Source organism: Triturus cristatus, chromosome 7, assembly GCF_964204655.1.
Source record: "Triturus cristatus chromosome 7, aTriCri1.1, whole genome shotgun sequence".
Classification (NCBI taxonomy): Eukaryota; Metazoa; Chordata; class Amphibia; order Caudata; family Salamandridae; genus Triturus; species Triturus cristatus.
In genome coordinates, this window is record NC_140590.1 from 896,355,860 (window position 1) to 896,427,948 (window position 72,089).

At 41.5% G+C, this 72,089-nt stretch overlaps 1 pseudogene; it reads right to left on the bottom strand.

Moving 5' to 3' along the window:
* Positions 1 to 48,265: 48,265 nt before the first annotated feature.
* Positions 48,266 to 48,928, bottom strand: LOC146810817 (CBY1-interacting BAR domain-containing protein 1-B-like; annotated as a pseudogene).
* Positions 48,929 to 72,089: the final 23,161 nt, after the last annotated feature.

The window sequence follows — 72,089 nt, forward strand, 5'->3', positions numbered from 1 at the left end:
CTTTAGGTCAAAAGGTATTCCTTTCATGTCAGCGTTTGGAAAACGTATCTCTCCCATAAGTGGAGATCAGTAATGTGAAAGTGTTGGTGTTATGGGCCCCACCAATGAATGTATTGAGTGAATGTGCAGTGCGATATTTGGTCTGTGACGAAGGGAGGACTTAAAAATTCCACGCTGCATCACAGGCACAAACATCAACTGAACGCAAAGCACCACATGGCGCCAAATCAGTAGGAAAGTTCACCAGAATAACCGCTCATCCCAGTCCATTACCCATATCAGGCGAATTTGAAAGAGTTCTGGCCTCGAGCCGGACTCTCCATTCAGCAACATTCTACCTCCTCCTTTCCCTCAAAGTGTTTTAAACATCCAAGGCTTGCTCATCTGGTCATGTCCCTCCGAAACAAATGAAAGTAGTGTGTAGCCCGCTAGAAGTCCCTGGCCACAGCCAGGGACAGCAGACCCAAATATACTGGATAGGACGTAGTTGGAGGGAAAGGGGGGGCTAGGAAGGAGAAAGTCCACAAAGTTCCATCACAGCTCCATGCGAGGTACCTAGAAATATGCTCACCGCTGCATTCTGCATAGGGATCAGCTGACACACACAAGGCCTTACACAAACAATCTAGAGGAGTAAATAGCCCTATCTTGGACACCTCTAAATCAGAAACACATGGGGGGAAAATGGGCCAAGTCTCCGACCCCTCCCCTCTGGTACACAACAATAGAAACAAGCAAATCACATGGAGACCTATAGAAACGCCCAAAGACCCACAAAAGAAGCCCAAAGCTAGCCCAAAAAGAACCCTGTAGATAAAGGGCATAGTCAAGACTCCTGGTGCCATTAGGGAGGGGCCCACTGCACGCTACATGCCAGTACTGGAGGGGTATACATGTGACCACAGAGCAAGTTGCAATCGCCAACAACTCCTAACTGCAGTATGTCCCTTCTTTACACATCTGCCCGTGTAGGTCTAAAAGCAAAACCCCATCCACACACTATGGAAGATAGGATATTGGAAGTCTAGAGACACCCATAAAATATTAGTTAAACTGCCAAGATCATCCACACACTCGTGAAGACCACCCCTTGATGAACATCCTTTTCTGGCATGGTCAACTGATGACCCACAATACTAGACTTAAGGTGACCCGTGAATAAAAACCCAATGTTTTAAAAAGTAGAAAAAGTAGGCACCCCGATTGGGGCTACCTTCTGGTGCCCCACTGAAATAACATGTATCGATATAAAAGCAAAGCACACTCCTAAAGAGGAGTTTCTACTTGGGGAGTTGTTTCTAAAAAACATGAAAAGTTTACTGATTGGCCCTTAAAACCAACCATGGCCATCCACAAACATTTTGTACACTGAAAGGGACTTCTGGGCTAGCGGGCTTCACTAAATTTGACAGACAGTGTACCAACAGGACAGCGGAGGTACTGTCCTTCGCTCCCGGACTGATGGAGCACCGTCCATCATACATTAAATCAGACCCAGTTTCCCACTCAAAAATGTGCATGTTCACTCCTGTATTCCAGTGTTGATAAAGTAAGAGAATAATCCCAGGTTCCATGGAGAGTTGGAGGAGGAAATTCTCTCAGTGGCAACTGGGACATTTAGGTCTCGATGTGGTGGAAATATACACTAGTACATTGCACAACACCTACAGCTTGTATAGATTTCAAAGAGTTTCAAGTTTCTTTCTCAAACTCCAGGTGTTCCAAATCCACTCAAAAAATAGGAATACTTTCATGGGATCAGATGTTCAATTTTTTTAAGTCTGAATGTTACCCTCTCCAAGTGCATATGTGGATATCAAGTAGAGGTGATAAGGGCGACGGGATATTACCCCCCGCACAGCCTTTACTGCCCCTGGCCTCGAAGGGTCATGAAGGCAGGAGAATGAAAGGAATATTTACTGTGCTCTTGCCGTTCTCTTTGCATTTTTTAATTTCCTCTATTTGCCCATCCTATATCACTTCAGCAGCAAATACGGGTCTGTTAAAGGTCTAGGGTCAGGACAAGGGGTCAATCAGATGATGTTTGTGGTTTAGGGAATTTGTGATGCAACTCTGCTAACTATGGCATCTTATTGAATCGTTTTCCATTAATATTATCTGGTATCCTCCATTTTAAAATACTCTCTAACAGTACAATAATGCCCGTATGAAGGCTAGCTCCCTGGTGAAGTGACAGACCTTTAGCAAACATTGAGTTGTTTCCTTTACCTTTGTTGCCTGAGACTATGAGGTCTGACATATGTTAGTACGACCTCTCACCTTGCAGCTTTCATGAAAGAGGTCATTAGATTGTGTTTATTAGCACCTTCGTGATTTGCCAGGGGACTCCTTTTCATGTGAAAGACACCTACCGCTCAAACATGCATGATAATAGAGACCTTAATCATTGAAACTCGTGATGCATATTTATTTATTTTTGTTTCAAACCATTTCAAAAGACAGAGGTCTCTTAATCTCTTGTTTGTACCACATGATGTTCGGAACAGCTGCTTGTTGAAAGGGCATTGTATAGCTCCCCCCTGTGCGTTATTTCCAAGGTGAGCAGAGAACCTCTGTCGCCTAATATGACTTTAGCACAGTCACAGACCTAATGTGTTTTGTCAAGAGATACTTCCAATCAATTAGATTGCCTCAATGCCTAAATATCGTCTGGCAACAAATAATCTGTGATCAATTCTCTTAGAGAAATGCATGAAAACTCTGCCCTTTCCGATCAGCAGCAATGCCCTCTCCCTTATTAGATACTACTGTGATGGGACACAAGTAGCCACAGGTGTCCACTCCAGATGCGCAATAGTAAGTATATTTATGTCGATGCAGTTATCTAATAGGTTCACAATAACTACTAAACTAACAGTCTTGCCTTTTCACATGAAAGAGATAGTATGATTGCAGACATGAAGAGTAAAAGTGAAATACATAGTGTGAAATTAAACACATGAAAAGAAACTTGAAATTGTAAAAATTTAGTGGAATCAGGTTAATGTAACTCAGACTTATGCTGGTAAAAGTTGTCACTAACAGCAAAGTTTTTTTCTTCTAGTGTTGATCCACCTAACATAGTATTACCGTTTGTTTTCAATGCTATGTCTTAAAGTGAAACTGATTTTCAAAATAAAGTTAACTGCATTACAGTTCTGTGTGAGGACAATACCGTGATGCCTATTATAGAATTTTTAATGGCCAGGGGCTAACAGTAGTCTAAATTAACACTTTTCTTTGCATCTTCATAAATGTTTATTGAGAGGACTGTTCTCTGGTATAAAACACAGCAGTTAAGACTCTCTGACCCATTATTATTCTTTTGGAAAATGTACACTTAAATACATAGGTGCTAAATCAGAAAAGCTTTACAAGTATGGGAAGTAGAAATACAGGAGTTCTGGTTTACCTACTTGCCTTTGTGAATCAAGCCAAAAATGTAAAAACTACCTATTTGATAAAGTGCAAAGAGGAAACTGCCCGTTCTACTTGTACTAAGGGCCAGATTTACTAACATTTTGTGTAATGGTTGCACCACTTTTGTGGCACATCCACGATGCAAAATGCTAGTGATATTTACAAATCCACGCAAGGGGCAATTTGCACTGCCTTGCATGGCTATGTAAAAATATGTTAACCCATTGCAGAAGCTTGCGCCGCATTGATTTACATTTAATTGTGGGAGACGTTCCTTGGGTGGATCATGGGCTTTTCTCCATTTTAGATGCTTTAGAGCCAATTTATAAAGGTTTTTAAGAGCACATAAAAGAGTCCCACTACTTTACATCACCCATAATGCCTTCATGAATAGCCCCAATGGCTCATACTCTTTTAGTAGAATCTGACATTTTAGCACCTAATATATTATCTTCAACTATCTTAAGACATTCCAACATACATCTCAGTTTCATTCGAGACACAGGTTTTCCCTCCAGCTCTATGCTTACTGAACATCAGTGTGTTGCGCTATGGTAAATATATTTATTGCACAATAGAACTACTGAGGAGCTCAACGCATGCTGAATGTACTGGCTACAATTACACAAAGCACTGTGGTGAGTGTGAACAAAAAACAAATAAAAAAATATAGCATGTTCTGCTTTTTAAGACATTAGTACCTAGAGGGATGTCCCATAGCGAAGGTGACTATGTAGAAAATATCCAGACATCCTCTTTGATACCTCTCTGAGCTGGAAGGGTTTATGTTAGTCTAAATTAAATGCAGCTTTAAGTGACTACCCTGTTTTAAACATGCTCACTGTGGTCCAGATGTCACTGCAAAATTACCCCACTATAAACCTATGTGGCTCCCATAAGGTTCCTCTCAATGGTGCACCTAATTAACATACTGGAAGGTACATTTCTACAAATCTTTGGAGCCTTGTAGAAACACATTGTCAGGAACTATATGTTTAGAATTCAGCATGAGATTACGCTGGATAGAAGCATGATTGCTATCCTTGATTTGGAAGTTTAAATAGGTCTAACAATATTGGCATTGCATCTACAAAAATGAATGATGACCAAGAGCAGTAACTCATCTGAGTGTCACTCATTTTGTTCACATTTGCTACACCTCCTTTTTGGATGCTGCTGTCAAGAAACCGTATATTTATTATAATTACCAACACAGGTTGATCGTAGCACCTTTGCTCCCAGCATAGCTGGGCTCTATGTACATCATTTGGAAACAACGAAGATTCTACATCCCAACAATCCTTTCCATAATCACATTAACATCTGGAAAAGATACATAGATGATATACTGATCATCTGGGACGGCGATGAAGATACCGCTAATCGATTCATTTCTTGGCTCAACTACCAAGACGAATTTCTGAATTTCACCAGCACTATTTCCAACAAGGAGTTGATCTTTCTCGACTTGAATATATCACCCAAAGGTGGGAGACTGTTGACCACGACACACTTCAAAACCACAGCAAAAAATTGCCTTTTACTATACCATAGTTTTCACCCTAAACACCTGCAAGACAATCTCCCTTATGGACAATTTTTGCGTTTGAGACGAAACTGCACAGAAGTCAATGATTTTAAAATCCAATCGGAAGATCTCAAAGCCAAACTTGTGAAAAGACAATACCCGAAACGGATCATAGACAAAGCATACAAAAGGGCGCGCAACAACTGCAGAGAGAGTCTTCTTGAACCTGCTACCCCTAAACTCAATGAAAACCGACCATTCTGTATTACCACATACAACACCAATTCCAATAAAGTTACAAAGATCGTGAACAAATATTGGCGTATCCTGAATAGTGGAGGTTTTGGGACTGAACCTCCCAAAACCAATCTTTTCACACAGAAGAGGGAAAAGTATTCGCGATATGCTTGTCCACACTAGACCAAGCAAAAATTAACCTACAGGCCAATCAACAGCCATGGCCAAAATTCAAGGACACCATCCGTGTGGAAAATGCAAGGTATGTCCACTCATCAGTAAGAGTACAATTATCACCTTTCTTGATGGTACTAAATGGGAGCAGAGACAATTCACCACCTCCAACAGCAACAATGTTGTATATTTGATCACATGTCCCTGTTAACTAGAATACATAGGGATGACAACACGACCCGTAAAAACAAGAATTGGAAAACACAAAAGTAACATCAGGTGTAAAAGAGGCGCAACAAAAATGGCAGCACATTTCATTGATCTTGCCCATACACCAGAAGACATATCATGGACAGTTATTGAACAAGTTCCAAATGAAAGGTATCTCTTTGAAAAAGAACAAAGATGGGTGTACCGCCTGAAGACCAATATCACAGGCCTGAACGACGACATTCCATGGGACCAGTTGTGATTACACTGAGAACCATTTTTCAAGCTACGAAATAAATGTCATCCTTTTTATAATTCTTCATTTTTTTCATTTTTTTATTATTTTTTTCTTTTTTGTCATTTATTTTTTCATTTTTATTATAACTTCTGACCAAAGGGGTATAATAATAAAAATCAATATGATACTATAATAGTATTATAATTTAACTTTGAGATAACCATCTCCCTTTTTTTTTAAACGAACAATCTGCCTTTTAATCCAAAGAAATCGAATGTTGAATAACCCATTCTTCCTCCTCTTTATCAACTATCATCATATATATAATTTTTGTCAAGTAAAAGAGACATACCACCTACAACTCCATCCCTTGACAACCATTTCTCCTTTTGAAACGATCTGTCTAAAGCGTTTATTTCCACTATTTGTGACAAACCAGGAAGTAAAGCATTTAGTACTTCACAGGCCCATTCCGGGCGGCCATTTTGCAAGTTTTTCACGCTCTAGCTCTGCAAACTGAAGCCTCTTCTCGTCTGATTCCGCTCCTTTTTCAATCTTCATCTATATATTTTTTGACAAGTAAAAGAGACATACCACCCATAACTCAATTTTTCGGATAACCATTTCTCCTTTTGAAACGATCTGTCTAAACGTTTATTTCCATTTTTATCGGCAAACCAGGAAGTAAATCATTTAGTACTTCACAAGCCCATTCCGGGCGGCCATTTTGCAAGTTTTTCACGCTCTAGCTCTGAAATTGAAGCCTTTTCCCGCCTGATTCCGTTTGATTGAACCCGTTTAAAAGCCTCGACACACACTTCAGTGTTCCCATCCACGCAGCAACACGGAGGTACATGGAAGTGAGGAATGATCCTGTAAATTGTAAGTTTAGACTTTGCCAAGTCTTTAAACCAGGCAAGCGCGACCACTATATCGCCGGCCCACGGCGGAACCATCCTAAAGCTAATGCGATGTTTATTCCCCCACAGTGCTTAATCCAGGCACCCTCCCCTCCAGTGCGCGCTCATGAAGCCTGAACATTTCGCCTAATTAATGTATGTACACAGTGAATTTACGCAACAACGATATTGGGCACTTGAATAACGGGCTAAAATTAAAAATCTTTACAATTTAGTTAAAGGTAACGGATGGATGATTGTTTTACTATATTAATAACACCAGTGTTTTGTGTCGTTTTTTGATATCTATTTTTGTTGTAAATGTGTGTACAGTTTGTCTTTGGTCCAACTACAATACTCCTTCTATTTCTACAAATAAAAGTGGGTAGTGGGTTATAGCAATCACACCCACGCTGATATAGAAAGAAAAATATATCACGAAAAACACAATGAATTCTATTTAGATGTTCCAAAATATGGTGATGTGTCAAACTAACAGTGACAAACTTGTCTGTATTGTTTTTTCTCCTTTTCTTTTTTTTCTCCTTATCCTTACAGATACCAATTTGGTTTTGAACCACTGGGGTCAATGTACCCTTGTATTATTTGTTTCCAGATCTACAATTTTTAAATGTCTGGTAAATTAGAATAATAGGCATACAAACAAATTAATAATTCTTTATTGAGTGTAATAGAGATTACTAATTTTCGGTCCTGATGAGTAAAGCAGTGGGGACTGCTTACGAAACATGTTGACCCAGTAGGCAGTCACAAATTTGTGACACCTCCTATACTTTTCCCCATTTTTAATGCTCTCAGCTAGAGAACTGAATAAAATTGTTTTTTCTACTGGCCAGGGTTCTTTTAAGTAATTTTTGTATCTTACACTTAACACTAGCACTCACACTCCCTCACTACACATAGCCTATTCATTCATAACAACAGTGCTCCCACGTATTCGTAGGTAGTAGCACGCCCCGCCCCGTAGAGGGATGGGAAGACCCCCATGATGAAGCATGACACTATGGGACTCATAGTGTGTGAGGGGTATTTTAAAAACACATAGTGACTTCCGTGACACCTCATGGATCACTCCAATTCACCTTACTTATCATCACTTTAAAAACAAATAAAAATTATATTTTTATATATAGATAGGGTAGAATCACTTTGTTTACTTCATCAGACAAACAAGTTTAAGTATAATAATACATTTTTTTAAATTGTATTGAGATCTTAAACTCAGATAGTATGTGTTGCTTTGTTTGCTTAAATTTTTTATACTGTCATTTTTTTAGAGAACAAGTACTTCTTATAGTACAAGTTGGCATGTTTGTTATACATTTTAAATACATCTACAACAAACAAAATATGTAATACAACTTCATTAAATGGTATTTCAAGAACTCAATGATTATAAACTTAGGTTGTCGTGGTCAGAGGTCTTAGGATCCCTTGGCAACATTTTATGGCCTTACTACAGCAAATGTGACAACATATTCTTTAGAATGAAGGTAATTCTACATAACCTCTACATTATAACACTATACAAGGCAAACATGAAGCTTCACGAGAGACTCCATCAGTCCTTTTGTGAAAATAGGCATCTTAATTTATTTTTATAAAATAGAGTTTGGTGGACGGGGGACTGCAACACAAGCATGTCAGAGAACACTGTCCACCAAATTGACACTTCATGGGCTTTTTTTTAAGTTGGGTGAACTGTTATGTTTCTGCTGGTTGTGCCCCCACTGGCTCTGCAGGCAGAAGCCTTACATCAACATATAACAAAAAAGGTTTGCTGAGTGGAGCCATGTTAATCAAATTCCTCGACACAGTCAAATGGTCATCCTGCCAGAGGAACAGAAAATCTCCCTGCATACAAGGGTTTTGGCACTGATATTTGTAGCAAGTTCATGCCTTATCAAGGGGGTTTTGAAGCTCTTGCAAATGGGCTTGTGGAGGCTTTAGTCATGGAAAATGTAATTTTCTAAAATTATCTTTTTCAAAATGTTTATTACAAATCCAACTTCACCAGAGAATTGGACTTGTAATAAATATTTCAAAAAGTCCAAACATTACTTTTGTAGTGTTTCCGAGCCACAGATGTAATTTATTGACATGGCAGCTGATCATCAAACTTTCAGTGCCTTCAAAGGAGCCGCTGCCATGTTTCCCCTTGACTGGCCCATTATTTTTTGTTTTACAAAAGCAAACTCCCAAAGCAAGAGTTTGTTTTTGTAAAACAGAAACTAATGACCCTGGAAGTTTTTTGTCTCAGGGAATCGGGCACGGTATTTTGTTTTTCTATTCACAGAGGCCAGGCATTCACTGGCAGTCATGAACAAAAAATAAATAGTTTGAAACCTCTAACCTAAACAGGGTGGACAGACTAAGTCATTTACAGTGATGAACACAAGTCTATCACACAATCGATGTAAGGCTTCTATCAGAGCCAGCCGGGTCACCATCAGCACCAAAACATGATAGTCTACCCTATTCTAAATAGTTTGGGCCATAGTGGAGTACCTTGTACGACAAACTCCAAATGAAAGCCTAACTCTACTGGTGACTGCATAGGTTGGTTATATCTGCGGCGAAAAAAACACTACTATAGATTATTCTGAATTTCTTTCTCCAAACTGTCCCATATTGCTATTAATGGATAACTAATGACCCATATTTATATGAACTGCTATTGCAATTTTAAGATATCCCTAATATCTACAATATTTTGAATTTTTTATTCAGTCTGTGTGAAAGACCATGAGGGCCTCAGATAGCACCATGTTGCTCTGCATTTCATTTTTTTCTTTGACATATTTTGTTTCCGAATGCAGATTCTGTTTCATTGCTATTAGTTCCCAAGAGTCTCCTACTACACTTACATATGTATGAAACCTTTTATTATGACAAGAAAATCATACTGAGATTTATAATCTGTTTTACCAGTGAAAGAGTGTTGTCAACTGCATGTACTGACAGAAGAAAATTACAGCAATCATATAAATATACGCATTGTCTATTCAAATGTGCATTTCTACACACAAGTTACGCAGCCACATTGGATGTTAAGGATTTTTGTAATAGACCACTTTTGGATATTTTGATGCAATTTGCATTTGGAAGTTATATTGGCACTTCTAATTAGTTGGATGCATATTTGATTGGAGAAAGTGCTGCAGTGTAGCAGTTGCCTCTATGCCACTCTGTTCATAGGAAAAACACTATCCCAATGTGATTCAGTTGCTCAAATGTAAAATGGGAGAGCTCAGAAAAACCTAACAGTGCTATATAGATCAGAAAAAAGTACAACCAAATCCACCCATTTATATACCTGGATATCCAAACATATTCTATTGAGTAGCTCTGTAGTTTTCTAGAGGCATGTTTCATCCATCAAAAATTCTCTTAACATTTCACAGCAGGGATATGGTTCACTTGAGGTCCTGGCTAACCATGGCCTGCAGTTTAAATGTCAGATCCTAAGAAATCAGACAGTTTTTCTTCAATTTGTGTGCATATCATGTGTTGCTTGCAGTGACTTCAAATCAATATTGGGATTATCTCAGCCTTCTGCATTCTGTACTAAATCTAATTGAGGCACACTCCACATGGCACTTCCTCTTCAATTTTAATACGCTACATATCTCTGCAGTTTTTACATATGTGAAGTCACCATACTGATCTCTTCCTCATTCCAAAATTTTGTCAGCAATACCAAGTTACTCCATCTCCAAAATCTCTCTTCTAGTGCCTAGATCACAGCTAGGATCAGCCTCATAAGAAGGGTCTCGGCCACCACTGCTGCACCCCTGAGTTCCTGTCAGTCTCTCCTGACTCACCTGGGCCTCTGACTTGACCTGAATACTCTGAGATCGCCATCCAGACCTCCACACTGTATCAGAGTGAAGGTTGCCTAAAACCACCCTACTTTCTCCAGCCCCTCTAGTCCTCTGTATGGGCAGAATACATCCAGTGGCTCCTGTGACTCTGACACCAGCAGCTTTAGTTCTCTTCATTGTGAGGAGTTTCTCTGGAGTTATTGAGTTTGATATATATGGGAATGCTGAATTGAGCTTAGAGCACTGCATCCATCTTAATCAACTACAACTACCAGACCATTTTTACTAGGTTGAAGTGGCATTACACGATTGCAGGAAACTACTCAAATACTTCCTGTCAAAGAACCAGTTTTATCATATTTGAATTAAAGAGGCATTATAAGGATTTAGAAAGTTTAACCCCCAAGTAGTTAGCCTCCATTTTCACCTTTTAGACTTGAAATAAACACTTTCAAATATGAAGTGTTTTTCCCTTTGTGAATTGTGATGTTCTAAATAATTAAATTGGTTTTGAATTACTACTGAGTACCTGACCCCTTTTTAAGGCACTTTAGTAACCTATAAAGTTCAGATACCACATCAGCAAGTATATTGAGCGTTGTTGTGTGGGGCTACAACAACCTGGACTGTCACCCACAGGCGTTATTACTTTGAACCAAGTTCAGGCATCCATGGGTGGGAACATCAAACCTTGTAGAACTAAGCCAAAGCCTTACATTATTCGGTATAATGGCACCCAATACCTGCATTTGTTATTTGGGGCCTTTTAGTGGTCTTTAAATATGCACTCACAAGAAAACCATTAGTACAGATACACAGAGATGTTCGTATTAATTATGGTTGCCTCCCACAATCTATAAGGGAGAATCACTTACTGTGGATTTGTCATGCTTGAGTCTTAAAAGGCTATTCCCCATGTGTAGTTATTCTGTGTCTTTTGACTCTAATGTATTTTACATTAATTCAAATAAGATAGTTGCTCCTATTGCGCTAAGAGAAAATTACAGAATGGCAGTCTTACAGCATCTCTTAGAATAGAGATGTTTCCAATACAGTGCAGAAGACAGTTACATTAATAATAGCTGCACATATAGCGTGTGCCTTTGAGGTATCAAAAGGATTGGAGATTGAGGGCTGTATTCCAGTATTAGAAACAATGGTCCGAATACTAAGCAATAAAAAAGAAGCTAAATTATTTCCTTTTCCACAAACTCTTTATAGTATTCAAGATGTAAATCATTAAAATTCAATTAATGAATCCAATATATGATATTCAGCAATGTGAGAAGATGTTCGGTGTCCAATCAGTAATACAGTGGTGCTTAGTGTATAATACATGCATCATCGCTTATGGACACTGCCCGTTTTCACAAATGTAATATAATCCACATGGGTCTAGTGCCAGGCATCAATTGTATTTTGATCCCATCATAATTAAGGGATCATCATCAGGACTGAAAATAATGGTAGCCCATGACAGAGCTAAATAAAATTCAACAAACAAACACACAACACATGGATATAAAATCAAAAATACAAAATCCAAAGGATCTTACCAATTCTCTCTCCAAAGAAAAGAAAAAAGTATGGAGAGTCGTGCAGCCGGTAAAATGGCGTGTGCCAAATTGGACTGTTAGAAATGTTAACAGGAGGCCCAGGTATGCTAGATAAAGAGGAAGCGCTGAAATTAAATTGGACAACGCTTTAATGTCACTTTGTTTGAAGAGTGTGAGTATATTGACTTAAAATTATTATCAAGGGGGTGTTAAACTGGCTTACCAGAACAGCCTTCATCATAATTAGTGGGGAGCTGAGCAGTTAAGCTTGTGGAGTGTTCCAAACCAATTTGGACCATCATAGCAGGTGGCTCAGGACTGTAAATAAATAAAAGGAAGGTGTCAGCCAATCAGGGAGGCCTGGGACAAAAGAGATGACTCAAAAATTGGGTCAAAGTCAGCAGACTAACCATCAAATATCTATACGTTGGATTTCCTCAAAGGGGCGGTAAAAAGGGACTGCTGGTCAGAGAAATGCACTCGGGAAGATTGCATCCAACAAGCCATGCTGCACAGGCCTCTTGAAGGGAAATAGAATGTGGAGTAGGCAGCCAAGAGTGTTCGGTGTTCTCCCTTGGCAGATGATGGTAGCCATGTTGAAAGGACTAGCTACTTAGGCAACAGCTCCAAAAAGGGTAAGTAAAGTTTTTTTGGGGGGGAATGTAAAAATGTATTGCTTAAGTAGATCAATCAGACATGAAATAGCATTCAATATTTCTAGCTGGGAAGAAAATAGGCTTTTTTAAAACTATATTGTGTTTTATAGACAGCATAAATACATATGTAACATATCAAATAGAGAGAAACAAATACATATCATGCTACAGAATCAAAAGTCCTTCAAGAGATTCATCTCAAGTTATTACAGCAGTGACGTCCAGTCTTCCATTCAGTTCAAGCTAAAAGTAATTGAATCCAGACATAGTATCCATTGAAGTTCCTCCTTATTTAGTAAGAATGTGATATCACCAGCCCTGTCTGGTACCAAAATAACAGTGATGACCTGCCACTGGGTTTCATCTTTGGTATGGGTATGCTCCATGCAGTGTTCAATATCTGGTGCAGTGGTGACCTTACACTTGAATCTGCTATGGTGTTTAGTAAATTCTTAATGTTAACATTCTGTGAGGTTTGACCAATGTATAGTAAGCCACAAGGGCACATGGTAACATAAATTACATTTTGTGTTTTACAGTTAGAGAATTGCCATACAGTGATTGTTAAGCCTGGCATCCTTGGCATGGTTTACCCCAACACCTTTGTGTTCACTCCTCCTGTGTTTCTGAATTCATTTTTATGTTGGTGTTAGGACTATGTGCACCACTGCTAACCAGTGCTGAAGCATTTAATTTACTAATAGGTCCATAGTTAAGTAGTACTACCTATACCCAGGACTGGTAAATTAAATGCTACTAGTGGGCCTGGAACACTTATTGTGCCACACACTTAAGTGTCCTTTAAAACATGTCCTGGATTGCCACTGCAGCCTGTGTGCAGTTTTGTTTATTTTTTATTTTTGTCCATCTCCCCCACGTCTTGCTTCCAGCATCCCAGCAGTCATGTAAGGGGGTCCTGGGTGTATCTCACAACTGTGTAATATGGGGTGAGACTCTTTTTTCCCTATGTGACCATCCAACAGTCTCCTCTCAAGGGAGGAGTCCTCCTGTCTATCCTCTCCGCTAGGTATGCACTCCTGAAGTGCACATCGTAACAGCCTATATCTCAACTACTGTGACGCTGGCATCTCATATCATTCCTGTGGATATTCAAACGGTATTATGTTGTTCAAGTCCCAGATATCTGCCAATGTGGAAAGCCTGATGTCATCCCATCCCTGAAAACCCCCAGTCTGGTTACTGTTTGCAGTCTAGTATCTCCCTACAGTGGTGTTCTAGGGGTGAACCGTTTGTCCCACTTCATTTCTCCATGCAATTTACTCCAAGTATCTGTCAACATCCTTGTCTCTGGCCCCGCCTGTGGCTCAAGTTTCCCTCCAGATACAGTATGCAGATAACTCATATCTCCCATTCCCTTCCTATCCAGACAGAATGCCGGGTTGCCCCACTCCGAGTTGGCCCACTCAGTAACCAGGCCAAGCTGTGCTGCCTCATAATACTCCTGTATGTTCGGGAGGGCAGTGCCGCCCTCATAACTGCTATGCTTTATGACTTTCATTGCAATTCTGGGTTGTCACTCCACCCACAGCAGGGAAGAACATAGAGAAACCAGTTCAGTGCTATCATTTTATACATTAGCCACCCGGCCCATAAGAGGCAGCGGCAGTGTGTTCCAATCTTGCACATAACCCTCCGGTCTCTCGACCATTGGCAGCAGGTGGACCTCATAGAGGGAAGCTGCTGTCTCAGTGATCCAGATGCCCAAGTATTTGAATTTCCCATGCTCCACATGCAGCAGAAGAGGCATTGTCCTACCCTGTTCCTAGCCACCCACTGGGTGCAATAGGGATTTGTCCCAGTTGACCTGGAAACCGGAGTATTTACCAAAGATCCTGAAGATGTCTCGCAGGGGAGCCAATTAGTGGTCCGGCTGAATCAGGTACAATAAGACATCAAACGCTCCTCCCATCAGGGTGCCATCCCCACACATGAGTGACTATGCACAACTGTGCTGCCAGCGCCTCCAATGCCAGCATGAATAACATTGACGACAGCTGGCACCCTTGTCCGATGCCCCTCTTAACCAGAAATCCGTGAGATATCTGTCCATTAAGTTTCACCCTAGCTCAGGGTTTTTCATATAGCAGTTTTACCCATAGAATATAAGTAGGTCCAAACTCCATTTTGGATAAGAGTCCAAACAGCTAGGGCCACTCCAAAGAGTCAAATGCCTTATTAGCATCTATCACCACTATCACCCTCGCGTTACCCAATCTTTCCACCTCTGCAATGTTGTTATGCAGTCTCCATAGGTTCAGCTTATTCGACTGGCCAGAAATAAAACTGTTTTGATCCAGGTGCAATAAGTCATTAATCACATCTCTCAGTCTAGAAGCTAACACTTTTGCCAATATTTTAGTATCAGAATTCAACAATGATATGGGCCTGTACAACTCAAATCTATCCCAGGGTTTTCCAGCTTTAGCAATCATGACAGTCATCGCTGCTCTCAGATCCTCAGACAGTTCCTCCACTTTGAATGCCTCTTCATAACCAGCATGTAACAGGACAGCAGTATGTCTGGACAACTTGTGAAGGAGCTCTATATCCTTGGGACCCAGGGACTTCCTTGTCTGCATGTGTCACTTTGCCTTTGCTATCTCCTCCACTGTTAAATAAGCTTCCAGAGCTCTTCTCTGTTCCGGCTGTAGACATCACATAAGTCAATCACTAACAAAATCCAAAACATTTTCATCAGGGGTCTGTGCTTTAGCATTGTAAAAGGATTCCATATAATCCGCAAATACCGCTGCCTCTCACTCACTGCCTGTCACATGTTTCCCAGAGTCCAGCACGACTTCCCTCACTTGTAGGCTTTCTTTTTGCTTACTCCCTATCCTTGCCAATATGTCGCCTCCTTGTCTCCTGTCTCGTAGAGAAACTTTTCCCTGGTTAGGTATTCTTTTTTCTACCTTGTTTCAGGCAACCAGTTGGTACTCCTCCCAGATCATGTCAATATCCCTTTTCAATTGGGGCATGGGGTTGGTCTCATATTCCCTCTCAAGCTGCATTAGCCTCTCTTACAGGTTTGTCAGTCTCCTAAGGTGTTACGGTCAGTCTCCAATTGCCCCCACCATAATAACTCCCCTTATAATGGCCATGTATGCCTCCCATTGTGGCACCTAACTTTGTATAATTCCTTTGTTTTCTTTCAAATAAAACTTGGACCCTCAATAGAGTAGCTGACCCTTAGTGGGAATGATCAATTAACACCTGTGCTAGGTATTGTACCTTCAAAAAGTTATGTAATGTGTCCCCTTGGGTGAAGAAATAGTCCAACCTCAATTGTATGTCATGTGTGTGTGAATGAAATGAGTATGCCCTCTCTTTACCCTCTTAGTGCCCTCCAAACATTGCACAACCCCAGCACTTGCGTGAAGCGGGTCAACTTCCATCTTGTCGCCTCTCCTTTACTTCTTGAGTTCATCCTGTTCAGATGAGTTTCAAGAACAAGGTTGAAATCCCTTCTCAAAATTTCGAGAGTCTATGGTGTGGTTGTTAGAATATGCCCCATCTTACCCAGCATTGCCATCTGAAATCTTGGTGGGGCATACAAATTCAGTAACCGTATGGTCCTTCCCTCCCATTCTCCCGTCATGGCAGTATAGCAGCAGTTAAAGTCCGTCCACTTGTGAGACACATGAAACGGCACCGATCTTTTGAGAAGAATTGTTACACCCCTAGAATCAGAACTGTATTGCGAGGAGCACGCTACCTTGTATCGCCGCCTTCTAAGGCTGTCAGTTTTGTACCTGTTAAGTGACTCAGTGACCAACTCTCTCTTCATTTTATTGCCCAACCCATTTTCATTCCATGTTAGCAGCGTGTTTGTCATAGCAGCTGTGTCTCCCCCATCTCACAGTCTCTCCCAACACACTGTTGTCCCAACTAATTTCTTGTCTTGGTAGAATGATGCCCCAATGCTTTATACATTTTCTCACTTACTACCCCCTACCTTATCGTGCCATGATCCTGCAATTGACCATCCCCCCAATTATCTGAATGTATAGCCCCGAACTGTAAATAACATATCAACTTGTTGTCACCTTTGACTGAGGCACAGCCGGTAGCTTGTGCATGAGTCATGTCTCTGCTATCTCAATGTCTCAGTCTATGAGTGTCTCTCACTTACCTACACAAAGACCCCCACTGTTCGCTGTCCCAGGTTCAATGTAGAATCTCACCGTACCGCACGAACATCTATCCCGCCAAACGTTTGGCCTCAGGCAGATAGGCCAGGACCGTGAACCCTTCTATGTTCCACCCACCTGTCTCGCCAGCATTTCCTATCCAAGATTTTATGCAGACTTCGTAGTGAGCTTTGGAAATTATTCCTCCTCTGTGTTGGGACCAGTTTCTGTGTGCTCAGATCAGCTACTCTCCGTCTCCGAATCCAGTGCTCTCCACTTGTTATTGGCAAGGGCAGTGCTGCTGTTTTGAGCTCCCGTTCCTCTCTCAGTTGTTTCTTGGTCGGGAGTGACTTGGTTTTTCTAGTCGTCCATCATCTGAAGGGTGCTGGTTGCCATCCAGAGTCCTTCCAAGCACTGGGCCCTACCATAACCCCATCTGTTCCAACCATGTGCATGCACCCTGAGCCGAAAAGAAATAAGCCTTGTCCCCATGAACCACCCATAGCTTCACAGGGAATATGAGCAAGTATTTTAAGTTCAATTGGCGGAAAACCTTTTTAAGTGGCACAAATGCTCCTCTCTGCCATTGGACCAGTGTGGTGTACTACGGGTAAAGATTCCAGGAATGTGCATGCACCCTGAGCCGATAAGAAATAAGCCTTTTCCCCATGAACAGCCCTTAGCTTCACAGGGAATAGGAGCGAGTATTCTAAGTTCAATTGGCGGAAAGCCTTTTTAAGTGGCACAAATGCTCCTCTCTGCCATTGGACCAGTGTGGTGTACTCCGGGTAAAGATTAATCTCTTGACCTCCCAGCATTCAGAGGTCGTATTTTCTAGCAGTCTGCAGAATAAAATCATAATCTTAGAAGTTCACAAGGTGCACTAATAGGGCATAGGACCGCACCAGGCAGTTAGTGAATGTGCCCAAGGATCCATTGGGGGCGTTTATGTAGACGTCCCTTCCTAATACGTTTGTATTTTTTCTCTTTCTTTATATTTTTATTAGTACGTCCCCGCAACTATAAGGCAAGGCGAAACAGACCGGGCTAGGAATACGGCTACAATTCCGAATTACAAATTACAACAATGCCGTATCAGCCCCCGACGTATTCCTCTTGCTTACCATTCATTTATCATGGCTTTCTTATGAAGAGTGCCAATAGTCCTCCACGGCCTGCTGATCCGGCAACCTTAGTGACCACTCCTGGCCGGAAAGTCTCCTTATAATCACCAATCGACCCATCACTTGTATGCGCGTATCTTGTAAGGGTAAAATGTAATGAAGGTCTCTTACTTCAACATTCCTCTTATAACCTTTTGATGAAAAGATTACCAACTAGTCTTATTATTAGGCACTACTTTACCAGGAAAGTCGAACAATTCTCACCTCTCGTGTACAGCGAGTGGAACATTGTTCCAATTCAATTATTGGGAGAGCTTATGTACAAACTATCCTTACAATCACCCATCCAACCCATCATTCGTACGCGTGTATAGCGCGTCAGACGTCAACATGTGACCCTTCTAGACTGCACGCCCGTGCCATCTTGTAAGGGTAAATTTCTAAAAATAGGTCACTTTAACATTTCTCATATAACCTCTTTATAAAAGAGTACCAACTAGCCTTATTAATGGGCACTTCTTTACTAGGAAAATCGAACAACTCTCACTGCTAGAATTCTACAGTGAGTGGAACATTGTTCCAATTCAATTATAGGGAGATCTTATTTATATAGCAGCCAATACTACTGGCAATATTTGATCTAACGGGTATTGAGGCTTATCAAATTCGAAAACACTTTTTTATTAAAAGCTAATGTTTATATAAAGGAACACATTTTATGATGGTCCAGCCTCTAGACGAACCCAGTCTTATCTTTATTGAGTACTGTATTGGAACATGACCTCAACCACAGAAAAGAAGAACTTAACTGATTAACTTCATCCAATCTTCTTTCGTGTTGAGTCCCTTTTGTACTGTATCTAATTTTGAAATGTACCATTGCTCTCTATTTTCCGTTTCATTTACATATTGCTCCCTCTTCTGTTTCCTGTTATTTTCTCTAAAATGAACCATTCAAATTCTGTATGTTTATGTTTGAGGATTGAGTAATGGTCAACTAACAGGGCATTGAGTTTATTAGTTTTAAGGACAACTTCTGCTCAAGTAAACTTAGTCTCCGTTCTCTGCCTATTTCGCCCACATATGCTAACCCACATGGGCAGCGTAGCAGATATACTACATTTGAGCTTCTACAGTTGTACAGGGTTTTTGATATTGGATTGTGTCCATTAAATATCAGAGTTTTAGCCACTATACAATGATCACATATTGAACAACTCCCACATTTACTGTTACCTAAAGCTCTCACCATTTGCAACATACTTTGTTGCAAGGGTTTTGCGAGGGTTTCTTGCGAGAAATGCACATGTGCGCGAGTGCGCGCATGCGCAGTTTTCGCAATGATCACTCAGAGACCGCAAGGAAGAGGAGGAGGGCAGCCCGGGGACGTTGCAGTACAGCTAAGTGCTTTTTGTTTTAGTTTTAATTAATGTCTAATTAATTGTTAATAGGGGGGGTGGAGGTGGGGGATGGCCAACACCGCTCCGCTGCGGAGTGTGCTGAGATTTGCCTACTCTGTGTTCCGTGGAGAACGCGGAGTCGGCAAATCTCCGCACACTTTGCGGGTGGAGCAGAGTTCTCTGCCCACGCCTAGTCAAGATGTTCTCATTGAAGATGTGCTTATTCTCGAAGTTCCCTAAATAAAGGCAGGCCAGACTCAGGGCATATGTGGGCCCCATGCTGGTCCCTTTGCACTGAAAATAGAGATTCTCTCCAAATAAAAACATTTTGTTTTCCAAGACTAGAGTAAATCACCCCATAATAAATTCTTTGTTAGCACCTCTAGTGTATTCTTAAGTTAAGATATCCTCAATCGCCATAATGGTATCATTTTGCGGAATATTAGTATATAATGCTTCTATATCTATGAATTTTTCCAAATTAACATACCGATGAAAAATGTGATTATGTTTTAAAGTCTTTTCCAGGGTTTAAATTTTGTGTATAGATTTAATGATTTTTGAATGTATGATGATGTATTTTATCGAATGCTTTTACTGTAAGCTTTTGATTTTTTATTAAATTGAATATAGGAGTTCTTACATCCAGTGTAATTGGCACTCTGATGGAACATCCGGACATCTCCTGGTAAGTAACATAAGGAACTTATCACAGTTGATCTGATAGCCCGAGTAACTCTCAAAGAGGCCAAAGATGTTCAGAAGCCTAACCACTGAAAAGAGGGGCCAAAAGACATACAGCAGAATGAATGTCATCTGCTTAGAGGGAGACACTCTCATCCCACGTGGCATCCCTTTGAGTTCCCCACTGGAGAGGGTCCTGTTGGATCCAGGCTGCCAGGGGCTCCAAGGCCAGGGTGAAGATCGACGGCCACAGAAGGCACCACTGGTGCATGCCCCTGTGGAGAGCAAGGGAGTGAGAGACATGGCCATTCACCTGCACCCGTGCCACAGGGTCCATAGAGAAGCTGGACCCAGGAGCAGAATTTAGGAGCGAAGCCCAATCTGGTAGTGCTGCAAACAGATTAGGCCACTCTATGCTATCAAAGGCCATTCGGGGAGAGGACCAAAAGTGTTAGGTCCTTCAGGAGGTCCGCACACTCATCCTCAGACCTAATGGTCCTGAAAGAGTATATATCTTCATAGTACTCAGGGAACACTTCTGCTATGGCTGCCCCATAGTATGATTCCCGCACCTATAATCACAGATTTTGATGACCCTGTGTTTGTCCCTCTTGGTCAGCCAGGCTATGAGTTTCCTGACCTTTTCCACCTACGTCATATAGCCGTCTCTGATTGGTCAAGTCATGGCAAGGCATGTGTGCATGGGCCGTGTTTTAGGCCAGGTCCATCAGCTCCTGCTGTTTTCGTAAGAGGTGATGGATCTTTCCCGTGTCTGGGGTGTCTCCCCCTGCTACCTCCTCCTCCAGGAACTTGATCTCCTGTTCAAGCCCCACTCTCTGAGCAACCCTGACCTTTCTTATATTCCCAATGAGGGCCTGTGTGTGACCGCACAGCATTAACCCAGATCTCTTGGCTGGGGGTGAATGATTGATTTGCTCTGCAATCCGTCCATCATCTATATGTCTTTTGCTGTCTCCCAAAGGGTGCTAGCCGAGCAAACTAACCCCTCATTTACCTGCAAATATGGATCTTTACACTCATTTATCTGTTGATGGATTTCTCTGACCTTTAAATGCCCAGGCGCTATTGTGGGTGGCAGCACTGTCTCCCTTACCGGACCCAAAAGACAAGTTATCACCAGGGAATGATCGGAGATGGCATAAGCCAGATGCAATGTATTAGTAAAGTGACTCACGCTCTCGTGGTGAGTGAAAATGTTGTCAAATCGGGAAAGGCTACCATGTCTGGCCGATAGATGGTAAACTGATGTGTGCTCGGTTGGTGTGCCCACCAAAGGGCCAATAGCCCAATAGAATTCGTGAAGGATTGAAGCTGACTACCTCCCCACATATCTTCCCTCTCAAACCACCAGTCTCGCTTAGGCGTCATCTCACCGTTCATGTTACCCCACATAATCAATATGCCCATTGGCATTTTCAAAAGAGAAGTGCCAAGTGCCGATAGAGGGTCCCCCTGTAGTTTATACTGAGCTTAGGTTGATCATTTGACCCTCCCAGATGCCCATATTCACCACAAATCTGCCCATCGAGTTGTGCCATGTCTGATCAGGCATGTACGGTGCAGAGGACTTCAGAAGGATAACTGCACCCCTTGACCAGGATGTAAGCCTGCATGTGCTATCTGGGTATACCCCCACCTATCCAGGGCTTTGCAATGATGGCCTTTTAAGTGGGTCTCCCACAAGAGACCTAGGTCGGGGGCACGTCCTTGGATATACTGCAGCACAAGAGTGTATTCAACCTTGGAGCCCAGACCGTTCACAGTCCAGGACAGGATTTTCAGGTCACTGTGTGCCTGTGTCCCCATTAATTGTAATATTGCGAGTTTTGTACTGTGCCCACCCCGCTCCCCATGTTCAGGTCACTCCCCAGACTTGCTATGCTACCATAAGTATACTAGATGTACAGTGCAAAACCTAAAATGAAAACCAAGAACATGACATTCCATGAACTCCCTCCTCCCTGCTAGCTGCTAGTGAGTCGAGAAATGGCCACCAACCCAATTTGCAAAGCACCTGTTGCCTTAAACTGGACAGTGAACATTTCGAGGTTTGGCTGCTCCCCCATTACGTTATCAACTGCTTAAGACACTTACAGACCTTTGTGAGATCGGTTGTAATGTCAATTCCATGTTTGGCCCAATGATTGATTAATTGCACAATCCCTCACTCTCCCGCATTTCCCCTCGGGCCCTCAAGGATGAAAATGTATCATTAGTCTCCCACAGGTCCCGCCACACCAAGCCAAGGAGGGTGTCTGCGCCCCACCCTCACTGTGCCGGCCGGTGTGGTATTGAAGGCTAAAAGTCTGAATAAAGGTTCCCCGATTGGAATCCTGCCATTCTGTCTAGACCTTAGTCTCCGGGACGGCCCTTAACGTATTGCAATTGGGTACTCATCCTGCATCAACCAATCAATCTCTCAGGGGGCTTTTAAAGTGTGCTACTCACCCATGAGGGTCTCAAGGCGCTGGGGGGGTTGCGGTTGCATCTCTGGGTCAGCCGAAGACCCAGGTCTTGAGTCTCTTTCTGAAGGTGTGCAGAGTAAGGGAGTGTCTAATGTTAACTGGGAGCTCGTTCCAGTCCTTGGCTGCAACGTAGCTGAAGGCTGTTCCCCCTGCTCTGGTTCTGCAGATATGCGGGATTTCTGCTAGGGCAAGGTCGGCGGAGCAGAGGTATCTTTTGGGTATGTGTAAAGAGACTCTTTCGTTGAGGTATTTGGGTCTGATGTTGTGCAGGGATTTGTAGGCATGGGTGAGTAGCTTGAAGGTAACTCTCTTCTCGACAGGGAGCCAGTGGAGGTCTCGCAGATGTAGGGTCATGTGCTCATGTCCTGGGGTGCAGAGGACCAGTCTGGCCACAGTGTTCTGGATGGTGTGGACTTTGTCTAGCAGGGATTTGTTGTTTCCAACATAGAGAGCATTTCTGTAGTCCAATCTGCTAGTTAAAAGTGCGTGAGTCATGGTCTTTCTGGCTTCGGTGGGGATCCACTTGAAGGTCTTGTGGAGGATGTGGAGGGAGTTGAAGCAGGTGGAGGTGACGGTGTTGATCTGGCAACCCATGGTGAGGGATGAGCCTAGAATGATGCCGCGGTTCTGGGCGTGGTCCGTCGAGGTGGGTGGGTTTCTGAGGGCAGAGGGCTACCAGGTGTTGTCCCAAGCAGTGGGGAAGGTATCAGGTGTTGTCCCAAGTGGTGGGGGAGGGACCAAGGACAAGGACCTCTGTCTTCTTTGAGTTGAGATTTAGGCAGCTGCTGCTCATCCAGGCTGCGATGTCCTTCATTCCTTCCTGAAAGCAGAGTATGGTGTCTTCATGGTTCTTTGTGAGGGAGAGGATGAGCTGGGTGTCATCGGCGTAGGGTATTATGCTGAGTCCATGCTGTCTGACAAGGGGGGGGGCATATATATATGTTGAAGAGCATGGGGCTGAGTGATGATCCTTGGGGAACTCTGCAGTTGATCTCTGAGGGTTCAGAGATGAAGTGGGGGAGTCTGATCCTTTGGGTTCTGCTGGTGAGAAAAGAGCGGATCCAGCCAAAGCCGGTACCCCGTATGCCGGCATCGTGGAGTCTGGCTGCAAGAGTGTGGTGGGAGACGGTGTTGAAGGCTTCAGAGAGGTCTAACAAGCTGAGGGCCGCAGTGAGGCCCTGGTCGAGGAGCATGGGGATGTCGACGGTGGCGGTAAGGCAGGCAGTCTTTGTGCTGTGGTTACTGCATAAACCAGACTGGGAAGCATCGAGGAAGGAGTTCTCTTTGATGAAGGTGGTCAGCTGGGCGTTGATGATTTTCTCTGTGACTTTGGCTGCGAAGGGAAGGAGAGAGATGGGACGGTAGTTTTTCAGGTACGTCAGGTCTGCCGAGAGTTTCTTGAGGAGGGGTTTCACCTCTGCCCACTTCCAATCATCAGGGAAAATGCCAGATTCGAAGGTGGCATTGATGGTGCGGCATAGCTCATGTGCTATGGCGGCGGCTCTGTGGAAGATGTGAGGGGGGCAGGAGTCCATGTGGGCTCCTGAGTGGGTGCTCTGCATGGTCGTGGTGGTTTCTTCGGTGGTGACCGGTGTCCAGGTGGTGAAGGTGGGCTGGCTGTCATCGCTGGAGGAAAGGTGGTTTCTGGAAACTGTAAGCTGAAGTTGTCACTGAGGGCTTTGATTTTCAGGTGGAAGTAGGAGCGGAGCTTTTTGCAGAGGTCCTGGGAGGGTGTGACATCCGTGGCTTTGCTGGGGGGCTAGGTAAACTGCTGGATGATGTTGAAGAGTTCCTTCGAGTTGCTGGCGTTGGTGAGGATTTTGAAGGTTCTCTTGGTGGATCTGCATCCAACATTGTCTCTCATGGCGCCTCTTCTTCTGAATTACCGTTTTGCTGCCTGCCACTGAGTGCTGGGGGATCGTTGCCCTGCTGACCCGGGGGGACACCCTCTCCCACTCCCCCAAGGCCGCTCCCTTTCTGAGGTGCGCTAGCCTTCCAACCAGTCCTATGCTTCTGCTGTGATGTAAAGAACCGTGATTTGCCATCTGCCAGAACATGTAACTTGCCCAGGAATAGCATCATATACTTCAATTTTTTAGCGCAAAGTGCCCTCTTCACTTCCTCAAAACTGCAGCATTGCTGCTGCGCTAACACTGTAAAGTCCGGGAAGAAGCGCATAGTTGCATTTTCATACTTTACGTCTCCCAGTGAATGAGCCACCTGAAGTATAGTGTTCCTGACCCAGTAGTTGAAAATCCGAACAATAATAGTGCTTGGGGGAGCCACTGGCATCAGCGGTGGGATCTGCACCCTATGTGCCCATTTGATGAGAAGAACATTGAGAGACTCTTAGGAGGAAGAAAATTGACTGTCAGGTCTTCCTCCGGGATTCCAAACACTCTGATGTTTTGTTTGGCCCTGCCTTCCTGATCCTTAATTCTAGCGGCCAAGATCTCCTGCTGTTTCGTGAGGCTTCAAACGTGTTCTTCCAATGACTAGGATGTGGATCATAAGGTGTCAATATTAACTCAGCGGTTGTTAATTTTTCGGAGTTTTTTTTAAAGTCCGCCTGCAATAGGCCTACATCTATCACAATCTATTTTGGGCTCCAGTGAGGTCTTTCGGTCCCAGATAGCTGCCATACTTGCCCCAAAAGCGGGCTCTGCCGGCTCCACTGACCACCTGGCTGGCCCGGCCCCTCCACAGACTGCTTGGGAACCGCTTACTTGTCCTTTTTATTTGATAGCAGTGGTAGCTGTTACTTAGGTTTCACCATGACCCCCAGGAAATTGTAATGGGTTTGGTAAGTGATCAGAGGGACCGGGGCGTTCCCCCGAGTTCTACCATCTGGGCAGACCCATTGCGGCAGGCGACACTCGGTCACCCCTGGCCTGTCATCTGCAGTCCCTCCTCACCTCTTGTGCACCAGTTGAGTCTCACATTCCAGGAAGGCCTGGCAGGGGCACTATTCAGGGAGCCAGCATGGAGGGTTGCCCCACTGGTCCTGTGTAGTGAAGGAAGCAGGGAGGGTCCAGCAGGAGCTCCCTCGGATGTGCTGCAACTTTAGTCCTCAGACCACAGGCTCACCCATACGCTGCCTCGCCTTTAAGAAGTTATTTTGTCTCCGCTCGGCCTTTCAAACCCCTTCCATTGTCCCCAGCACCTCCCTCTGGCAGAGGCGCAATTCTCATCTGTCGACGCCCTCACTTTATGGTCTCTGACCCAGGCACTGTGCCCACCCAAAGACCTCATTCCCCTCCATGTATTCAGTGTATTTGACCATAATAAAGGCCACATTGCAGGCCTCATCAGGCCCAGCCAAATTGCCCAGTGCCTCCCGTGGCACCTCAAGAGTCCGCCTGTCAACTCGGACCCCTCCTGGTCATTTTCTCTGCTATTACCTGGACCAGAGACTGATGCAGTATGCGGCCTCCAATCCGTGGATCCCAGGCCCTCAGGTCAGTCTGCCACGCCCTCTCCCGTGCGGTCTGTGGACCACCAATGCCCAGGTGTCCCAGGGAGGGGGGAAGAAAATGCACCTCAGCACCACTGCGGCTCTCCGACTCCTCTCTGGTCTTGCTGATCCTCCCACTGCTAGACGTTCCCACTGTTGGTTGTGTCCTGGGCCCGGGTACAAAGTCCAACCATAGGACTCACTCCCCCTCCGGGTACTTGGCGTATCCATGTCCAACGATGGCCTTGCTGTAGACCTCCACAGGCCCGACGGAACAGTCCAGTGTCTCCTGCAGCGCCCCAGGTGCCCGCTTGTTGTCGGGGCCCCATCTCGGTAATTTTCCTTCATTCAAGGGCCTTTGCATCCTGTGGTCGCACCCCCTCCCGCGTGGTTCGCCAACCACCGCTATCCAGGCGGGGCGGGTAGAACAGTCAAGGCTCCCAACTGGCCTTAGTGTGCCGCTCAGCACTCCTCTGCCACTGCGCAGATGGCCAGTCCGACTTCCGCTCTCCTCCAGGATCAACAAGTGGTTTTCTTTTTGGCCAGATACCCACGGGAACAGCGGACTGCTCCGAGGGATTTATCCGTAGCTCCGCTGTGCTGATGGGGTTGGATCTTGTATCAGGTGGTGGGTCTATCGTTCATGGCTCGCCAGAGCTCTTCTAATTTGTGGCCATCTTGGCTGGAGCCAAGCCACGCCCCCACAAGGTTAAAATATTAACTTTAAAAATTCTAAAATTGCCTACCCGACGGTGACCTTTCTTGGGTTTGAGTTATCCAATGTGGGCAAGGAAATAGCACCTAATGTCCTTCAGAAATGTGCTAACTTGCAGCCTTTTCAAGCACTGAAAAAGGTATAGTGCCTGTTGGAGTTTCTTAACACCATAGGAACTTACTTCCTACACTATGCTGAGCGAGTAAAGCACTTGTATGACTTACTTTCTCCCACTTTTTCTGTGAAACAATAGATTAGCAAACACACTGATATGTTGCGAGTGCCTGAAGCAGGCATGCTAGAGATCAAATATTTACAGAATATGGATAACAAAACAAACCTAGTCTTAAGAGTTGTACTAAGTTATTCAGACTAAACGTATGTAACACACAATGAGGGACAGGCGATTCTCACAGCGTACAAGACACATTTGTATTCACCAGCTGAAGCACGCTTTGCTACCATCAAGAAAGTCCTTGCAGCTGTCCAGACAGCTATTTTGAAAGAGCACTCAATAGTTCAGGGGAAACTAATAATTGTAGTTTTGCCCATAGAGGCACTACAGGCAGCCACAAAGGCAAGCATTCCTAATGCTAGAGCTCTACATCTGAGATGTGTGCAGAGGGCCTCTTCGTTAAGTGTAGTGAATGTAAAGTTTCTGTATGATCCAACTCTTTGAACACAAGCTTTACTTCAATATTGCCAAAATATCACTCCAACTTCAAAAGCTGTACCCATTGAGTCATTTCACAGCAAGTTCCAGATGGACTGCTTTGCACAACCTGCAGTGGGAATCAACAGAAGTATTCCACAGCCAGTGCAGCAGTGCAGGGAGCAGTGAAAGACGGTGCATTCTACCCACAGTGAAGCCACACTAAAATCCTATTTGACAGCATTGCACAACATACAGAAATTCAAGCCTCACATACTTGCATTAAAGATTGCTGACCCATCAGTTCCCACACTAAAAGTGTCCAATTCATCCTTATGTGTGCAAGGGTACAATGTAGATCTAAACAATGGCACCTGAATGTATTCAAAGATTCAAAAGGAAAACCTATTTAGAATAAACAGCTCTGGGCAAAGGTAGCTGTCTTACAAGATAAACTTCCATCTGGTCATCAGCGTGGAGTGATTAACACCAAAGGAAACTGTGTTCCCAACTTTGCTGCAAAGGCTGCAGTAAAAACTGTCAACATAGCAGTCTTAACCAGATCTTAAATGAAGATAGACACATATATACTAACAAAGATACAGGCAACTAAAAAGAGTGAAACGCCTCCAGCTGTTTTTTCTTTCAAATACTCCTACACCCTTGATTCAGATAGCACTTTCATGATTACTATACCCGGAGTGGGAGAAAGGATAATTCCTAGGAAGGTGTCCAGATTAGATTTAATCAAAGCAGCCAATGAGGGGTTGGCGTCTGCTTATGATTGGATAAGTGCAACAGTAGGAATGCTACAGCAAACCTACTAGTGGTCATGTTTATGCAAACGGGCTAAAGCTTATGCTAGAAAATGTGATGTTTGTAACAGATCAAAGTTTTTGCTGTTAGGAGTCCCCCGCAGACTCCCCTCACAGTCTCCAATCTACTGTTTACGGTAATATATATAGACCATGTTAGGCAAATAACTTATGTTAACCAATACTGTTACATATTAGTGGCAACAGACGCTTTTTCTCACTTATTGTATTATTTCCGGACGCTACCAGTCTGGGTGCCGGGCTCTGTGTTCCGACAGCTCCTCTTCATGGCTGGGGGGTTTCTCTGGTGGGCCGGCAGACGGCGGGTCGCGATGGCTACAATGATGCGTCCGAGAGCCGACGGGGGTATGGCAGTGCTGGACTTTGAGTGGTACTATCTAGCAGCGCAGCTCCAGTGGCTCACTCAAGCTGTGGCTCGGGAGTTTCGAGGTCCGGACGGCCCCGAGGGACGATGGGTCCCACGATACATCTTGTCCTTTATAGTGCTTCAGCAGAAGATGCGCCTTGAACCGCTTACTAATGAAGAGCGGATGCTGAGATTGTGCTGGACCTGGAGCCAGCGTCGGGCTGGGTTTGCCCGCCCATACGCTCCAGAGATTCCGCTGGGCATGTGTACTGCCCTCCCACATGGCGGGGACTGGACGGCATTAGCCGAATGGGAGGCGCTGGGGATTCAGGTGCTGGGCGACCTCTATGACAACAGAATCCTTTTATCTTTTCCAGCTCTGCAGGACAGATATGGTCTCCCTCGGGGGGATTACCTGCTGCATACAGCACTAATCTCGGCAATGCAATGGTACTGGAAGTCGGGATTGTCGGAACCCCAGACCTCAATGGTATGCCAATATGTGCTATTGGCTGCAGGAACCTTTAAGGCTCTGACGTGCCTGTATAGGTGCATGCTGACTGAAGCACTAGAACCGTTGCGTGCACTACAGGGGAAATGGGAAGCAGACCTAGGCAGGGAAATCCCTGAGAAGACATGGACCCAGTTGGTTAGAAGGTCCTGGAAAAGCACGAGGAATGCCAGATTTCAATTGGTGCAATTTTATATACTGCATAGAGCGTACTTAACACCAGCTAAGATTAACCAATACTTTACTACAGCCGCCGCTCAGTGCCCGAGGTGTAGTTTGGAGGGGACCAATTTCCAGCATATGATGTGGGGTTGTACCAGTTTGGGAACATATTGGGTGGATGTTCTAGATTTGCTGTGTGAAATAACGGATCGTAATATAGACCCGGATCAGGGTGTTTGTTTATTGCACTGGTTCCCGCATACCTCTAAAACTAAAGGGACAAGCACATTTACAGACTCGGGCCTCGTACTAGCTAACAAAGAGATCACACTTCACTGGAAATCAGCGAGAGGGCCCAGTGTGGGGAGATGGAGGGGGGAATTCCTCAAATGGGCACTGAACGAAGGAACACTTAGGCTACAAAAGGCTCTGCGATCTACTAATGAAAAGGCACTGGAAGCAGCGAGGGCGTGGGAGGCATTAGTTGCACTGCTACAGGCACCTAAGACGGGCTCCTAGGAGGGTTCGACCCTGGAAGATCAAGAAGGTACAACTGACACCTTAGCACTAGGAGTATAGATCTGGGCATGCACTGTGGAACAAGCGTTGAACTCATATGAAAGTATGATACCTGTACTGCACTACTGTTGTTGAATTTACTGCCGCAGGAGAATTAGATGTTCCTTTAATGTTTCTGCTGCGGACAACTATGGCACACCAGTGGCGGGGGGGGAGGGGGAAGGGGAGGAGGGAACATGGGAATGAGATTTCAAATGCTGTTGATATCTGATTTTGCAATGCTGCTTTATTTCAATTTGTCTTTTTTGGAAAACCCAATAAAAATATTTAACAAAAAAACAGACGCATGTTCTCAATTCCTATGGGTGTAGCCTCAGCGAGATGCATGTCCTGAAGCAGTCATAAAGGGTTTTCAGTATCTAATGGTAAACAAGCCCAACTGCTAGGATTATTAGTTTGAATCTTAGTTGGTACCATCACCTGTATGGAGCTAAGAGAACATGAATTAACTTGCCTAGATGAGTATTGAGAGGGTGCACTCCAATACAAGGTACTCTTCAGAGTGCCTATGTATCTGCCTGGCCTAGACAATCCTGTGAAGGTAGCAGGAGATAAATAATTTACCTGGAACAATGTTTAAACAGTGTCCAAGAGGTCAGAGACAAGTTGTCCAATGGGAAGAATTCTGAAGCCACCACCTAAGATGAAAACGTTTTAAAGCTGCTAATGTGTGGGTCCCTAAAGTAGGCGATCTAGTTTGAGAAAAGATGAATGATAAGCAAGCTTTTGATCTGATCTATTGATCACCTGTTACAGTTCCTGTGGTAAAAGTAAAACAAATTCCAATCTTTGTCTGTTTCATAGAAAAAAAGGGCAGGTGACTATTGACCACGTAAAGAAGCACTATGTGGCTGATTCTGTAAAGCAGACCCTCCTGGACATCAAGAAGGATTAAAAGTAGAACCTCTGAGCCTCTCCCTACTCTGAATGATATAACCCTAGATTAGCAATGTATCCTTGCATGAGCACTTACCCAGGAATATTTGAGCCTACTGCGTTTTCTGCTTTACATGAAGCAACAGATTGCAGAGAAGAATCTAACATTGCCAATACTACAGCTGGTCATGTTTCAAGCCACACCATGGTTTACAATGAACCTCCACATGAGTCAACATTCATCAAGATGATGACTTTTTGAGAAACAACACTTTATGAAAAGGAATGTGAATATTACAGAGAGGACTTTTCATCACACTCCATAGTCACTCCAAGCCACTTAATTCTTCTGGCTTATCACTGGTTTCATGACAGGTACCTGAAAGCACCATGGTGTTATGTTTAGATCCCTTTTGGAGTTTTTGTTTTCATCATGTGGCTGATAACACTGACTCTCGTTCTACTGCTGAATTGATACTATATCTCTGAAAGAACTGTTTCACAACCCGTGATTCGAGAATTTCAACTTACCTCTCCTCAACAGAGCTTGCTGAGATATTTATGCTGTAAAAATCAAAGCTTATCTTGTGCCCAAGGGCATAATTTGGGAAAATGTTCCTTATCAGATTATGGGACCGGTTGAGACATTGCAATTGCCATATCTGTTGACAGTTTCAATGAACTGATTATTCCTGATTCCAGTTCAAATGATTTGGACAATGGGGCAGTAAAGTGAATGATATCTGATTTACAGGCATATACTTCTCTGAACAATGAAGATCCTTATTTTAATGCAATGAGTTATAATGAACTGTATGGATTTCATCATTATGCACACTATTACATACACTGAACTAGTTATTCTGGAGAGATATACAATAACGCACAATGGGAACATTGTGAAGCTACTCCCCTTAATAGCCATACCAATTTTTTAAGGAAATTTCCCTATTTCCGGAATGACAATAGGTCACATCCCTCAGCATGTTGATGAGAAAAGTATTTCGAGAACCAAATATTGGTTGGTTCATGGTATGGGGGGCCTTAAGAGGATGTTCCACATCCAACAAGATGATTTTTTTAAATAAACTATCCAGCAGACTACCTGTCTGGGATTTGGAACTAGGTTGATTCTACAATATTTACCAATTGGCAACCACAATTAAACTTTTACCACTCTGAAATAAATGTCATGATCCAGAATGGAGCTTATAATTCTTCACATTTTCCTCCTGAAAGTTTATCGTTATGGCCTCATGACTCCAATACATGCATGCACTGTTTCCTTTCCAACACCTCTGGTTCTAAAGCCAAATGCCCTGATCCGCAATATTACAGTCCCATACCTGTAGTCGTTACCACATATTGTGTGGGTAAGCTATGCCTATGTTGGTTAGCACATTCCAGTCTTCTGGTTGTGAAGGAGCATTTGTCATAATTAAGGAAAATATGGATTTCCTCCTGTCACCATGTCCCACTAGAATTAACAATTTATAGCAACATAAATATATACCGTGGATAATGAATTTAACATGTACTCAGAAAGAAAACTGCAGAAATAATTTGACAGATCGATAAAGAAAACCTGCAAGCAGTTTTTAGAATTATCGACAGTGGCATGCATACACTATCCAAAAGAGTGGTTTCTTTATGAACACCATATCTTCAACATTAGATTTCCTTAAAGGAGATTTTGATATTTTGGAGCATGGCCAGGTTCAGATAAGAACTATAATACAATTAATTAGGGCTTTACAAACTCTTTGATCAGGTTATGTGCTCTGGTAACTTCTAAATGACACAGCCATTTTTTAACCTTACAATTTGACCCTGATAAAAAAGAACAATGGCTATAAATGAATCGACATACACTTTGTTAAATATCGAGCAATTTGAAGGTATACCATTTTCAGTAAGTGCAAATCCACCTGTTACATGGCTGAAACACAGATTCTTGGACCATTACAACTTTCCATTTTTGTTATTGTCAAAAGTACACATAATCGAGCTGGTAGAGTACAAACAAAATGCAGAATTCACACTTATTCCATTCATGGAAGGTTCCCTTATGTTGCACGTGTTTAAATGAAGATGACCCTGTGTTTATCAGTGTTGCCACCAGCAGAAATGCTCAAGGTCATTCACTACTGTGCAATTAATTTGTTTTGCATGGAATGTGTAATGTTTTGATGCCTGGGTTGAACTGTGTCCTATTAGCAACTTCCAATTTTTCCATCCCTGCACACTATGAACTATTAAATAATAGTTCTTATTTCTTGTTGATCAACATCAGATGCTGTGTGTTGAAACCAGGCCAACCTCATGTGAGTACGGTTTGTAAAACAATACAGTGTTGTGGAAGAACTTTGTACCCACCACGTCAACATGTAATCAAAGGTGTCACTTAGTTCAGGATTAATACGAAAGACATGCTTTTTGACGAGATTGGCAAACTGGTTGCCATGTTACAAAATATTCCTTTGGCTACTGTACCAGAAACCTATGATTTGCAGACAGCTAAAATTGTTTCAGAGATTTAGAGACTTTTACACAATACCCAACTAAATTTTCTGAAAGTGTCCATATGATTTTCAAAGCTCAACAAGAACTGGTATTGTGCACTTTTTTTAAGACCATTGGATCTGGTCTGGTGATTGGATGTAAGACCAAATTTCATCATATTCTTTACTCCATATTCTTTAGTCTTCATGGAGGATTCCGTACCATCCTTCCGCTTATTGCCTGTGGAATTGTCATCTTGCTTCAATTAGAACAGGTAATGCACCCACATGGAGTGCCCATATCCGGCTCAGAAATAGTGTCGAGAAACATTAGCGCACTATCTGGGACATGAGTGCCTTTCTGAACTAGGGGTCAGATCTACAAGGCAGTGTCACAGCGTGGCACTGCAAGCCCTCAAGCCCTTTGGCTGTGCCACACTGCAGCACTTCCGAAGCACAGGGATGCGACATATTTACAAGAATATGTTGTATCTCTGTGCTTCCCCTTGTGCTGGCGCACAAACTGCAGCCATGCGCTGGTGCAGGCAGCCTTGCACCTTGGTGCAAGCTTGCCTGCGTCATGGGGAGATTGTTTTTGTGCCAGAAGGGGCACCTTCCTGCACAAAAACAATCACTAAAGGCATTTTCCTCTTCAAGAGGAAAAAACTAGGAAATAATTAAAACATTTCTCCTCGTTGCGCCTCGCTACGCCATCCCTAGGGTGGCGTAGCATTCAGACGTATCTCCAGATTTACGATTTCTCATAAATCTGGAGATGTGTCTTGTCCCATGGGTGTTGCGTGGGAACACCCACAGCAACACCCATGGAACACCCCTTCAACGCAAAGTGCTGCATGTGAAGGGGCTGTATATACAAGGAAAAGTCACGCAGGGTGGCTTTTCCTGCCCTTGTAAATATGGAGGAGACCCCTGCGCCACCAGTACGTCAGGAAAAGTGACATACTGGTTGCGCAGGGGGCTTGTATATCTGCCCACCAGTTAGAGCTGGATGTTGCCCTTTCAGAAAATGGAGTGTCTGCAAGTGATACCTGTCTTTTCCATGAACTGTATAACTGAAATACCAATACTGCAAGCTTCTTGTGATCCAGGGAAAGGCTAGGGATAAACACTTCACAGTCAACAAGAATTTCAAATGGTCCCATTTACACATTCAAATTCCCTGGCTGTTTCGCTGAGGGTCAAGTTTTATGTTTACTTTGATCTTGATTGGTGGACATCTAACTAATCTTCACAGATCAACACTCTTCCTTTGTCAATGGGCCATTAGTTGAGTAGTTGATGGTGATATTAACAATTAACTAACTAACTTACAGATCTTATTGAAATAACAACAGACTCTGGGTAGGATTCAATAAATGTTATCTATATCTTAGTCTTAAATGAACGCTCATTAGTAGAAATTCACAGTGCAAACTCCATCAACTTTCATGGGAGAGAACATTCATTGACCGATATATTCAATTCACAGAATCATTCAATAATTCAATGAATTAAGAGTGGATAGATGAAGAGACAAAAGACATAATAAATCATTCATTTGCAAAAGATATGCACATTTAAAGACAGAATAATATTTACCCAAGGGTTATAACGGAAAAATCAACCCTCTGGCCAAAGGACTGATGGAGGTCCCCTGATTAAGAGTCAGGAGACAAAGACTATAGGACAGGATCAGGACAGGGCAATACTTACTAAGGATTTTCTATAGACACGACGCACCAGGGAGCATCCCTCTATTGCACTCTCTCCCTCCTCGATATTCTTTCGAATATTCTTTCGAATCTTCAATCTAATCAGGTTGTCATTTAGGTATGAATCTTCCCAGTATGTTCTCTTTTTTTCTCATCAGTAGCAGCTCTCGCCTCTCTCTCTCTCTCTCTCTCTCAACATCGATGCAGGAAACGACGATCTAACTTAACTCAATTTGTCACTCTAGTTATACTCTTTATTTCTGCATGTCCCATCGTCAAAAGTTGCAAATATCGGTGGATCATAGATTGTGAGTGGGGCGGGGCAGGAGAGTTGTCATCACCTCATGCTGTCCTGTTTAATTTCTTAATGAATCCTTTTGTCTACCAAACCCTTCCCCTTTAGCTCATTTATTATTCTGCCTTATTTCATTTCACATGTGTTTAATGTTTCAAAATAAAACATATTTCAATAGTGTTCCACAGTCGAGAAAGCGTTCACACTCTGACTTACTTGTCCTTGGCTCTTGGCAGCGGGTCACATCATTATCACACTGCACATGTCTTAGCTCGCTTCCATCTTCACGGCCATCTTTTTCATTTACCTACCACATTAGGCCCAAATGTACACTATTAATAAAGGAATCATAAACAGATGTTACTTTCTCAAATATGTGATTGTCACTGTTCACCACCCACTTCTACTCTACCCCATGTTAATTTCTCTTTCTTTAAGCAAAAGCATTATTATCAACACCTCTTTTTTAATTCAGGCAGGCATATGCCAGGCATGCGGTGCCTCAAGACCTAATGTTAGTAACTTATGTGCATGCATGAGATGTTTCCCTCTCAAACAGGTTAGTCACATGTTTATCTACGTAGTTCTGGTTTGCACATGCGCAAAAGCGTTTTTCGGTTTTAAGCGGGGGTTGGTCGCGCTGCAATTTATTCTTTGGTATTTAATCATGCGTAAAGCTCTTTTCCCCATATATTAATGCCATGTGTATGTTAATTTGTTTTCTATTCTATTTTACCAATAGTACTAATAATGAGAGATTGCTTCCGAGCAAGTTTTGTTTTCTTGAATCCTTGCTCCATCAATCCCCCCTCTGATGGCATTTTAGAGACATCATAAAATACCCATCATTACCAAGTGCCAACTTTATTATTTAATCATAGTATCTAAGTTGTTTTCTACACATTCTCTATTTTTCTCTTTCATGTTTGATGTACCATAAAAATAAACTAAAGGACTATACCTACCATTAGTCCCAACACCATTACCAAATAATCAGTCAGTTGGCAGTGAAGAAGGTTCAATCATTTATTAAACAAAATACTCTATAGAGGAGCCTCTCCGAACCTCACCCATCAGGTGTGCCGAGAAGACTGTTGGCTCGTATTCAAACATGAGGTTATATACTTTTCGGTTCAATACATACAATCACTGTAAAAGGAAAAACACCAGTTGGCCCTCGAGCTCCGGGAAAGGACCATATATGGCACACATTAGACCAGTACAAAGGCTTGACTATCTATTACTGATGAGGTCAGGAGGGGTGACTCCCTTTCGTCTTGTTGCCTGGGAGTGTAGGCAAGGCGCCTCCAGGAATGCGCTTATTGCCCCCTAAGGCAGATGCGACCTTGAGTCTTAGAACAGTCGAGTAAACAGCCTACCTTCAGCTGCTACCAGTAACTCAAATGAACTGGGGCCTGACAACTGCACGTGATCAACGCGTGATCACGGCCCGTGCTCGAGCATATGTTCAGAAGATGGCGTCTGTATGGTTCTCGGCCTACTCTTTTAGCAATAGATATAGAGGGAGGAAATAAAAGAGTTTCCTCCAAGCAAAAGCATATATATCAAACAGGGAATGAACGCATAGATGCATCATGCTAACATAATATAGGTCCGATACTCCTTATATACGGGAAATCTACCTTTTTTATCCCTCATGTTCATTTCTTTTATGCTCCCATATAGATTTGCTTTCACTTCCTCTAGCTCGATTTCCTTCCTTTTTCTCTTTCTTCCTATCCTTCCATTTCTGGTTTCAATCATCAGTCCAATTCTCATTCTTCCCTTGCAACATTTCTAGATCATTATTTTCATCAGTATTACTAATGCTATTGAAATTATTGCAATTAATGCTAGTAAGATACTCCCAAAAGTGGAAAACCAGCTACCTATAGTGGAAAGACTCTTACTAAGTCTTTCCCAAACAACGTCAACCTCCAGTTGGGTTAAGTCTTTATGAATCTTTGTAATATTCTTCATATATTCCTCAATGTCTTTACTTTTGTCTGGGATATATGTACAGCAGTGTTGAACTTTCAACATACCACAGACTCCACCCTGTTTTGCCAATAGAATATCAAGGGCAAGTCTATTTTACAAGACCATAGATCTGATTGCAACTATTTTGGTATTAATCATTAAGAACCCTCCAGCAGTATCTGTTGATAAACGATCAACTACTGTGGACAACTGACGTATCTTTTGCGAATTCAATACGACTCCAACTGACGGCATCAGTGCATCAAATATGTCACCTACTATTTCTGAAAAACGTGCCCTTTTACTTCTTGTTAATCCCTTACTTATTTCATCCATTTCATTGTTCTTAGTGATGTGGTATACCTTCGGGAATACAATGGCAATATAACAACTGCCATACCATCGTGCAGGCAACTTATAATAGGCATTTTTACCACACACATAATACATCCCTGGGAATACAGAATCAGTTCCCCCTTTTAGTCCCCATCCCCCCATGAATAGAAAGGTATGTTCACATCCACTAGTAACAATGGAAATACTGTTATACTCTTTTTTTAGACTATGTAGACAGAATTTCCCAAATTTGGACACGTCTAGGGATATTGCAGCATGAGTCTCGCCTTTCTTATAGTCCCCCTCTAAAGTAGCCCATGGAGGTACATGTGACTTCTGCTCAACAGCCTTCTTTTGGAAATCCTGTCTTTTCCCCTACTAAATTTAGAAAATCCTTTTCTTCGTCACGCAAAAGACATGTTAGATTATTTCTATGAGCATGTGTTATATCTATGGGATTCGTTGTTAGGAAAAATTCACCCATGTATCGGCATCTTTACTACTAAGCACTGGGTTCAAGTTTCTTCTAATAGGGATCTCTGAAAACACTACATCCATATTAGAATAATAATATTGTAACTTACCAGTAACCTAGAACAAACTAGATACAACACTACAAGACACACCATAAGTTAATGGAAGATGGTGATAGGTTACACCTTCTGTGACAGAAGTAGGTAGTTTCATGCAGACATAATAATCACTCACATCCATTGTATCTATATATTGATAAAGGAGTTTAGAAAATACATTTAATGACGAATCACTATTTGATTTGTCATGATAATACATGCTCTTATCCATTTGTTCGAAATCTGTAGTAGTAGTTTTCTTAGTGAACAAATTCATTGTTTCACTAGTATTTGTGTTATTTTGATTATTAGTCACCATTAATACAGGTATCACAACCATCAACAATAACCACATCAGCATCAGTATTATAATACTACATACACAACATTTAACACATCTCCGTTTTAAGCTAGATTTCGGATGTTCAGTCACTTTTACCTCCGCCATTTTAGTATCTAAAATTTATTTCTAAACTTATTATCTTTCTTAAAAAAAATAGTGTAAAAAATAAAATCTTTGTGTGATCCCACACTTCAAAGCTCTCAGCTTTAGTTAGCCCTTTACCTTTGGATCTTTTCCTTCTTCTTGTTTCGTAATTTCTCTGAATAAATCCACCTTTTGCGCAAAAGTCTTTTCTTAGAAGGTGGCCTCAATTCCCTTTCATCAGATCCTTCAACAGTGTCACTCTCTTGTTCTCCATTTAAATCAAGATTTTCAAAATCTTCAAGGATGATGTAAGTCCACTTTGGAGCTTTATATTTTCTAATTGGTACCCTCCTTCTCTTTGACAGCCTCAATGATCTTCTTCTTGATTGTTCTTGCTCAACCTGACTTGACTCCTCATTTACTTGTTCTAATTCTTTCCCTGTTTTTCTTTTCAGAATGTATTTCAGTCTTTTCACTCCACTCGGACAGTGATCTCCCTTTCTAACCCTTTTTGTCTGTGCTGCCTTTTCACCTTCTTCACCTATTTCAAGTGTCCTTTTATTTTCTCTTTCTTTTTGTTGGGCCAATTCTGTTTTCTCTGTTTTTTCTTCTTCTGTTGTTTGTTGTTGTTCTGGACCCTCTGGTCTTTCTTTTTCTTCTTCTGACTATGTTTGATCTAAATTTTCTTTAATTGATTCTTTCCATTCTCCTAACTGAGCTGTATCTGAATTTTCTGCAATGGATTCTGTTTCTTATTCTTCTGACTGATCTGGACCTGGATTTTCTGCAATGGATTCTTTTTCTTTTTCTTCTTCGAACTGAATTTGATCTAGGTTTTCTGCAATTAGTTTTTTTTTTTCTCTGACTGAGCTGGAGCTGGGTTTTCTGCAACAGCTTCTGCTATATTTTGTTCACTTCGTTCTGGTCTTTCAATTCCAAGCTCTCCTTTGGCCTTTACAGCAGCCTCTTCAGTCCCAGTAACTGGTGCCCACTCTACTTGACTTATACTTGTTGTTCATCGTCAATACGTTCTTCAGAATCTGCTTCTCTGATTTCTTTGACTTCATAAGTTCAGCTTCTGGTTCTTTTCTTTGTTCTTCCAGTTGCTGCTTTTGTCATTCAGGTGGACTTGGAACTTTCCTGGTTTGACTGGCATGGATCCAATTTGGCAAGCCAGCACACTTTGCTGCTGTTGTCGTGACCAATATGATTTGATGTGGTCCTTTCCACCTGGGTTCCAAACACGATTTTCTCGTGTGCTTCTTAACCACGACCCAATCTCCAGGACACAAATCATGAGCTTGGTTCGGCTGTGCTGTGGTTGCATCTTTTCTCACCTGGTGAGACACAGCACTTACCAGATCAGCTAGTCCTTTATAATAGTCCAACACTAGATTATCAGTTATGTTCATCAATTTGTTTGCAGGTACAAATGCATGTCACATTGCTCTTCCTGTTAGGATTTCATGTAGACTTAATCCTGTTCTTCGGTCAGGAATGCTTCTAAGGCTCATCAATACAAGGGGCAAAGCAGCAGGCCATTTCAGTGAAGTGGATGAACACACTTTCCCTAATCTGGATTTTATTGTGCCATTGAGCTGCTCGACCACTCCAGAAGCTTCTGGTCAATAGGTACAATGTAATTTCTGCTAATTTTGAAAGCTGTACAAATCAATTTGATTATCTCATTATTAAAATGAGGTCCTCTATCTGATTCCAAAGTGACTGGAAACTCAAATCGTGAAATGAGCTCTCTCAACAGTAGTTTTGCAACAGTGAAACTGTCATTCCTTCTCGTGGGATAGGCTCTACCCATCGAGAAAACAGACATACAATAACAACAACATGCTTCAATCCATTGCATGGTCGCACCTCAATGAAGTCTAGTTGCAATCTTGTGAATGGTCCTTCTGCTTTTCCAATTTTTCCCCTACTGACCACAGCCTTTCTCCCTGGGTTTTGCAGTTGGAAGGTTAAACATCTTTGGCAGAGAATCTCTGCAACTACCCTAAACTTTGGATTATACCATGTTTGCCTGAAATGTCCAATCATGTCATCCCTCCCAATGTGTGTGGTTCCATGATATACCCTAACCATTTGTGACAACAAACTGTCTGGCATTATTGGTCTACCATCTGGACACACCCATAAGTCATCATCTGCTCTTCTCGTGAAACCTGTTTTTATCCAGTGTTCCTTCTCTTTTGCGTCTGCTTCATACTGTAACTGTCTAACTTCGTCCCATGTTTCAAAAGCAGAGAAGAACATTAATTGGCAATTGGTAACTTACTTTTCCATCCCCCAGTTCAAAGACATTGTATTTCGAGCACAAAATTGTGCAACTTGGTCAGCGTACCAATTACCCAGTGTCACATAATCATTTCCTGACTTATGTGCGGTACATTTGACCACTGCAATTTCTTTTGGCAATTGCAATGCTTCCAATAGTTCTTTAACATCTTTGCCATTTTGGATGGGCGATCTTGAAGAAGTCAGAAATCCCCTTTGTAGCCACAATAGGCCAAAGTCATGCACAACCCCAAAACCATATTGAATATCTGTAAATATGGTAACTCTCAATTTCCTCCCAATTTTACCAATTCGGCTATTTGTGCAGACTTGACTCCTCTTAGACAGGAAGCTTCTATGATACCTGACACAGCACATACAGCATAACCAGACATCAATTCTCCATTCTCTCTTCTCAAACATGACCCATCAATAAACAGTACAAAGTCTGACTCTTCCAGAGGAACGTCAATGAGGTCAGGTCTGGGCTTTGTACACATTTCTGTCACATCCAAACAATCATGATCAACTTCCTCCTTCACTTCTTCACAATAGGAATCAGTCAACAAGGTTGCTGGGCTCATCATGGTGCATCTTGTCACACTTACATTTTCAGCACCCAATATTACTCTTTCACACTTAGTCAGCTGACTAGGGTTCAAATGCTGAGTGTGAGTCCTTGTTAAAAGGATCTCGACCGAATGTGGAACATATACTTTGACAGGATGTCCCATCACAATTGATTCACTCTGTTCCAGACTCACACAAGTAGCAGCTACTGCTTTTAAGCGGCCAGGTAATGCCGCAGCCATTGGATCCAGAGTAGCAGAGAAGTATGCTACTGGACGTCGGGACAATCTGAGTCTTTGTGTTAAAACTGAAAGTGCACAACCTTTTCTTTGACAGCAGAACACAGCACACTCTTCAGTATAATCTGGCATTCCCAATGCTGGCGTGCGACACAAACAACTTTTCAGTTTTACAAATGCTTCCTCACCTTCATCATCCCATTCAATTGAATCATCACATCTTTTCGTGTCAACCTTATCAAAGGCTTTGCAAGCAGTGAAAATCTACTGATCCATTGGCGACAGTAGCCAACCACTCCCAAAAACATTTGCACATCTTTCTTTGTTTTAGGCAAACCTATTTGTCGATTCACTTTTATTCTTTCCGGTGTCACCTTTCTTAATCCTCTCTCTATCTTGTTTCCTAAATATTGAACTTATTGTTTGCAAAACTGTAATTTTTCCTGGGACAGCATGTGTCCTTCTGCCAAATGGTTCATTAAAGCTATTGTGTCAGTGACACAAGCTTCTTGTGTCTTTGATGCCACCAATAGGTCATCAATGTACTGAACCAAGACTGAATTTCTTGGCATAACTAAAGTCTTTAAAAAAAAATTCAGAATCTGATTAACGAACCGGAAAGCAAAAATATATTGACTATCTGGGTGCAATGGGATCGAAAAGAAGGCTTGGCTCAAATCGATCAAAGTGTACCAATGTGCATCCCATGGTATCTGATAGAGAATCACTGCAGGGTTTGGTACTACCGGACAACAGGGTACTACCATTTTATTAATTTTCCTCAAATCTTTCACTATTCTATATTTCCACTAGGCTTTTTTTTTTAAAATAGCTTTATTTATTGGTTTCAAACAGGCAGTCGTACAGGCGAATAGACCCACCACCATCCATGCGCAGCCTACCAGCCCCATACGTGGTGGTAGTGGCGTGGCCCACATTTACGTAGCCGAGGCCTTGTACTGAGGATCGTGTCCAAGAGAAGAGATTGTCCAACCTTAGGCCCGGTACGTGGTGTCAAATTGAAAGGGCCATGCACCGGTCCATGCCTGGTCCGACCTCCACTAGGCTTTTTAAGTCCCATGATTGGCAAATTACAAGGACTGCTCAATATTTCTTTCAAAATAGTTTGTTCAATCATCTGATCAATTAATGGTGCAACTCCTAGCTTCACTTCAGGACTCATTCTGTATTGTGGTGTGTTTGGATATATCGCACCTTCCTTTACCATGATTTTAACTGGGTCTACCTTTGCCATTAGACCAATTTTCTTTCCTGTAAAATCCCACACATCTGACCTTACTGTGTTTTTCAATTCATCAGGCAAATCGCTCTCTGTAAGAAGTGAAAACATCTCATCCACTTCTATTCCTTTTTTCGCTAACATCATCTTGAAAGCAACATCTTCATTGGGTGTTTGGAAGGCAACACCATCAGGCATACAGAAGATGGTGCAGTTCATTTTACACAATAAGTCCCTACCTAACAGGTTCACCAGACTTGAATCACATACTACAAACCGATGCATGTCTCTGTAATTTGCAATATTCTTTTCTATTGGCTTAGTGACTGGGGTCCTTATTTGCTTGTTTGAGACTCCTAAACTTGGATAGTTCCTCCCGAGATGGGTAGGTATTGAAATTTCTGCTGTTCTCACAGTAGACCGGGTAGCGCCAGTATCAACTAGAAAAGTGATGTCATTTTCGTCAACCTTTTCATCAACAAAAGGACCTGACTGATCTACTGCCAAGGATGCGCCAAGCACACACTCTTCCCCCCCCTCAGGCACCGTAATTGGGACATCTCTGAATCACTTGCATTACTTTGCATCCAATATTGTTAAACGGTCTGTGTATTCTGACCACCTTCTCCACAAAATCCGGTGTTCACTCTGTATCTCTGCACCTTAGCGTTCACATTGTTGGGCAAAGGGGCTTGTGGCACCTGCAACTGAGGAGTAACTACCTCTTGCTGTTGTTGCTGGTTCACAACCACCTCATTCTGCATCTGTGGATTTGAGATTTGATTTACCCCATTATTCTGTTGAAGATTTCTACACTCATTCTTCCAATGTCCAAGCTTTCCGCATCCATGGAAAGGATATTTAATTTTCGCTTCATCTCTACTCATTCATCCTCTTCCCTTATTTCCATTCAATGATTGACTATTCTGAATCTGCTCATTCATCTGATTATCATTTTGAGTACCAGAAGCTGCCCCTTGGTGTTCTACCAACTTCGCTTGTGCCCACATCATTTTCTCTTTCAACGTTTTATGCTTTGCATCAATGTCATTACTACAGTACTTTGCATACTTTAGAATGTCATTGATTGGCTTGCTTTGCCAGCAAAGCATATGCTGTCGAATCATCTGACTAATTTCTAATCTTAAACCATACACAAACCTATATACAAAATGTCCTATATCTTTATCACCAATGTTCTCAAATCCACCAATTGCTTGAACACCGGTAGTAACCTTTCATAGTATGCATGCACTGACTCGTTAGGTTCTTGAGTTGTTCTGTGTATTTTAACCCAATCTGTTTCTTTAGGGGGAGTTTTCCCTTTTAGAAAGGTAATCACTTGGTTATATTTCTTCATTACGTCCTCTGAAGGCGCATCTGTCTTTGAGTCTCTAGGATACTCTTCAGCTGGCCAATCAACTGTAATTTTATATTCTGTCCACAAATCTGTGGGTACTACTATGTCAAACAGGCCATCCAAATCTTTCACCAAAACCTTTGAAACTTTAACAAATCTCTCTACTTTCTTGTACCATTCAATTGGTTTCTCTCTCAATCTAGGGAAGTCATTCGTAAAGGACAAAATATCCAGTCCACCCCATGGAACATGAACATATCCACCACCCAGAACTTCTATCATTGGACACATCCTTTCAACCTTTTCTATCTCCCTCAACGGAAATGTAGATACTTTGTAGCTGCTTTATCTCTCTTCTTTGTCCATCTATTTCTCCATTGATCTACATCCCCCCATTTCTTCAAAATGTGCATAAATTCGTTTATTTGCAATCTTCTTCCTGACATATTCAAACTTTCTAAGTCCTCTTCAGTAAATCCTGATCTATAAGGTTTTTGTAGTATTTTTGACTTGTCTATATTTATACCAAATTCTAAAGCAGCTTTCGCTATCTTCTTATGAAAATTCTTTGTCCTCCAGGTTATACTTTTGCACAGAAACAACAACTCTTCATCTCCATATGAACCTAATATTTCTGAATTTATCGTACCAATAATCATTTCTTCTAAATCCACCCTCAACTTGCTTACATCTATAGTTTTTTTGGTTGTGGTTTCAGCTTATCTAATCCTTTTGTCCATTCCTCTAGATCTTCAGGTGAAAATCCAGTAGAACTTCCTGCCACTGGAGTGACAGTTGGTACTTTCCTCCTTGCATTTATGGGTTAAATTCTTTCTGGGGTTACAGTCACAGTCTCGAGATTCGGGAGACCTAATAATGAGACATTCAAATCACTCTCACTAATTTGATCTTCTAGCATCACTATCTCTTTTCGAACACCATCCTGTGAGACTGTCACACTTTGCGTTTTCGATGTAACACGTTTATCACAATACTTTAGAATAACAGGACCAATAGTTACTGGTACTGTCAATTTCTTGTGATGCTCTAATGACTGTTGGATCATATAAAACTTGTGGAACTAACGGAGTTCCCATCATAGGGCCACTTGGAATTGTATCTCTAGCGCTTTCTTGATAAGGCAGAGGTGTTTTGGCTAGAATATCTTCTTACAACTCATCATCAGATTCATCACACCCTCTTCCTGACACACCCATGTGTTTTGTTTTTCCCTTACATTTACCACCTTCTTGATCTTTAGCCATTAACACTGGCAATAGACCCTCTGTTACTACCGCTCTTCTCCATCTTTTCAGCTGACTTACTCAAGTATCAAATGGGTATCTGTGTAAAAATCCCCTATTAATTCTTCTTCCTCCTATGTATCTTTCTCGCTCATATGCCTCCACTTCCCATTCCTCCAAAGCCTCATACTGTGTTAGTCTAGGTTTCAGTACTAACAAATTCATCCTACCTCTCAAGTTCTGAAGAATTCTCGTATTAAATGTACCATGTTCTGGAAAAGCTAGAACACACTCACCTTTCGTATATTTCATCAAATTTTCCATCCACTTTCCATCATCATAAAGGAGGCAGGCATATCAGGAGGAGGCATAAGAATTCCCTCCCTAATTACTATACTTTTGTCTTTTTTAACGAAATTCTTGATCTTTTTAATCAGCTTCATTCTTTCTGCTCTTGTAATTAAACTAATTTAGTCGCTAAAACCCCAAAACTCTTCCGTATTTTCACATGTCCTGTTTGTTAACACTCGTCCTATACCAGCGCGTCTTACACCAACAGCCCAATCAGGGCTTACTATGTTCCCTTTCTGCATCCAATACCAACACCATGTTTGTCTATTAACCAATCAGAGCATACAACTCACCCACTTGTCTGACCAATGCTAGCGCAGCTCTTTGTGATGTCAGTATTGCTCCTTCTACTGACCCTCCCTTTAGAATCTGCTCTTTTCACCCGCCCACTGTTTCCACCAATACCAGCTCAGCTCTCTGTGACGTCAGTACGGCTCCTGCCACTGACCCTCCCTTCATAAGGTAATACGACAATATCTTTTCTAACTTTTCTTTATAAAATTTCTGTTAGTAACAAAGTAAAAACAGAGCTACTCTGTCTGCTCCGCTAAACCAAAGATAGTTTCTTCACACGATTCAAAGAGAAAGTACTTCCTGTCACTACGAGTAAAAAAAAACACTGTTTACCCTTCACTTAAGCTCTGGGGAGGACCTGTTACTCCTCTAGGGATACTCCTTCTTTGGGCAAGGCCAAAGTTTCACAGGCGGGCCTTCTGCTGTCAATCACACTCTTATATGATATAGTCCCTAATATAACACCTACAGCCCTGCATAGCTTTTAGGTATTATGACAACAGACGAGTAACCTTCTGCAGTGGGATTTCCTTACCACACTCTTCTAAATTCATTCCATTCCCGGGATTCCCAGGTATCTCTGTACCTGTGCTTCTAAATAACATAAAACGTGACGTTAACTCTTAATGTTAAACATATAGTCAATATTCCATAATTATTAACTAATAAAAGTGGAGAAGTGTGGCTCACTGGTTAGAGGAGGCAGACCTGGAAGCAGAGGTCAGCCCGGGGCCAGGGTTCAATTCCCGGCTCATCTGGGTCTTGAGTCCATAAAATGTCCATGGACTCGATAATTCTCGCTCCAGTGCATACTCAATTCATGGGTTCACACTCTGCGACTCTGGGCAATAGCTTGCTTAATCTCCACAATGGCCCCTCGCGGCGGGATGCCTGGCTTTCACCTTGCGGATGCCCTGCCGGGTTATCTCACAGGGGAATACCAGGACGGGTTCCCTAAGCAAGCGCTTAGAGACCGCTTGGTGATTTGCGCTATATAAATTCCTGTACATTTAATCAATAAACAATAATCACCAAACTAATCAATAATAATCATCACTCTGCTACCAGAAAAACTGATCCAGTGAAAGGCCAGAGATAAACACTTGACAGTCAACAAGAATTTCATATGGGCCCATATACACATTCAAATTTCCTGGCTGTTTCGTTGGGGGTCAAGCTTTATGTTCACTTCGATCTGGATTAGTCGACGTCTAACTAATCTTCCCAGATCAACACTCTTCCTTTGGTCAATGGACCATTAGTTGAGTAGAAGACGGTGATATTAACAATTAACTAACCAACTTATAGATCTTAGTGAAATAACCACAGACTCTGGGTAAGATTTAATACATTTTATCTATATCTTAGTCATAAATGAACACTCATTAGTACAAATTCACAGTGCAAACTCCATCAACTTTCATGGGAGAGAAAATTCATTTAACAATACTTTCAATTCACAGAATCATTCAACAATTCAATGCATTAAGAGTGGATAGATGAAGAAACAAAAGACATAATAAATCATTCATTTGCAAAAGATATGCAAATTTAAAGACACAAACAAATTTTATTTTTTTCCAAAGAACAAAGGCACATTATATTACAAAAAGAATTAAAAACATTTTCAAATTAATCCTGTAACATTAAAAGTGAACCGCTTTATTTTATGATGATATCTCATCATTAAAAGTCCAACATCGGACACAGAAACAATTCAAACTTGAAGCATTCTTCTCAGGCAGTGGCATTATAGAATTTACACTAACGGATGCCTAAATATTTTTGTGAAAATTCAAACCATGGCACATCCAGATAAACAAGTCAATACTATGATGGTCAAGTTGATACTACGATGGTCAGTTCAAATACAAGGTAATTGATTTATTGCTTCTGGATTAATTAAGGGCATTTTACAACAGCACTCGGAATTTAAAAATCTTTCAAGTGCTTTGACGGCCATCTAATGCATCATCTTCATCCCTATCATCTTCACCTCCACCATAATAATCACAATCTTCTACATTCTGTCTCTGATACTGCAGTGGCACTTCCAAACGCTTTGCTGTTGCACAGATATTATCAAATGATAATATTCAATTGGCACAAACAACATCTAAGCGAGATTGGTACTCTTGTGGGTGAAGATATTCTGTATATTTTGATAAGCAGCTGTGTACACCTCTAATGCTTTTCCATGGAATAACATTTCTATTGTTATAAACTCGCTAAATATTTTCTTTATGTCTTTAATTTTTTGTTACTCAAAATTATCAATAGTTTCCTCCAGCTGTCAACTTATTCGAGAAGCATCCAAGGCAGCTGGTTGTAGTTCACTTTCAGCCTGTGTTATAATTTGTCGATTCGATTGGTTCCACAGCTGTGTTCTCTCAAGCTGTGCCACCTGTTTTACTTCTCGATTTCATGCTGACAGGGTCACTTTCAAGTCCTTCCTTTTAAGTCTTATTACAGCACCATCATTTTTGAGAGGTTCCACTATTTTGGCTTCAAGTCTTTCCACCTCTGCTTGTCTGTAATCCTGAAGTTTGGCAAGTTCATTAGCAAAGTTTTTCAAACCATGTTTCAAGCTTGGCGTCTCTGTATCTGCAAATGCGTGAACTTCTTTTACTAGGAGATCTGCTTTGTCTCGAAGTCTAGCAGTTTTTCGAACATATGCAGGAAATATTTGGCACAGATCTCCAAAATGCTTATCCACATTTGTAACAGCATCCTGGATTTGTCTAGTCTGAATGTCCCTGGTCCCAGGAGCGAGCTTCATGCTGGGTCCTCCATTTAAAGACAGAATAATATTTACCCAAGGGTTTATAACGGAAAAATCAGCCCTCTGGCCAAAGGACTGATGGAGGTCCCCTCATTAAGAGTCAGGAGACAAAGACTATAGGATAGGATCAGGACAGGGCAATACTTACTAAGACATTTCTATAGACAGAACGCACTAGGGCGCATCCCTCTCTTACACTCTGTCCCTCCTCGATATTCTTCTGGAATCTTCAATCTAATCAGGTTGTCTTTCAGGTATGAATGTTCCCAGTATGTTCTCTCTTTTCCTCATTAGAAGCAGCTCTCGCCTCTCTCTCTGTCAGAATCGATGCAGGAAACGATGATCTAACTTAATTCAATTAGTAACTCTAGTTATACTCTTTATTTCTGCATGTCCCGCCCTCAAAAGTTGCAAATATCGGTGGATCATGGACTGTGATTGGGCAGGGGCAGGGGAGTTGTCATCACCTCATGCTGTCATGTTTAATTTCTTAATGAATCCTTTTGTCTACCAAACCCTTCCCTTTAGCTCATTTATTATTCTTCCTTATTTATTTTCATGTGTTTAATGTTTCAAAATAAAACATATTTCAATAGTGTTCCACAGTCGAAGAAGCGTTCACATGGTGACTTGTCCTTGGCTCTTGGCTGCTTGTCAGGGACACGGTCAGCGGGTCACATCATTATCACACTGCGCATGTCTTAGCTCGCTTCCACCTTAACCGCCATCCTTTTCCTTTGCCTACCACATTAGGCCCAAACGTACACTATTAATAAAGGAATCATAAACAGATGTTACTTTCTCAAATATGTGATTGTCACTGTTCATCACCCACTTCTACTCTACCCCATGTTCATTTCTCTTTTTTTAAGCAAAAGCATGAGTAGCAACAGCTCTTTTTAAATACAGGCAAGCATATGCCAGGCATGCGGTGCCTCAAGACCTAATGTTTGTAACTTATGTGCATGCATGAGAGTTTTCCCTCTCAAGCGGGTTAGTCATGTGGTTATCTACATGGTCTGGTTTGCACATGAGCAAAAGTGTTTTTTGGTTTCAAGCGGGGTTTGGTCGCGCTGCAATTTATTCTTTGTTATTTAAGCGTGCGTAAAGCTCTTTTCCCCATACATAAGTGTTGTGTGAATGTTAATTTTGTTTTCTATACTATTTTACCAATTAGTACTATTAATGAGAGATTGCTTCCGAGCAAGTTTTGTTTTCTTGAATCCTTGCTCCATCACTTGTTATGATGGACCAGCATCACCAGTGTCACACTTTAAGGAACTCCTTGAAGACTGGCTCATATCACTGCTGTCATTCAAGTCTCCAGTTGGAGCACTCTCACCACCTTTGAGCGCCTAGAGTTACAACCATTCAACATGCACATGTCGACAATCTGTCACCATGATCACACCTATGATTCATGTGAGCCTGATGTCATGGAAATATCTTCGGAGGAGGACGACTAAAATTCAACAAGAAACGTGCACATAATTTTGTATCCGCTATGAAGACTGTGTCATGGGGAAACAATTATCGTTTGAATATTTGTCTTTCCTATTTGTTCATGTGTTTCCCCAAGAGCATTATTTTCCTTCAATTTGGCAAATTCAGTATCATGCATTATCTGCTTACTTACCAAAACACATCTCTTCTTTTTAGGATAATTTTTTTAATATAATGTAACATTTTATCCTATAGCAAGAAAAAGGAAGAGAGTCCGAAAGTAACCGTGGCAGGTGTATAAACCTCCACTGAGGTTTTAAGTTCCCATCACCCACCGGTGGTGGTTCTTCATCATTTGGGAACTAAGGATGAACCCCGGAGTACCAATCACTATGTTAGTTGTGGTGGTACCCTGGTTGTCCCAGGCAACCGTGCCAAATTGTTACCAGCAGGTGATGATTGCAGTGCGAAAAAAGTGATGAAAAAAATGATGAAAAAAAATGGTGAAGTTAAAAATGACTACCAAGGCACTGTGTAATTATATCTCCTTCTGGAATTTTTCCTCTTTAGAGCGGTGCCTCACTGTCCTGAGCGGATGCCAGGCGAGGCGAGGTGCGTACCCACATTGACTCGGGTAAGTGCACACGAAAATTTGTGTCAACAACAATTTTTGTTTTAATAAACATGTATCTTCTTTGTAAAATTTCATATCTTTGAGAACTGTTAAGAATTGAGGTGTGTATACTACATTGAACTACACACTATTTTTGGATCAGCAATGTATACTATGGTGCAAACAGATTAAGTTGAGTGTCCCTCTTAGCATACCTGTTTGTTTGTTTCCATCCAGAGGCCCACCTCCAGACAATGCCTGTAACTGTTCCAATGTGACACACAGGACTCGATCAGGTTGTATTGGGTCCCAACCGTCGATTCAGTTCATTATTATTATTATTATATTTCATTTTCATCACGCCTTTTGCAGTAGCGTTTACATGGTCCTGACGAGAGCTTGGACTCCCTTGTCCAATAGCCGAAACATGTAGACCTGAAATCTGACAGTTATTTGTTTGAGCTGTCTATATTGGTTTTAATCTTGACACCAGGATAGCGCCAGAATAAAATTACACAGTGCCTTGGTAGTCATTTTTAACTTCACCATTTTTTTCATTTATTTCTTTTCATAATTTTTTTTTTCATCACTTTTTTCGCACTGCAATCATCACCCGCTGGTAACAATTTGGCACGGTTGCCTGGGACAACCAGGGTACCACCACAACTAACATAGTGATTGGTACTCCGGGGTTCGTCCTTAGTTCCCAAATGATGAAGAACCACCACCGGTGGGTGATGGGAACTTAAAACCTCAGTGGAGGTTTATACACCTGCCACGCTTACTTTCGGACTCTCTTCCTTTTTCTTGCTCTATTATTACATGCTCTGATCCTACACTCGAGACCCACAGTATTCTTTTGTGTATTGATATTTGATTTGGGGATTTATACTGTGTTGGTCTTTAAACTCATCCCTAGGACCCCCTTATTTAGCTCTTTGTTTCTACATTTTATCCTATAACTTTGAACATGCAAGGCTTAAAAGAAGAATTTATGGAAAGTGTATTGCATTTTTTCATGCTATTTTACATATTTTACGATAATTCACATATTATCATTTTATGTGTTTGCTGATTTTATATATTTATATTAGACATTAAAGTATATATAGATATCCCTTCCGAAAGCATGGATTTTACTTAAGTATTCTTATAAAACAAACAAGAATCCCTAAGCATAAGATCATATATATATAAGATTTGACCCAACAACATCATATTCAGATGTCTAAGCCAGGGATGACAAAAAGCCCCAAGGCCAAACTCCATTTTGTGCAGGCCAGACTCCATGTTTTTCCTGATCATCAGCCTGTCTACCTTTGACCTTGATACCATCTGTCCTTATCTTTCAGAAAACCTGTGAAAGTGTCAAACCCTCTAACCAAAAGTCTTGAAAAAAAACTAACATGACATCAATCTGGGATAGGTTACCTGTTATCTATAATTCAAGGTTAGATAGTGAATATAACAGAAATAATGTAGTCTAAATTGAACTGTAATTTAGTTTCTTAACTGTAAAATACAAAGCTCAGTATTGCTTGGATATGAATTTATCTTAAATAAATTAAAAGACAAGAGGCATTTGGCAAAACAGGAACAGTGTGTTTAATTAAAAGCTGGACATAATGTATCTGCTCAAATTCTCTTGATGTACAAAGTATTGGTCATCCATTTATACATTTCATGAGGTACAATAAAACGATTTGCTACATCCCAAAAAGCAGTTGTAAATCAACAAATGAAGGCATTTGACAAAGACACAGATGGCTCTCGACCTCGGAGAGTGTGGGCCAGTGTGTATCAGTCCAGATATCTGACATGAGGCGTGCATGATCCCCACGTGTGGTGTGCCTGTCGTGTCCTGATTGGTTGAGTGTGCCTATCTACATGTCGTATTTAACTGTGATATTTCTGGGGAAAGTGAGCCTTCGGCCAAACTGGTTTTATTGGCCCAATTGTCTCTCACTTGTTCATAGTACAACTATCTATCTGTGGAACAACTATCTCTCTGTGGAATTGATCGGGGTTTTCCCTGAATGCGTGATTGTCTTTGGTTTATAGGGAAACTCACCTGTGAACTGTTATGCAATAGGTATGGGCATGGGTCACAGGACCTGCCTGACCACTTATCTGTGACACTGGGTTCATGGAGAGGTTACTTTGGGTTAATCCGACAGCAATGATGTGAGTTCATCAGAACTTCTAAAAATAATATAGCAGCCACTGGTACGTTTTTATGGACAGTTTCCATTTTGTACGTTAATATTGTTTGCACTGGAATTAATGAGGTTGTGTTTGCTCTGGTTTGAACATATTTTGACATTGTTCTTATTCGCAACAATAATATTATCGTATGAGCATGGACCGCGGAATACATTGGTATCATTATTGCTGATGTCAGAGCTGCTGGGCAGGCACAAGTTACAGTATTTATTGTCATTGCATTGACGGGCATTGATCTAGTACAAACGGTGGCATGCTTTCACATAGCATTTGGTGATATTACCATTGTCAGGCTTGCACAAATCATGACATTCATTGACATCGTATTCACCCATTCTGACATCAGGAAACAGCTAACAGTGTTACATAGATCAGTACAAACTAAATACGCAAATTTATATAAATGAATACCCAAACATATTCTGTAGATTAGTTCTATAGTTTTATTGAGGCATGTAGTAGACCGTGTATCACCCCTCAAAGACTGTTTTAACATTTCCTTTCAGGGAGATGGTTCACTGTAGGTCTAGACTGTAATGTAAACGTTGAAAAATCAGACAACCCTTCTTCTCTTTTTGTTGCAGATAATAAGTCCCATCCCTGATGCTTGCAATGATGTCAATTTAATATTTGGCCTACCTTATCCCACTGTGTTTTGCAATAAACATAATTAGGGCACACTCTACATGCCACTTCAATTCCTCTTCAATTTTGAAATACTATGCCTCTCTGAAGCCTTAGATATTTGAGGCCTCCTTGCTGATGTCTCTTCATTCCCAGACTTGTTAGCAAACACCTTACCAAATTACTCCATCCCCAAAAGCTCTCCTGCAGGACCCTCCATCACAGCCAGGATCAGCATCATCAAGGAGCCACCACATCTGCCCCGCTGATATCCTGTCAGGCTTTCCTGACTCACCCTGGCTTCTGATTTGCTCTCAATACTCTAAGTCCTCCACCCTCCACGAGGGCCACCTAGAAACAACCTACTTCCTCCAGTCCTTCTAGTCCTCTGTATGGCAGAATGCATCCAGTGGTTCCTGAAACTCTGGCACCCGCTTTAGTTCCCTTTACTGTTAGGAATTTCAATGGCGTCATTGAGTTTGATACATGGGAATGCTGTATGGAGCTTAGACTAGTTTATCCATCGTAATCAATTGCTGCGCCATGCCCCATATGCTCTCATTATAAGCTGGTACACACAAAAGGAGAGATCTGAACAGATCTAAAATATAGTACATGGTCATATTTTACTAGGCATTAGTGGGTATTAAATTGCTACATGAGGCTATTCAGACACTTCCTTTCAAATATGTTTTTTTCATATTTGTTTTATAGATGCATTGTACAGGTTTAGAAATGTTAACCCCCAAGTAGTTGTCCTCCATTTTCACATTGTTGCCCCAAACAGCTTCTCCAACTATTAGTATCACTAGTGTTCAGTTTCTTTTATATTTAGTTACAGTCCCAGCTAATTACGCCTTTGCCACTATATTGCCATATGTAGCAACCAGCTTAGATTTAAAAATGGGATTGCCCTAGGCAAAGGATGCAGAAATGACAAATGAAGGGAATGGTGAAGACCGATGACTGGTTTTCCATTGAATATGGAGGAGAAAGGCAACCACTAAAGAGGATTTCTACAGTGGATGCCATATGTAATAATCTTTCAACATACCTTAATTTGTGTCTAGCATTAATAAATCGCCCTATCAAATGATTTCACCATATGTTTGAGAACGTAGAATATAAGTTGGGGTGGGTTTTAGTCCACTACAAGCAAAAATGTCACTCTTTTGCTTCATTAGGTAAAAATTTCAGTAATGTAAACCTGAACTCAACCCCTGGTAGCTAGGGCACAGAGCAGGCAGGCTTAATTTAAGAAAATATGTAAAGTCTTCAGAAGTACGAAAAAAGTTGAAAACCCAACACAAAATAATTTAACTTTAATGTATAAAAACTGAGAATAATTAAATTAGCAAGTTTAAATTTAAAAATAGCATCATAAAGTGTGAAGAGCCAACCATTGTATTCTGGTTTCACTTGACCAGTACTTATGGAGATTTAAGGCTGACCACGAAGGAGCAAGGGTTGGATATATGCACCAGGTTCGACCCAGAATAATGACACAAAGATGCATGAACACCTGCAAAAACAGTCTGACTCTTGTATAGACACCCAATATGAGTGATGACTCAGACTGCCCATAAATAACTCGTTGAGAAACATTAAACAAGCTTCTGTTATCAATACACAATAGGAAACAGATCAGCGACATGAGGTAGAAACCTATTCAGCAAACATTTCAGATAAGGTAATATCATACATTTACCAAAATGATAATGATCACTCTGTGGTTTAAAAACAAAACAACATACAACACAAGTTTACCACTAAGGTGGGCCTGATTCACAAAGGTAAACTTACACTTCTGCGTAAGTCTATGATGGTTTGCTATTCACAAAGGGATTTAAGAGTAGTATTCTTATGAGTGTGAAATCTCCACACATGAAAAGGTAGGGCTTCTTTCTTATCTTTTTATGTGCGGAGACTCTGCACTGATACAGAAAAATACTACTCATAAATTCCTTTGTGAATAGCAAACATTCATAAACTTACATGAAAGTGCAGGTTTACCTTTGTGAATCAGGCCTCGAGTGTGTTGGCGAAGTAATGTTTAGTTTGCTTCACAGTCGGAGACATGTTCACATACATAGGCAATACACTCTCGATCCATTGTGCAAATGAATAACTGAACAAACTGTATTACAAATAACTACACATCACAGAGTGCACTATAGCGACTAAATCGAAAGTAATCAAGAGACTTTTTAATATCGACAAACTGCCTCAACCAGAATGCTCCATAATAAGCAGGACAGGCAGGAGCATTTAATGAGAAACTAATCGTGAAAAAGACTAACTCAAAACACATCAGTGTATTTCCTGTAATTGTGCCCTTGTTAAATTTGTTATACTGAGTTCCTGAAGTGCGATGTAATCTTTAGATTTTCTTCAGCTTTTGAAGTGCACCACATGGAAAAAGAATGTTTTGCTGAACAAATATATACCTACATACCATCCAACAACTGTAAAGAAAAGGCTGAGTAACATTCACAAGAATTAGTTCCAATGTTTGTCTCTTTGTTGGCAGAAATCCCCTACACATTACGGCCTCTGAAGGCCCTCAACCAGCCTTCAGCCAGGCCTTGCGCCAAACCCCCCACTGGCACCCAACCCCCTGCACAGCATCTTCGACCATGCACAGCATGGTGTTAGGCACAGGCATGCTTGCCTGATTATGTGACTTGACAGTATAAAGTATGTCATTTTAGGTAAGACAGACCTACTGACCTTGTCAAAGGGTCTGAACACCAAAATATAAAAGGGGGCCTATTGGCTTTATCAGGGGTCACCACGTCAAATATATAAAGCAGACCTATTGTTTTTGTCAAAAAAACACCACTAATTGTAATTAAATGTATATTTCATAAATTCACACTTTGAAATGTGTATCAGAAGTTATTATCTTATTTTTTTAACAATAAAGCTATATTTAAAAAAAATGACTCAGAGCCTTTCCTATAACATTTTGTAGGCCACAAAGTTCAGCCATAGAACCCACCATAAGCGGTCCCTGCACTCCAGCTAAAGAGCATACAACTCCTGCTCAGAGTGCCCTTCATTTATTTTTCCTTCTTTCATTTTTTTGTTGGGTGCCCAGGTGCCCACTCTGGCAACCGACACATTTTTTTATTGTTGGGGGCCACAGGCTCCTGTTGGCTCCCCATCAGCACCCGTACTAGTGTCGGAAGGAGCTGACATTTTTGTAGCCCTTTTATGTGAAAGAGGGTGCCCCAGTTCCACCCAAAGCATCTACATCACATTAAAAATAGTGGGGGGAAAGGGAGAGCCCCAATACCCACAGGTCCCCAGAGGCCCATGCCAGTTCCTGAGCCACCTCTGTGGTAGGTGCCTGCCTTTTTAAAAAGAAATGTTAAATGGGTGTCTCAGTGCCCACCTGGAGGAACTCACCATTTGTCCATGGTCTGGGGTCACAGGGGAAGCCACAAAGGTCATGCGGCCCCAGCTGGCTTTCCTGTCTATCACCATACTGGGTGCTGGCTGGAACAGAGTCCCTAAATTTTCTCCCACCCTGGCAAGAGCAGCATTTTTATCTACTCACCCCAGGCTGGGAGCAAAGTTGTGCTCACTGCCCAGGAGAGCGCTGGCAGGGTATGCCCGCACACTTCCAAGCCGGGAATAACAGTGTCCCGGGTGTGGGGTCTCTGGTACACTTTATTACCAGGCTCTGGGAGATGGGCTCTGGATGCTCCTTTCCCAAACATCAACTGGCCCTTGAGGATGCAGTCCCCGGGGTGCTACTGTGGCCAAATCAATGACGAAAAGCATGCCTTCTGAACCAAGATCTACCTTTCTGCCAAATTAGGTGTAATTCTAATCAGCTGTTGTGGCTGTAGCTGTGTCTAATTTTACTATTGAAAAATGAATAGGGAAGATATGTTTTGGGATCCCCATTTTTCTCAGCCCTTACCTCATGGCTCACCCCGAATACTTTCAGGAAGAAGCTGACGTGGATGAACCTTTTTTGGAAAATTCAGTGCAGTGTTGTCAGATGGTGCCAAAGTTATTAGAAAGCCAAATAATGTTTTTTCTTAAACATCAAGGCAATGGTAGATAGCTTCATATAGTGACATTAATTAGAAACAATAATTGCATTAATTGTTTTCTAAACCTCCATATACCAAGTATGAAGTAAAGAAAAATCTCATGTTGGTATTTCACACACTGTTAAAAATGTTTAAAACAGTATGTAAAATGTATGACAAACAATTTACTATAATTAAGTTAGCTTACCCTCAGTTGTGGTGTCCTTGTTGTCAGCACCTAGCTCAGGACCAATGACTGCTGCCACCTGCTCCTTCTTAGGTATCAATTCAGGCCGGCTACTTAGACCTCCATCAGTAGTCATTGTGGCCCTCAAGTTCTGCATCAGGTTCTCCTTAGGTATATGATTGTAGTCATGCCACCTTTTTTTTACTCTGCTCCACAATCATGTTTTCTTTGCTGTATTGACTTTATCAAGCAGTCCTGTCCACAAACCAGCAGTCGTAGCCAGTGGAAGCTTTGAGGTGCCAACCAGATCTTCTTGCTTAATCAAATACATCAAAATCTCAACCTCATCCTGTGTAATCATAAGCTTCCTCTTTATAGTGCTCTATTGAGTACCTGTTCCTTCTTGCTGTACGACCTCTTGTCTTCTCTCCTTGCCATACCATTTTCTTGGAACAATCATGAGAATTTACCGCAACATTTGAGCCAAATTTTAAATTGTAGAATGACATAATGATGTTTTGTGCAATGTAATGACACTTTGCGGGACGCAATGGCGCTTGGCGTTAAGCAATATTTCTCAACTTCGCAAACATTTGCTTACAGTATAATGTGCAGTAAATATAACGCTGCCCATGGAAAAGAAAGTTGGACAATGCATTGCATTTTTGTCTCACTATACAATGCTGTCAGCTTGGATAAATCTAGCTCTCAGAGAAATAATTTACCAGGATACACTGCTTTAATACTGTGATAAATGCACAACCAAGACTTTTAGGAGCGTAAAAAATAGGTGTGTCTGTCTTATTATGATTTCAACCTATTGGAAAGATTGTTCTCATCAGAATATTTTGATTCTAACAACATACCATGGAGGGCATAGATATCAGTTATTTAGTCAGAAAGTATAAGACTAGAAATTTGTAATTATACATGGCTTGTGCTCATCTGTGTACATTTGGTGTTCACAGATATGTGCTCATTTGTACTTCAGAGGTGTCATAGTCTTCTGCTCCAGAGGAAGTCAATAGTACATGCAGAGAGTGGGCAACCTTTGGTGTGAAGATTTGCGGCTGTGATGCTTGCACTATGCAAAATACAAAAGTGAAATTAAGATAAATTACAGAGACCAGAGCACCAAAGGACCTTGACACGACTTACAAAGGTGATGACCATCTAAGAATTTTAGAGTATAGGTTCCTCAAGCTTCAGAGTGTGCTTTGCTAGGAAGCTGAAATACTTTGTTGATGCGAAGGAACCTTGTTGCCAGGAGAATCAGACTCATTCCAACCTTATTAGGAGTTATCAATTATTGAATTCAGGGAAGTATTTTGGATATCACTTGAGATGAATAATTTAGACTTTGGTTGGTTTGTACATTAGTACTGAAGACATACTTACAAGGATTGCAAAGTCTATTGTACTTTGGCAAAAGGAACTTGTGTCTCTTCAACTTGTGCAGGCTTTGCTTACTTTACTTGAAGTTACATACGGTATTAAGGGACTCTTAGTGGTGTGGAATTGATTGTATGTTTATAGGTGTGAATGCATAATAACAGCATGCATATCACACAACTGACAGACTTTGTATACTGAAAATGGAACAGATCAGTGACTTAATGTTCAACTCACTGAAAGTAGTTAAATATACAGGAACATGTATTATAGTTCCGATTATTTTGTTTGTCTGTTACAAAGATTTCTTTTACCTTTCAGTAGGATGTCACAAGGCTTTCACCAACCATAGAAAGTAGGTCCCACAGAGATTCCCAAAAGGTATATCTTATGTCATGGTCACAATAAAGAACGATAATGCATTTCACAAAATACTGAAAAAAATATTTCTTGTAGATAACAATGCCTCTGCAGTGCAGGCTGAGCCCAGACGTAAGAAGAGGCAGAGTGATGATACTCATTATCTTTTTTTCTGTCTCTCGTCCCTGTGTCCTCTTCACAGGTCTACTGCTGACTGGCATACATTACGTATGCATGGTCACCAGCAGGTTCAGGGAACTGTGGCTAGCAGCATTGCTCTGGTTGGAACTAGATTGCCAGGTAAGTAACACTTTGACAGTGAGTGGAGCCCAAGAGCATTTTGTAGATTGTCAAAAATATTCAGTCTACATAAAATAAAATTGAGCATGTGCAAAACATGATGCACACACTCATCTGGCCTCCATGCAAACCTTACAGCAAATACAGCAGTAGATGTGTATGCATCTTTTACTCATGGGGATGTATGGCTCTTGAAGATATCCTTTACATACATGGCCTCTTATCTGACTTATAAGTCCCCCAAGAGAATGCACAAGATAGGCATGGGGGAATGCAATTCATTCAGTTAATGCCTTCTGTGCAGAAATGCTGGTACAAGCCATGTGTTCTATCATTCAAAATTACACTCCTGGGCTAATTTATGAGTGATAATGCATTCATTATTTCTTAATGATCATTTTTTAACCTCTGGAAGAGAGTGACTGGTCTGTAAACCTTTTGCCAGACGTAAACATTTATGCTGCTTATATGCCCTAGATGTATGACATTTAAAAAACAGGGTCTGTTGTATTAATGATTCTCACACCCTTACAGTGAAAAACCTTCAAAGTCAGTTCTTAATGTGGCAAAGCTGGCTTTCCCATAGGAGAACATCTGGCTACTGTATGACTACTTACAGTGATTAAGATCAGCTTGGGTGCAGCAAAACAATTATTTCAGGGCTCATTTTAATAGCAATCCAACTTAATGGTCAAGTCGTATTTTATGTTATGATTTTGAAAATGGCACTTTTTGGAAGCAGTTTTATTCCTGCCTAAGCCAAAATGGGTTTTTCTGCCAGTGTCACCTGACTGCAGATGACTCCCGTATTGGAGATGCAGATTGCTCCCAGACAGTGGACAAAGGACTTGGATGTGGAGAGGAGTTTTCTTCCCCCTGGGGGCCTGTGCCCTGCCCCTTCCTAAGCTTCACATAATGCCTTCCTTGTCACTGGCAGATGTAGCGTATACCTAGGCCGGCCTCTGTTTTGTTTTGCAATTAGTTTGACTCCAAACCCAGCAGGAGGGGGGCGCTGCCCCAGAACTGTTTTGGCATGATCACAAGGGAGAGTTTGCCCATTATCATAGCCACACCTTTTGGTGGGCACAGGGTGCTCCCGCCAGAGGAAAGAGTTGCCATGTTGGATTTAGGTTGAGAAGTGCACAGCAGGATAGTTTACAGAAAGAAACACAGGAGGTGCTGCAAACGTGGATGGGGTCATCCCTGGGTATTTTCGCCCGGAAAGCTGACAATGATTTTCCTCCACCGACTGGCTGGAACTGGGCATAAATGTAGCATCCCAAGTATCCTCCCCAGAACACTCCTAGACCTGTGAAGAATCAGAATAAGGACTGCTCTGCTGTCTGAAACAAGAAGGAATACTGAACCTGCCTGCCTTACACTCAGGACCCCAGAAGTGGCACCAAGGGTCAGTTGATTAACCTCTTTTGACCTGCAAGGGCACAGCAAGCTTGCAGATGCTTTTCCCTGTGATTCCTAGAGGACCAGTACAAACTGGACCTGCCCTTAACCCTGCTGCTTGCCTCTGATGGAGTGAGTCCTAACCCCAAGGTGGCGCCACCCAGGTCCTGGACCCTTGAGTGGTGTTAGAGTTTACTCCTCTGTCCCCAAACTGAAAAATCTGGGACTTTAAAACCTTTTGCAACTTCCAGTTTGGAGAACCATTGGAGACCGATATTGCCATTGAAGCCGCAGCCATCGTACACTGCTTCACCAGTGGACTCAGCTTGTTGGTTTGCCCCACTGAAGGACGTCTGACTTCCAGGAAAGTTTCTAATTTCATACCTAGAGGGATTCATCTGGGCCGATGACAAGCAGTAACCAGTTGACATTGAGAACTTCCTAGGGAACACACTTCAAACTTCACCTACTCGGAGCTTTCCTGCCTTAATCGACCCCCGCACCAGGATCCCGTTCTTCAGCAACCTGCAGTCATTGTGCCCTGCTTTGGATCTAACTTTCAGCTTGTCCTGTAGACAACTCGTCGATGACCACTTTTCCTTCACAAATTGTTTTACGCCAAAAGGTAAACTTTCCACAGGGAAGAGCCTGGTCCCTATATCCATTCCACAGTCCATCGCAGTCTGCCTTAACTTTTGACTTTGAATTGGTGTGGCGAGACCACATAACCATGATTGGCGCTTTATTCTTTTCGGTGCTATTTTTTTTTCAAACTCTAAATATTCATATCCCTGTTTCTACTTCCTGGATTTTTGTTAGTTTGGTGTCAATTCATTTATGAAAATGAACTCTGCTTTTCTAAATTGGATTGGATTTTTTTTTTCTTTTGTTAAGTTTTCACTTTATTAGAGCTGCATAAGTACGTTACACACTGCCTCTAAGTTAAACCAAACTTCCAGAGGGTTAAGCACAGGTTTATTTAGTGATTTTGTGGTTTACCCTGACAAGGATTGTGATTATTATTTGAGGGGTGTTCTCACCTCCTGGACTATTCCAACTTCTAATCATTATGCAAACCCAATGGTTCTCTATTCACGGAGAGCCTGTCACTTAAAACAGTAGAGCAATTGTGTTCCATTCCTGAATCAATTCGGAGCCAGCATATCCATGTATTGGAAGATAACCTGCACATTTGGGAACCTCAAACTTCAAATTGTAAATGTGCAAGATCTTCATCAAGAGCTGGTCCCTTAGTTAGTAAGTGGGTCAATTATTGATACGTGTGTGGAATGCCAACCTCCAGGGCCCCTTCTATATTGTAAGTTTCCTGCTGCACTGGTGGGCAATCTTTCCCAAAAGTGCTAACAACTGAGCATCAGCAGCTAGACGGAAGAGGTGTCTGCTGGGGTTCGCTTCTGAACTGCATAAAGCAAATGTCCTTGGAACACAGGATTGTTTTCATGCCTATGAGAGACACTGTTTTAAATTTCCTTCTGGGAAAAATGTATGCCTGAAGGACTGTTCTAGATAGGATGGGTCTTCTAACGTACATATATTGACCATCATGTGGCGGGTTGGCCACTGATTACTTTTTTGTCTGACATTGAAGCAAGCTGAGGCTAAACCATTGTAAACAGGGCAATTCCCTCACTCAGTCGTAAGTGAGGAAACTGCAAGTTTAGCAGGGTGGTTGTTCCATTTTGCCAAAATCTAAATGATCCCCCCAAGTTTCATTTTTGCTAAGTCAATCGGTCTCTTTTTTGTTTTGTATTCTAATCTTTTTACTAGAACAGGTACAGTATTATTAAATAAATACATAACGAGTACCATGACTTATGTTTCAAGAATAATTTGCGTTATCACCTGGTTACCTTAATAGTGCACACTTAACTTGTAGGAATTAGGACCAGGTTTTTTTCCATGGGAGCATATTTTGGGCTTTGCGCATATTGTACAATTTAGGTTTTCGTTATTCCTACTCTTATACCATATTTTTCCCACATGGAAAACTGATTCAAACAAGAAGACGTCTTACAGGAACTGTGAAACGTGTTTTTTTTACCTTATGCATTGCAGTAGCAAAGTTCACATTGTGACTTTCGAAACTTAACATAGCAGGAATTTCAGATTTCTTTCATGACTTTTGCAGGTGAGGGCATGCCTTGCATACAATTTTCTCACCGACAAAAACATATTTTGTATAATACATGTAATTTATACAAAACAAAATATGCATTTCACTCATGGAAATTTGCAATTTTACCCACCCCCTCAGACCCAATAGATCATAAAAAAGTAATGCTACATGTCCATTATTGATTGTAAGGATTTTTAATTCACAAACGTCTCCCCAACTTAGGAAACGAGCACTATTGGAAATGTACAAAAGGCAAGTTCTGTTCTTGCCAGAACCTCAAGAAGAAAGTATAGAGCATGCTTCCGAGGCGCTCATCCAGGTATAATAGGTGGTGACATATTGTTTATATGTATTAAAGGTTATCACAGCCTATCCACTCTACGACCAGCCCCATCTGACATCTTCCTGTTCTTCTCCAGTGATGCATGCCTTACTCATTGTGCTTTGCAGAATCAGATGTCAGCCTCTGCATCAGGGGACCGAATCCTATTTTCTTGTGTCTGTTTTGTTTGCACTAGAAGTAAAAGTCGAAGCTCTTTGGATTTCTATAGAAATAGGAAAAGGGACAGATGCATCATTTCAAGAAAATAACTTTGATTCTGGCTTGGAGGAAAGTTTCTAAAAAAAACACTTTTCAATAGACCTCAGTTATTGGCAGAGCAATGCATTTGATTTGTGGCATTGGGGTTCTCTGAGTTCAGTAGCAGCTATTAGGATTAGACATCTGTCTTGATGTTTTTGCACTGGCTTTCTGGCGGAGTTTAGGTCTGATGATGTTGTTTCTATTCTTCGCTTTGCAGTCTGACAAATATCACCTGTAAACTTGTGCTCCCCTTTTCAGAACTCATTCAGAAAGAGAAACTAAAGGAATCTCTTTTGATTGTTTGGAATCTTTAGGAAGAGTTTGAATGCACTTCAGCTTTGGTGTTAATATAACATTTTTCATGAATGTATGTCTTATATTTGTTTATTTCAATTAACATCTTTAGTATATGTCAGTTATATTGTATATAATATATGTATTAATTTTGAAACCTATTAACCTTTTGAATAATCTTTTTAGCAGTAGAAATACCCATAATCGATGTCGACATATTTTTTTTTGTTTGACCTCGTCTATAAATGTATTTGTTTATATAATTCAACCACACAAATAGGAAAAATCCAGAACATAGCTTATTCCCTTGAAACAATCTGCACACCTATGGTACTTTAAAATATAAATGTGTGACCTAAATTGGTAGAATTTATGTCTGTGAAGAGATTTTGTTTCCCTTGCAAAAACTTACAGAAGGTCTAAAAAGTGTGTTTTCTCCAGTGAAATGCGGAATTATAAATTCAGCAATGGGCAAATGTATTTCTGGGTTTTCTCTTAGGTTAAAGATTAAAAAAATTACAAACTGTTCTAAGGCTAATAAGAAGATGATTTTGGTTGAGGGTCCCAGTTACTTGAACTTCGTATTACCACTAGTGTTGAACTAAAGAGAACGTTGTGTGTCCTTGAATTTATGTATTAAATTGAAACATTGCAACAGCGTTATTTAAAAAAAAAAAAGACAAAGTTCTGGTCCCCATGTTTTTTTCTGGTGAGACTTTATCAGCAGCAAGGGAGGCAGGCCTTACTTGCAGTTTCATTTCCGCTAGCGTCTGGAATCTCCGAACACATCTCTTTGCTGCCCACTGGTCAGTGGTGCAGTCAAATTCTCTGGTGAGGCACTGGAACACCAGGCGGGGGAGAGAGCAATAGTCCTTCCTGCATTGCCAGTGGGTTTCACGGAAATATAAAAAGGTCTGCCAATATAATGAAATAGTTAGTGATCTCTGTATTAGTGGTCTTTCTTTCTATTCCTATTCCATTTGATATTAAAGGAAGGTGCAATCTGCTGCTTTGCTAAGTTAAGGCATCTGCAGGCAGGGACAGTTGAAGAGCTGGGAAAGATTCCTAATCTCATGAAATAAGCGCCAGAGGGGTCCATCATCAATCACTGGCACAAATTAACCACCGTACATTGAAAAGTTATGAATGATTAACTGATTACTACAAATCTCAGACTTATGGAAGGAATCATATATTTAGCAACTGTTTTCCAGGCTAGTGTGCATGATTGTACAGTCGTAACTTTAAAACTGCAGGTGAGAGAGAGGGCACGCATTGAACACCTTTATTACTAGTCAGTACATTATGACTATACGGTTGTTGACCTCTTTGTCATTACATTTCCCTGGCCACTCTACCAACACTCTACAAAGTTCTTACATCTGCACATACATGACAAATGTCAAAGTTATGAAACCTTTGCATAAGCTCTCACAAATGGATGGAATCTCTGCTTATTCTAGAGCAATTTAGGTCATTAAGTCATCTCTGTATATTTTATGCTATAGTTCTATCATACTTAAAGACTCCCTTTGGAATTTAAAACATCTTTGCTCTACTGTTAGATCTGGCATTCTTGGCATGGTTTCCCATATCTTTTTGCCTCTGCCTCCTGTATTTTTGATGTTATGCTGGACATCTGTTTGGCAGGTTTTTTACTCAAGGTACTTTACTCTTGCTGATCAGTGCTAAAGTACAAGCACTCCTTTTGAAATTGTGATCCTGATTGGTTCTTTATTATTGGCATATTTGATTTACTGGTAAGACTCTGGTGTGCCCAGGGCCGGTAATTCACATGCTACTAGTGGGCCTGCAGAACTGGTTGTGCCACCCACAACCAGTTGATAAGCCCTGTCATTGCACTCTGTGAGTGCAGTTTTAAACTGCCATGTCGACCTGGCAAGTGCACCCACTTGCTAGGCCCTAACGTTTTCTAGATGTAAGGCACACCTATGGTAGCCCCAATGGAACCCCCATGTGAAAGGTAGCAGATGTGGTGATGTGTTTTATCTGTCATGATAGTGAAATACTGCCAATTTTGTTTTTCACTATTGCAAGGATTAGCTCTCCCATAGGCCATCATTAGAGCTAGCTTATAACATTTTGCAATTGTAACTTCAATTGGGAGCAGCTAGAGTTTTGAGGTTTGGGCTCTCTGAGCTCAGAATTAAAAAAACACATCTTTTAGTGAAAGTGTTTTTTAAAGTGTGTGTTGAAAATGCCATTTTCAGAAAGTGCAAAAGGAACAAAGGATGGACAGAATGCTGAACAATGCAAACATTCTCCCCAGTCACAAAAATCTTGGTTTAATCCATCGTTCTTTTGCTCACCACACCACCCCAGTTTGGACCCAGCCATATGCAGCCGCGGTCGGTAGTAGGAGTAACTTCAGGGCGGTGATGTGGGGAGGGGGAGGGGCAGGGTGGGGGGTAGTAAACTATGGATTACGGAGGTTTACAGGTAAGTTAACATATAAATTAATAAAAATGAATTTCGTTGCGTGCACTGCATCGCATTTGGGGATGCACGCCCTTCCCCCTCCCCACGTCACCACCCTGCAGTTACTCCTACTACCGACCGCGGCTGGCCATATGCAAATCAGTCTAGACCCTGTTCCTCATGGGAACAGTCCCATGACTCAGTCCCAGACTTTTAGAACACTTCTTGATCAAGAGGAGACTCTGCCAAGCTGAAGAGCTGTAAGGAGGCGTACTACCCGTTTGCTGTGTGTTGCTCTGCTGGGTTGGCCCGCAGTTACTGCTTATGCTTTGGAGAGAAAAAGGACTGGACTTTGCTGTGTATCCTGGTTGTGAAGTTTCTACAAGGGCTTGTGTGTGCTTTCCTCCTGTTAAGAAGTTTTAGGGCCATCAAAGACTTCACCTGTAGCATCCCTGAACTCCACTGCTGGGAGATCTGACCTGCCAAGTGGTGCAAGTTCTGGGCCCTTGGCTGTAGTTCCTGCTGCCAAAAACTACAAAAGACTTGAAAATCAATGCTTCACCCTTCCAGCACCTCTTCACTTTTGACGCAGCACTACAGTCCAGGAAACATTTCGACACACTGCTGCTGTGTGGACGAAGAAATTGAGGCAGCACCTGCTCACAACTGAAGAAACTGCTACAGCTTGTGTTCAGCGCACCATGTCGCTGAAGTCCGAGACCACCGCACTGACTCCGATGCAGGCCCTGCTGTGCGGCTGAAAGAATGGATGCATCGTCAGACCGCAGCTGAAGAAATCGATGCAGCACCTGTTTGGTGCAGCTGCACCAGCCTCTAGAGCATTTGGATTTCCCCACTACGCACCTTTACACCAAGTTTTCCAAATTTGTCACCAGCAGACCGGAACCGTCTTGGATTTCGATGCATCACTTCCCCTTACAGTCCGGATTCGACACAAACCTTCTGCTGCTTGCAGCAGAACTGACGCATTGCCTCCCCAAGGACTCAGGAATCAACGCAGCAATGTGTTTTCTGAGTCTTCCCTCCTTTGTGGCTGTTTTTCCATGTGGATTTTTACACATCGAAGGTGCTTTGATTTAAAACACCGCAACCATAGACGTCTATGGACAGATTTGCTTGCAACCTTTGAAAAGTGATATTTTAAGTTGTATATGTTGGATTTTTTTTCGTTTTGGTCTTCTTTGGTTTAGATAAAGGTACTTCATTTTTCCAAACTGGTATGGTGGCCATTTGTAGTGTTTTGACTCTGTTTACAGTGTGTGTTATGTACAAATACTTTACACATTGCCTCTGAGATAAGCCTGATGGCTCATGCCAAGCTCCCAAGGGGGTGAGCAGGGGTTATCTTGGGTTTACAACTCCCTTACCCTGACAAAAAGGAAGGGTCCCTACGTGGACAGGGTGCATACCACTGCCAACTAGAGAACCCCATTTCTAACATCTACATTTATTATGCAATCAAAATAAGCTTAAATTAAGTATTATGAACAGATGGAATCATAATCTGTCCTTAATAAACTGGTTTTATTGATAAGATGCATCCACTTCCCATGTAACACACTCCTGCTGTGAATGTTTTGTAACCAAGTGCAGCGTTGGTTGATCTCAGTATTTGGCCATTAGACTACACCCATTGACCCATGCATCTAATCTCCAGTGCACACAACCTACTACCTTACACAGTGAGGTTAGGAATTAAGATCAGGTATAAAGTCCTGCACATATCCAATCAAGCTCCGAACACCCATTGCACCTGGCCTTCTCTTGTGAAAATCAGGTTAGGTACAGTGTGTGGCCATTGGCCAAACCAATGAACCAGCCTTACTGTCATCCATTCTTCAATGGCCCTGTGGCTGTGAGCACTGAGACATGCGACCAGGACCTGGCCTGGCCAAAACGTATGCTCAACCAGCTGTGCACATAAACATCCATTCCACATGAGTTTTTGCAGTGAAAAAGTATCATTGGAAGACGATTCTTGCTTGGAACCAAGCTTTGTATTCAACCCTTTGCATTCCCAACCTCTCTGCACAAGTCCTTTTCCCATGGGCAATATGCATTAGCCGCAAAGCCTGGCCTTTTATAGTGGTATAAACCTTGAATCCACAATTTCTTATTTTTTATCCATCAGCTTAATTTAAAGTTCAGTTTCAAAACAGAAGATTTCTTGGTCATAACTATTCAGCAGCATCTGTGGGACCTCAAAACCTCTTAAAAGGGAGGTGTTGATGTTCTTCGGACTGCCAAAATATGCAAAACATTTTAGTGACAGATGGCCATTTTTACTTTTTTTGTCTTTAAATTACTAGCTAACCTGTTGTAGTGCCCAGAAATGAACTATAAGCCAGTTCTTGAATTCTGTGTGCTGCACCAAACATTAGTGTCACACTCCATGAAGAACAATGCAAGGATTCCATGGAAACCTTTCTGCATCTACTAAAGCGAATACATGTTCTTGTGGTTGCCCATGAGCAACTTATTGACTCTTCTATTTTTCAACTCATTCAGAAGATGTCTTGTGTACTCACTTGTGTGTTTAATGTGAAGATTCTGCTTCATCACAAATGTTCAAAAGAATACATTCCAGAATGTCCAAGCTCAAGGCTTGGTCACAAACCTTGCAGTTGACCTTCTCTTTCTATACAACCCCAAGGTGTAAGTTTATCCTATAAAAAATAGTCAACCTTTGTTATTTCTCCTTTCTGCTATGCTTCTCCATTGAACAAGGCATCATATCCACTGCCATGTTTTTCAACTTCTGTAGCCAAAGATGGACAGGCACTTTCCTCAGTAGAGATTTTTGTCTAGCGGACTTCAAGTCAGGCCTGGCTTAAAGTCCACAAACGTGTGACAGGACAGTGGATTTACCATTCAAGATCCATGAAACCTGTGCCTTTAAAAAAAAACAAAAAAACATTGAGATATAATTCACAAATACCAGGCTGAACATAAGTAATTCCTAGCCATTGATTTTCAGACCTGGATTTGAGGTCAGCAAGCCTGAAACGGGAATTCCCCCCAATGATGATATATTTCCAGGCATTTATTACTCAGTTTTACTCAGTTCTCTGTTAATATACACTCAGTTTGAGCATAAGCACCTCCGAACACATATTTGAACATTCAAACAGTGTATATTAAAAGTGTTTTGTACATATAGGAGTTCTGAGAACTTGTGCCTTGGACCGACAAACAGGAAACCCTGACCCTGCACATGTTTTGGGTAAATGAATGGACTCATAATCAACCACAGAAAATCATTTGTTTTTATTTATATCTTCCAATTTACAAAAGAGTGCTCCTCTTCTTATTTTGAACCATTACACATTACATCACTTTTCTTTTATCTGACTGTGAGAAGGTCTAGACCTACTGCGCCTCAGTTCGGCCACAGCTACTGTGGATTTTCTACAGTGAAGGATATTGCTGCTTCTGAATACAACAAAACTGATGTCCCCCAGGATCCTAACACAGAAGACAATCGGCCAGATGTACAAAAGCTTTTTTGAGGTTGTAATGTACAAAGGCACAATTTCCGATTTCAAATTCTAATCTTTAATGCTTGATTAATTAAAATCATACAATGTAAAATCACCAATTACACAACCATAATAAAAACTATTTTTCAATTCCGAGGACAAAGAGAAAAAATAATGTGGGCAAATTTAATTCCTCCAAATTACAAATCTACAATTCATCTCTTTATATCAGAAGAACAAGTTACACCCAATATGATAATAAATTAAGTGCAAATAATCCCATGCAAATTAGGTTTCTATACTAGCCGATTTAAACTACCAATTTTTCTAGTTTATTTTTTGTTAAAATCAAAAATGTTGTAAATTTTGCATTCATGATTATATCAGTTGGCTTAAGACAGACTACCAGATCTTGTCTACAAGGTACTCCTCGATTATTAAAATAGTTTTTTAAATATCTCATTCTTTCTTCCTTAATTTCTGGGCATATACAAACTAAGTGGATCATATTTTCTTCCCATTGGTTGCATAGTCTGCACGGTAACCTATTACTGGATCGCAAATTGGGTTTGTGATTCAGTATTAGGAAGTGCCGTGTTTAGGGCGTACCTTCCTAATACCGAATTGCAGTGGCATGTGTGAATATTTTGTGACCGAAATGTAGTCTATAAACGTTTGCAATTTACCACCTACTTCAAGTAGGTGGTAAGCCATTCACAAAGGGAAAGGGGTCCCGCAGGACACCCTTTTTTCATTTAAGGAAAATGTGTTGCATTTAAAAAAAATTGCTTTATTGAAAAGCAATCACAGGCATGGTGGTCTGCTGACCCCAGCAGGCCACCATCATTGTGAATTTTGCAATTCCCAATGGGTTGCAAACCTAGAACTATCTTGTTAATATTAATGAGATAGGTCTATTTGTGACCCGCTGGGATTCACAAAATACCTTAAACTCACATGTGTACATCGCTGTTTGCCATTACCAAATAGCGAAACAAAAAAATTGTTATTTGGGAATTGTAAACACTTACTTTAGTGAGCACTTGGACCCAGTGTCCATTGAACAGACATGCAAGGCCTGAATTAAGACTATGGTATATGCCTAACCCCTCTTGTGTGCAGCCTTAGATTGCAAACAGTGGAGTTTTACATATGACATGGCCAGCAGGCACCAAACTCTCACTGCACAAGGTCTTTGGAGATTTTAATGAGAGTTTAATCTTGATTTACTGTGGTGGTCTATGAATCAACATGGTGTCATTCACAGTGAAGATGTCTAGATGCATGGTAATGTACATACAAAATGAATATGAATATGCTCACTATTATATTGACTACCCGTGGCCTGTGTTAACAAATCATTTAACTAAATTATTTTCCCTGAGCATTTTATGAACTACTGTCATTCATGCAAGACCTTGGTCAACAAGATCAATAGTCCATGCCCATGAATGATAACTAGTAATAGTTGGCAAAGGTAAAAGCAAGAGAGACAATGATGCCTTGATAGCTATCTCAGCAGATGTTTAAAAGGATGGATACTTTGCCCAAGAGTGTTGCATAAGCGGTAGTTACCCATGCAATTAGATGTTAAAAGTTAACAGTTGTTCTTGTTC